We start from the raw sequence: 72089 nt of genomic DNA on the forward strand, positions 1-72089 counted from the left end.
AAACAGAAAACAACCTATTATTAAATATATGATTCAAATTTATCAGCCGGTTGAGAAAAGAAAAACACTTTTTGTTGGTTTGGCATAAAAATTCATACCATCTTACAGACTTGTGGGACAAATTAATAAACTAAAAATAAAAGAAATATCTGTGATCCCGAATAACAGCAATAGTTACATAAAACATGTAAAATGTGAATTTGCTTAATTAGGCAACTGTACTTGAGGAAATCGTACTTCATCTACAATTTAAAGGTACTTGTATTATTAATATTTATTATAATATCATATTTTCACTTTATTTCAGAAGGAAATGGTATGCTTTTTATTGTTTTATCTTACTCATTCTTTTATGTTTTTTTATATTTTGACAGATTTCTTTCACCCCTGATGATAACATATGTAGCCTACACAATGTTTGATGGTTTTGTCATACATATGGCCTCTTTCATAAAAAAAAAAAAAATGCTGTTCAAACTCCAGTCTTTTCACCACGGCTGGAAACGGGGAGAAGAGGGGGGGAGGCGTAGGAAAGCGCTGTTTCGGCGTGTTTTCCCTTCTTGGTTCACCACCACGTTGTTTTGACCAATTATTATTTCCTTTGTTGTGTCAAAAATAAAAGAGTCCGTATGGAAACGCGATCGCCATGCCCTGTCTTCATTTACCAAAGCGCGGTGTGTTTGTTTGGTTTTTTGGTTTTTTTTGGTTTTCTTTAGAGTACAACAGCTCGTCGGGAACCGTTGTGTTTTCCTTTCTAACGTTAAGCCCCTTACAGGCTAAATGTGTGACGGTGTGTATAAGTCTATTTTTTTTTTTTTTTAGTAAACGGGCTGTCTGTCCATTGCCCCCCGCGTTAAGTGCTCGTCTTCATCAGTCTGAAGTTTTCAGATGCACATCTCTCGTCTCGTCCTCCTTTCTTTCTCTCTCTGCTCCTCTGCGACTCACAGCCAGTGAAAGACTTTTTTTTAAGACAAAAAAAATACCCCTACAAGCACTCACATCGATTATTTTCCTTTTTAAACAGACAAAAAAAACACTCCCCTAAACACTCACATCGATTATTTTCCCTTTTTTTTTTTTTTTTTTAGTAAACGGGCTGTCTGTCCATTGCCCCCCGCGTTAAGTGCTCGTCTTCATCAGTCTGAAGTTTTCAGATGCACATCTCTCTCTCTCTCTCTCTCTCTCTCTCCCTTTCTCTTTCTCTCTCTCTCTCTGCCTGTCTGAGGAGAGAGGGGCGAAAAAACAACTAAATTCTCGTCAAGAAAAGCAAAAGGAAAAAAAAAAAAATGCTGTTCAAACTCCAGTCTTTTCACCACGGCTGGAAACGGGGAGAAGAGGGGGGGAGGCGTAGGAAAGCGCTGTTTCGGCGTGTTTTCCCTTCTTGGTTCACCACCACGTTGTTTTGACCAATTATTATTTCCTTTGTTGTGTCAAAAATAAAAGAGTCCGTATGGAAACGCGATCGCCATGCCCTGTCTTCATTTACCAAAGCGCGGTGTGTTTGTTTGGTTTTTTGGTTTTTTTTGGTTTTCTTTAGAGTACAACAGCTCGTCGGGAACCGTTGTGTTTTCCTTTCTAACGTTAAGCCCCTTACAGGCTAAATGTGCAGCTTCCCAATAATGGCGGACCTTCTCCCGAATCCAGCATCTCCCCTCCTATTCACAGAGGACAGACAGAGAGAGAGAGAGAGAGAGAGAGAGAGAGAGAGAGAGTCTCGCCCAGCGGTTCATGGACACAATTACAACACACGCATGCTATTTATGATAACACTGTTCACCACTCCACATGCACATTTAGCCTAAACGGCGACTATTAGATTAAAAAAAAAACAAAAAAAAACCTATTATTAAATATATGATTCAAATTTATCAGCCGGTTGAGAAAAGAAAAACACTTTTTGTTGGTTTGGCATAAAAATTCATACCGTCTTACAGACTTGTGGGACAAATTAATAAACTAAAAATAAAAGAAATATCTGTGATCCCGAATAACAGCAATAGTTACATAAAACATGTAAAATGTGAATTTGCTTAATTAGGCAACTGTACTTGAGGAAATCGTACTTCATCTACAATTTAAAGGTACTTGTATTATTAATATTTATTATAATATCATATTTTCACTTTATTTCAGAAGGAAATGGTATGCTTTTTATTGTTTTATCTTACTCATTCTTTTATATTTTTTTATATTTTGACAGATTTCTTTCACCCCTGATGATAACATATGTAGCCTACACAATGTTTGATGGTTTTGTCATACATATGGCCTCTTTCATAAAAATTTCAAATACACAAAAGTACATTAAATACATGTTACCGCATGTAAAATTCATATAGATTTTTTCATGGCAAATAATGTTTGAGAAGGGTTTTTCAGTTCACCTTCCGCGAAGCTCCTGTTAAGTCATTTTTATTGGTCGTTTTTTGCCCTAATATGATCAACTGCAGATCTCATTTTACTTGCTTTTTATGTGCTACAACATCACTGATATCAAACTATTCTGGTCTGTTCTGTTGCAACACTGTTTCCGAGCTAAAGACAAAAAGGAATGTGCTCATGTCATCATGTTCATAATTAATTAACTTTATTTTGGTCCATTTGCCCTGTTGGCCCCATGTCTTACACACCACTTCCTTTCACAAGTGATCTCCATTTCCCTGTACAAACTCGAACATTAGTCAACGACTAACAGATTTTAATGTTCCATGGCTGTCATAGATTTGTTGTTCGTTCACCCAAGGACTACTTCCCAAAACCTTATCGAGCAGCACAGAGGGAAAATATCTAATACCTTTACTGAGAAAATCAATCATCTCAATGGTTAGTCCTAATTATACAGCATGTTTTGTGCGCTGAGTCATCGACTTGGTAAAGGAACTGCTGTGATGCTGAAGATTTCAGCCACTCAGTGATGAAAAATTTAAGATCCTAAAGTAGATTTTTTTTTTTTTTTTGGGTTTGTTTTTTCAGAAAAACAATCCAATTACTTCCACATACTTGGAGAAATGTCTGCAATGTTGTACAAGACAACTGCCTGTACTAACCACTCAAACAGATGTTCCCTGTCTTGCACTGGGGCCTTCTCCTGGATTCTCCTCTCTCTCTTTTTGTTAGTCCATCCATGAACTTCCTAGAACATGCAATTCCAATCTGGTAATCTAAACTCTGTGAGACATGAACTAAATACTTCATAAGGGTGTAAACCCCAATTTATTGATTTTGAAATGGAATTTGAAACTTTAGGGGAAATTTAAAACTGAAAAACTACACCCAAGAAACAACACAGACATTGTGTCAGAAGCATCCCTTTTAAGTTCCAGTCAAAGTAAAAACTGTTACAGTATTCAGCCTCCTGGGCTGTTGAATAACAAAACCAAAACACAAGAACTAACATTTGTAAGTCGAAGTTCTATTATTCCTACACGACTTATACGGTTATGATGAATAAAGTGCACTATGTTTGCTTTGACAGTTTGAAATGTGACCCTCTATTAAATACACAGCCAGGCAGGGTTCAAGGTGCACTGCCCTCCGTTTGAATAAGTCCACAAGCTTCTGTCCAATCACATTAGTCACTGTGTTCTCTGCAATATTTGCATGACCCCAATCACACAGGGCACGATTAGCAGGGGTCAAAGTTTCTGTTGAATGATCTGCCTCTGTTTTACATCCCTTTCTCCTTCTACTGTTTTCTTCCACATCGGACAGGTTCTATTATAAAACTCTGTTCATTTATGACACACACTGCTCATTTCAGCTATTTTCATTCTCATATAAAGATTACCACTGGGCTGGACACACCAGTGTGAAAACACAGCTGCAAGCATTATGTAGAAGAAAAACTCTACACTTATCATTTACTCACTGGCTGGTTTTCCCTTTTATTTTATTTCTTTTCCCTATCCTACCTCAACCCTCTCTGTATTTGCAGCTGAAATATTTCTGGGTCCCAAGGGCAAGCACATTCCTCCACTCACAGTTGTGCAATCCCTGACAATCACAGTTCCCCCATCCCCCTCTGACTCCGCAAACGCCCCGAACGCTCAGAGAGGCAAGCTGTCCAAGCTGTCTGGGCAATGTTCTGCGGTGACTTGGCTGCCCAACCAGACCAGTAAACAAACTCTGAGCCCTGACTCTGCAGAAAACAACCACAAATAATGTAACCTCAAGAGGTTGGAAGTATATATTGTTGCTTTTTCATTATGTAGTGTGTATGAAAATAATTCTGAGGTGTGTCACATGAAACACAATTTTTAAGAAGTGGTTAAAATACTATTTTTAAAAATTTTAAAACTTTTTTTTTTTTTTTTTTTTACATTTAATATGGTAAATATAAATTCTGTCGTTTGTTTCATGTAGGAAATGTTGATGATATTTGAGCTGGACAATCTTGTAGTATATTCAATTTATTTTAAATAAAACCTTTAGTTTCATTAAAAACGTGTGTGATTAGTCTGATTCATTCATGTTAAGTGGTACACTATTTTTTTTTTTTAATCTGCCATTGTTATCTATCTTCACAGTTTGTTTAAGTTCCTTTTTAGTAACTACACCTGGAAATGTTTCTTCTACAGAAAACATCAGTAACGTACCTTTTGCTTCTCACGTGATCCAAAGCGCGACGCAACAAGAGACGCGGCGGAGGGACGCTGGTTCTTGTAGTGCTATATTACGTTCAATGTGTTCTAAATGTGACAACAAAAACTACACCGACCATTATGCAGCGCGATTTAGCGTAGTTTCGCTCCTGCCGTTAGCTCTGGAAAGATAGCGGACGAGCGGTCGAAAAAAAATACCGATGTGTTTATCTAAAATCGTAGCATAATTGTTCAGGAACGTGCTGTTGTGGAGTTTCTAAGGTCCATATTTAGGAGACGAAAATGGTAAATATGTCTCAGATGAAAACTGCTCTATTTTCTTCTCATTACTAGCATGTTAGCGCTGGATTATCACTTCATTCAGTCAGTAGGAAACGTTAGCTAAAGCTAGTTAGTTAAGTTACCAAAGCAGAATAAGGCCACAGATTTGAAGTCACGATGTTGTTCCAGAGACTAACCACCACTTTGCTGAAACAGATCACACGTCATTTTTATCCTGTCAAATGTCTTGCACGATTATGCTGTCAAAATAAATGGGTGCGGTTCGGCTAACGCTAGCTTTCAAATTGGCTAAAGCTAACGCTAACCAGTATTTATGTACAGTAAAATAACTCTACAGTTTAATGAGAGGCTACGTAGACGTCCATCAGTTGTTTTGCTAGTAATGAATAACTTCTAACGTAAACTATATCATAGTGGTCAACAAAGTAATGTCAGATAGTCGTGTCTGATAAAGGGATTCTCTGAATGTCAAATCCAGAGGTGAAAGAAGTAGCTACTCAGAAAAAAATTACTAATACCACAGCTTCCCAAAACTCCATTACAAGTAAAACTACCGCATTCAATATCGTAAGTAAAATTATGCAAGTATGATTGGGAAAATGCTCTTAAATTATCAAAAGTAAAACTACTTAAAGCAGAAAATGGCCCTGATTGATATGCTATTAACTTATATCATTTGATTATTATAACTGATGCAAATGATATGTTTTTAACTGTTTTATATAAGTCTGGAACTAACGATTTTTTTCTTTATAATGGATCAATCTGTTGATTGTTTTCTTAATCTTGAAAACAATGAGAAATGCACATCACAAACCTCAACATGATTAGAAATAAATTCAAATGAAAACAATTCAAGGGAAAAGCAGCTAATCATCACTTGTGAGAAGCTGGTACCGTGAAGAGTTCGGTATTCCTGCTTGAAAAATGACTGAAACGATGATCAGAATAGTTGCCACGAAATTGTTTTCTGCTTCACTTGTATATACTGTTGGGTATTTTAAGTTATATAACACATACACATAATATTTTATAAGTTATTCATAATTTTTTTATATCAAATAAATGTAGTGGAGTAAAAAGTACAATATTTCACTCTGAAATGTAGTTGAGTAGAAGTATAAAGTGGCATGAAAAGAAAATGCTCAAAGTACAAGTACCACAAATTTGTATTTATTTTTTTTTTCTATCTTTATTGCATAGATCCGCTTCATTCTCATTCAGAACCGAGCTGGGAAGACACGACTGGCCAAATGGTATATGCAGTTTGATGACGATGAGAAACAGAAGTTGATTGAGGAAGTGCATGCTGTGGTAACTGTCAGGGATGCCAAACACACCAACTTTGTGGAGGTATGGGATCAGTCAGTCTCTTATATATGTATATATGGTTGTATTTTTTTATTTTTTTTCTGGCTGGTTCAGTGACATGCCCCAATTTCTTTGTTCATTTGAACCAGAAGTTTTTCTAGATACTATCAAGGACCACAATATAATAAATGAAACTATACTGTCGTTAAAAATCTCTGTCGTGGCTACTTCTGCTTATCAGCTTAAAAGGCATTTTGTTCCACAGTTATTGTAGATATACCTAGTGTGTTTTATCTTAAAGCTAGGAAGCTTAAGCCCAAGTAAAGCGGCTGTTGTCTTCATAATAGAGAGAGACAAAATTGATGAGAGACTTTCTCTGTGTCGTTCTCACAGTTCAGAAACTTCAAGATCATTTACCGGCGTTATGCTGGTCTGTACTTCTGTATTTGTGTGGACGTGACTGATAACAACTTGGCATACCTCGAGGGAATCCACAATTTTGTAGAGGTAACTGACACACACAACACATGATACTGTGTATAGATTTAGTAACTGAACTGTGATGATTTAGTTCTCATGGTCTGATTGTTTTCAGGAATGTTTTCCTTAAAAATTTTCTGTCCTCTACTTTCTTGCAGCTCCTTATTATAAAACTTGCATTCTTGTGAGAAGTATGGAGTGCGGTCTAATTAGAAATGATCATTTTTTTATTCAGTACTCAAGTGTACTAGCGTTCCGCCTTAAATTAAGAGACATAAAATGCGTTTTCCACACTAACTGTATGATTTCGTGATGGTATTTAAATCACTATGATAATTATCATGTTAGGTTTTGTCTGCAACAGAATAAGGTTTATCAGATTGTTTCAAGGACAACAAATGAATGACAGTTTAACCTATCAGTTTGACAGTCCACTTGAGCACAAATTCCAAAACGCACTTAAAAAAATGTCCATAGAATCATTTTCATTTTACATTCTTCTGTTCAGGGTGTGCCATTATTGACTTTGATCAGTGTTCGATTATGCTAGGTCAAGTGATGCTGGAAATAAGTCCTCGAGCAATAAAACAACAAATTGATCACTAATTACAAACTGAGTCTCACTGCACATTACACAAACACTGAAATGATGAACAAAAGGCTGCTCAAGATTACAGATGGTGCTATTAGTAATGATCTAATATTTTCAGATTTGGGAACTAATACTTTTATAACTGCAAGCATTTTGGTCAGATAAAAACTTTGTAGTTTCCTCATAATATCTGCAAGGTACTGTATGACCTGCTTCAGCACAGATGCTAAAAAAAAGTGCTACTTCAGCAAAAATGGCAAAGTAAACGCATATCAGTGTTTTCTTCTACGCAAAATTTCAGATGTTGCTTGATATTACTACTAATAATTTAATATTTTTTACAATTAGGAACTATTGCATCACAAATACTGCTTTCCAAAACTCTTATTTATCGGTGTATGGGACTAAACAAAGAATAGTCCTAGTGTATTTCATTGCTAAAGCATAATCATTTCAGTTCATAGACTAAATGTTTTCTTCAAACAGTAGCTGACTTGAAGGATAAGCTGATGATATTCTACGTTTTTCATATCGTCAACAAATCCCATGAAAAAGACCAGAATCAGCAATTAATTGATCCTATTCAGACAATACTTATCCCATAAATTTGTTACATGACAACAAGTATGGAGACACAGAAATGTTTGAAATATTGTATTCCTGAAATGCAGCATCTACATTTTATATATATTCACTTTGTCAGGCAGTTACTGAACAAATTTTTCTATCTTTGGAGAACCAGGGTATATGTAGTGTCATTGCTTAAAGTGATGGATATATCTTTTGAAATAGAACAATTTTATTTGCTAATTAATTTATTTGGTTTAATCAGTAACACAACCAGCATAACTATCTATGTTTATTCTAAATCTTTGTGATTATGTGGAGGCATTAGGCAGCTCAAGTGCGTCTTGTTTATCACTTAGTCTTAGTTCATATTCCATTTTATAAATCAAATAGTACCAACTTTAACTGTGATCTGGAAGTACGATCTACTGTTTGTATAGGGCTAAGACAAACAGTAAACCATTTTCTATTCAGAGCCCTCAGGAGTGAAGGTCATTTGATGTAATGTTTGACAATAAAGGAATGCATGTACGTGCATTCTGAAATACACAGCAGTGTTCATTTGTACTTTCTAAGCTTGTTTGTTGCATATGGCCACATGCTCAAGGAGAAATAATCAATTTAAAATCAATACGGTAGATGTTTTTTTTTAATAATCATTTTTCTTTAGTTACTGCACCCATGCTCATGTTAAGATAAAGCAAGCAGAACTTCCCATCAGCTCCCAACAGGACTTCACAGTGCTTATTTCAACATTCACTGATGCTAACTCTTAACAAGGGGTCAATAATTCTGCCACTGTGAATGACACTATTTCACTGCTTCAAAATGATCTCTAGTGGAAACAAGATAGACGAAAACCACATAAATTTTAATTTGGCATTTTCAGATGGATGTGCTCGTAGTGGATATCAGCTTATTACATGGCTGTTAAGTGGCTTCTGCTGCTAATACAGCGTCTGCATATATCTGCGCTAATGCATCACATTAAGACATACAATTACCATTTATCTTAGTGTTTTCTCAGACTATTTGGTTATCTCCTGGCTGCTATCTAATTGAAATGAAGGTTTGAATTTATTACTGTTCCTCTCTTTTTTCTATTAGGTGCTGAATGAGTATTTTCACAACGTGTGTGAATTGGACCTTGTATTCAACTTCTACAAGGTAGGGACAAGGAGAGATTATTTTTGCCATTTTCAAATGACTTTATAAACACCTTGATCAAACAGAGAGAGCAGAGGAGGACACGAGGCAGATGAGAATATGTTTCTATCATGGAAACCAATGTTGCTAGAGCAGTCATTCAGTGAGATCCTTTTAAATTGTCTTATATATTTTTCAAAGAAAGAAATCCTAAGCAACAAAAACATGTAAACTCCCTCCGCCCAACTGCTGCCAGTGTTCTTGCTAATTATGCTAATTAGTTAAGGTGTCTGAGCATCCGGCCACATGCTTAACTTCAACGAAGCACAAAGCCGTTTGATGCAGTGTTACAACCAGAAGGTGACCAATATGAGAAACCAGCATATTTGGACAATGTGAGGGTTTTTCAGTTGGAACATAGCCTCCCACTTCTCTCCGTTGTGTTGTAAGGTTTGTGACTGATTCACCCAGTCATATTTATAACATCTGGGCTAATGTTAGCGACTCAGTGTGTTTAGTCATCCATCGGTTATTTTCACATTTTGATGACAGAGGTGGAGTTGAGCAATGATGACCACAGGCTACATGATGACTTACCATTGTATAAGACAACTTTTCTCCCAACCCTTTCATGTGTATATATCACTTTGGTTTCAGTTAGTTTCAACAATGGCCCATGTGGTTTGTGATCTTTGTATTCTATTTTAGTCCTAAATTGCCAAAATCCTCTCATTTCCTTTGATCACAGTGTCGGGCCATGTCTGCCCTCTAATGCACTTCCTCTCTCTGCACTTCAAGGTGTACACGGTGGTGGATGAGATGTTCCTTGCAGGAGAGATCAGGGAGACCAGTCAGACCAAGGTCCTCAAGCAGCTCCTCATGCTCCAGTCGCTTGAGTAGAAAGCAGACAACCATCCTTCCTACCTGCCCACTAACCTGCTGCCCTGGCATCTAAATCAACCTACTCCTTGTTCCTGTCACTCTGGAAAAGGACCCCTTATCATTTTCCTGACTCTACAGAGCCAACACTTACAGAACTTCAGGAGGGGGGTGTTTAGAAATAGAAATACACAATATTGTTTACATATGGATATATAATTTAGAAGTTCAATTAATCTCTTTGTCATAGCATCTATATGTTGCAATATTCTGTACCTGTTGTACTGCTAATGAAGTGTAGTATAAAGGCTATAGAGGCTGTACATTTCAAGATGGTGACATTTCATATACCGCCTGAGTTACAGTCAGCTTTATATTGTGTTCTTTTTCCTAAAGCCAGAGGCTGCAGAAATTAGTTATTTCATGTAGTTAGTCATTGCATTTATCTCAGTGGAGTGTGGAAACACTGATGTAGATCCAGCAGTGTGACACTTCTCCTCTCCTCCCTTCATTAACCTCAACATTCATTTAATGGCACTACTGTAACTAACAAGCACCATGTATAAACAGAGACTGCCATCATGATCCAATGTACATTGAGAACTTACAACAGCCTTACAGCCATCTCTATAAGCCCATGTAAGGAACGACCCTGCAAGTGTTGTGGCATTAGAGTCATCATGGCTAATTATCTGGATCAAAGTACAAGCAAACTACAACTAGAAAGCCCTTTAGGGCAATTGACCCAGCGTGGCAAGTTCATAATTGAATGGAGTGTACTTAGGATGAGTACCATTTTATGGCAACCTGTGCTATGCCAGATACGCTCATGGCTGATGATGATAAACAGTGTAGACTTTGTTAGTTCAGATGGCTTCATTAATCATTTCATTGCATTTAAAAAAAAAAAAAAAAATTATATGGTGCTTTTTAGTCACACTTAAAACACAAATGCACTCAGACGGAACAAGACCTGGACATGGAAAGTATATTTTACATAAAGCAGTACTGTGAAGTTTGCTTCGTATGGTGTGTACATACAGTGTATCTTGCATATGTTGAATATTGTGAAATTAAGACATTCATTCCAGAAAAAGTGGATCTTGCTCACTACTTGGTCTGAGCAGTATTGCTTATATGTTTAAGATCCCTAAATTCCTTTAGCACTGCATAAAATAAATTGGTTTTTAAATTCTCTTAACAAGCCTCATGAGCTTTGACAAAGAAAAAAAAAAAATCCACTTTTATTAATTTTCCTTTGCTGGACTTAAATGTTTATACAAGTACTTGTCATGCTCTGATTTAACCATATCCAGTCACAAAGGTGGTTTAAAATGTTACTGTTGTTGAACGTTCGTGTTTTTATTTTTTTTAAAATGATTATTAGACAATAGTGAAATATGTACTGCTTCCCTTCTGGTCCACCTATAGGAGTTTGTAGGTGGAAGATGTGTGTTTGTATGTATCACTGTCTCCAGTTCAACTGCCCAAATCAATATGTCCCATTATATGTAAATAATAAAACAAACAGATGAAGTGATACATGAACATGAACTGTTTCTGATCAATACTCTATCTTGACATTTTGCCCACCTATTATTATTTTATATGTCTAAAAATATGTAGTTCATATCCAAAAAAAAATCTGGTAATAAACTTCTTAAATGTATTTGTTAGCTCGGTTAGTAATCACTGTGCATTAGCTTTTGATAAGAACACAAGAAAATTGACTGAACCTCCTGAGATGATCTGTAAGTGCCATAGTTTTTAAATACAGGAACCAGAGATTTTTTCTGTCCAATATTTTACCACCATCTAGTGGCAACACATCAGCTCTTCCACTGTAAATTATGCAATTTGGTTGAGAGGTCATCCTGACAGCCTGTCCTGGATCAATAAATCAGTCAATATATCCACTTCAGCTACATTAAACCACTCTAGCTGTTACTCGATCGACCCAGGAACATAAATCCAGACAATTGGACACAGAAGGCATTTACTCTTCATATGAGTCCTCTGATATCCTAACCTCACCCTGACTGCCTTTGAGAGAAATGACTTGACTAAAGAATGGAAGATGAGGCAAATGAATCACGTACATGGATTCAACTGTTAAATTTAAGGCTCTGTTAACTCAGCAGGGCTATAAACCTGATGTATAATAAGTTGCTGCGCACATTTGCACACACAGGAGAGGGGAGGGAGAAACGTGTGATTTATCAGCATTCAGGATCGGATGCACTTTTAACTCCCTTGAGCAACAAACTGAGCTCTTTAAACAGGAACCTACAGTAGCTGAGAGACAAGAAAAAGGTACAAACATTAACATCCAGAAGACAGGTGAAAGGTATTAACTGAAAAAACAAGCAGTTTACTGGGAATTGCATAATCATTACAATCAATGAGCAACACTCACGCTCAATAGACAATAGACAAATCTTATTTACAGCATAGGTTACTTGAGATGTACAGTAGTATTAAGGTTGATTATATAACATTAGTTACTAAGCAACAACTGAGTTGGATTGCATTCATCACGACTGAATCCAGAGTAGAAGAATGGAGAAAATAATGCTTACCATATTGCTATTTTGAGCGCTTATTATGAACTGTACAACAAATTAACAGAAATGAATGCAAGCTTACTCTGGCTCAACAGCAACAGTATTCAACCATTATGACGACTTGATAACGGAATATAGATGGTGACAGAACTTGTTATTACGAGCGATCAGAGTTGTTGCTGACGGCCTCCTACAGTTCAGGAAGTCAGCATCCTTTCATCGATACCTCCATGTCAGCAGTGAGCGATAAACAAAGCAAACCTCAGACAACAGTCTTTCCTCGTGACGGCAGAAATAAGTCAATCAAATTAAGAATCTCAGTTGTTATTTAGTAAGAAATGATAACATCTACAATTAAAATCTTTATTACAGTATATAGTTCAAGTAAAATAAAATGTACAATTCTATAGTTACAGTATATAAACAAAACAAAAATGAATATTCAAAAGTAAAAGTGCACTTGCAGAAGAAGACAAACTATCACACAAAGCCAATATTTTATGAAAACATTTTTTTGACCATCTGTCTCCTGATATCCTGTACTCTCTAATGTTTGCACAATTCACCATGTCTCTGCCTTCAGTGTGCTGGCTTAAACACATATGGTTTGTCCGGGAGGACATACGCTAGCACTTGAGGAGAAGACATGAGAAGTACGTTTGCAGGCAGTTTGTTTAGATCTCCTCTTGGCTGGGTCAGTGTGACCTGCTCTCTCAGCGGTTCAGACAGATGCAGTGCCTCTGACTCAACAGCAGGGCAGGAGTTTGGGTTATTAACTCGCAACCTCATTCTCCTCCAGCAGCACCACAAGCCATACCGTCAGTGTTGCATGGAAAGAGGAAACCATGTTTCAGTGGAAATTCCCTGTTTCTCTCTGGGGCAACGCAGTGTCTGCTCTAAGAACAAAACATCTGGGTCGGCTCCACAGCTTCAGTAACATTTTGCAGCAGAGCAGAGTTACTTCTGTGCTTGACAAACAGAAGTGAAAACTACTTGAAAGGTTGAAAACAGAATCCTGACTTTTATCAAGGCGCACTTACAGCCTTGCGCGATTAAACATCACATGTCCAACCTCTATGAGGGAACTGGGTGGGCGGCATGAAAGTTTCCCAAACATGGCACTGAGGCAAAACCAACTGTGGTTTCCTGTGACGTCCCCTATGCAGTATGTGCATGTAGAACAGCATGAATCAAAGGGAGGTCATGGAAAAAAAAAAAGCTCAGCAGGAGGAGTCAAAAACAGTGTTAGGTTTGCAGAGATTGATAACTCTTAATCTTTCACTTTGATAGTACCGGAGACACATGGACTTAAACAGGGTGTGCGTCTAATCATACAAATCTGAAGACTTCGGGGCCTTTGGGGTAAAATAAAGAGCTACATTTCTCTTTTTTGTGCTTTCAACCTCACCCACAAGCTTGTCTATGTGGACATAGAGTGGAGTGACTGTACCATTCTCTTTGACAGTTTAAAGACATGGTGACTGGGTATAATATACTGTAGATCCATTATATCAAGTAAATTACTAAGGCCAATACGCTACATCAGAACAGTGCACTTTAAGGCAAAGCAAAAATTTAAAAGACTCGATATAACATACATTTCAGAGTGACTAAAAGTACTGGGTTCTACATTTGGGCTTGTCTGACTTTAAGAATGTGAACTACACTTAAATCCACTGATTAACCGCTTCAATTTTCAGATCCGATGAGAAGCATTAAAGGACAACAACTGCAGAAACATTTGTAAAGATTTGTAGCATCTGGTTCAAATTTCTTTACAGTAATACTTAACCCAAAATCTGTGCAAGATGACTTCATATTACTTATAAGAGGTCATGTTTAGACTTTTTATCACTTACTCAATATCAATATCAGACTAAACGTGTGTAAAGTACAGTTACCTCTAATAATGGATAATAAAAAGCTTAATATCAACAGGTGCCTTCATGAATGTTAAAACTTATGCGCGCTGGCCAAACTAAACATGAATCTTATCCAGATAGCCTGAACAGTGAAAATGCGGAAAATAGTTTACCAATAATAATTTACAAATAATGACGTGCAAACTCAGAAAGCATGTAGAAGTTACTAAACAAGCACAGGGATAAAACAACAGTAGGGCAGCCCCTCCACACAACCCTTGACTTGTCTGTTAAGTGACTGAAAAACTTATTTTTGAAGAAGAGGAGTCCTCTTCTTTATGATCCCGGAGTGTTCACACTGAGGTGGTTTCCCTGTCCAGACGCAGGAGCACAGCTGACCCCCCCAGGTAAGAAATACAGAGTCTTACCAGAGGTCAGGGGTCATGGGTTGCAGTGATCTCCACGACCACTTATCCAGGTGATCCAAGGTGTGTGAGACTGCAGAGCGAAGGATCCCACACACCAAAAAGCACCTGGAGCTGAGATGCGGGAAGAGAAAGGCGACAAGAAGGTGATCACTGACATGCCCTTATCAATACTGAAGCAAGTTAAAAACAAAAAAAAGAGAGACAGATTTCAGGTAAATCTCTTATTCAGAAGGTACCGCTGTTAAAGCCTGAGTTAATGACGAGCCACTGACCTGTAGGGGATGTCCTGTCTGCGTGGGCCTGCGGGCTGAGGTGAGGGTGGGGCCCCGATCCCTAGCAATTACACTGCTGCTTAATCTGTGAGGTGGTGCCTCTCGGCTGTCGCAGCTGCCGCAACGAAGCATCCCCATACTGGATACCTGAACCCATCCTCTCTGGGTCTAATTCACCTTTGAAATGAACCATAATGAAAAGTGTCAGCAATGCGGACATACGCAGACAAACGCACTAGACTGAGGGCAGATCCACAGGGCTTCATGCACTCAAGCACAGAGATCATTAGTAAAAACGTTCAAACGTCTGCATGCTCTCACGCAAATGCCCAACCTCTTTAACAAACAAAATGAAGTGTACCTGAATCTATCTTGTTGAGGATGGTGCGAGCGCACTTCAGAAAACCCTCCTCGACATTCTCCCCTGTCAGAGCACTGGTCTCTAGAAACATCAGTTCTTTATAGGGGAAAAAAAGGGGGGTCATAAAAAAGAGAAGCGAAAAAAGACAGGATTGGCAAGCAGAAATGAAAAGCAAGTGGATGAAATAATAGAGACAAAAAAAGACTTGCGATAGATTTAACACCAGTTACCGTTCTCCTGAGCGAAGCGCGAGGCCTCTAGGAAGGTCACCTCTCTGTCTGCGTCCAGGTCTTTCTTGTTGCCACACAGGATAATAACAATGTTGGGGCTTGCCAGTGTCCGTGCGTCTGTCAGCCAGTTGGTCAGGGCATTATATGTCTCCCGGCTTCAAGACAGGACAGGACAGGTGGACACAATGTGGGGCACAATGGCCGGTTTACTGTTTAGGGTAAAGGGATCACCCTGTAACACGTTAATCTTAAATTCTTTCCTTATCTGCGAAACCTCCAGGGTCCACGTGACATACAAATTTTGTCACCGGCCCATATCAGTGAGGACTGTATGCATGTGTGAATATGTCTTCCTACACAAACACCCAAACTATAAACCAAAGTGTGTGCACTCACTCTGCTCTCCGTGTCTGTTGGAGTTTATCAGGGCTTCAGAGCACTCATTACTTTGTGCGGGAGATATTGCACTCCCATTTCATTTTTATTAATCTATGAAATAATTGCTATTAAGTTCTCAAATATTAATTTACTTTTACTTTCGAACCTTAAACAGTGGCCTTTATACACACACATCAAACCTTACCAGCAGCAGGTTATTTTCCAAGACTAAATACTATGAACCAGCTGCCCAGATCATAAGCAGCACTATCTCAGATATATCACAAGGACTATGTCTCTGTCAGAGGGTTACTGTATGCAATGTTACAGGTTATTAGGACTTTTTTTGCTTCAGAGAAAAAAACTGAACTGAAAACTAACAAGTACCATAACGAAAAGAAATGTATAACATTAGAAATAAAAAGCTTAATAACCTTTTCCCCAGAATTTGTCATGTTTGGTTGGTGTGTATTGGAGAAGTACACTAATGTGTATAAATTACTGATAAAGACTAACTGTTTAACATGATCGTATACTATTATATAATACTACATACTATATAGTTACAAAGTAACTAGATGGTAAAAAAAAGAATCAAACGTACAACTTTTGAAACAGAAAACAAATCTGTTTTTCTAATCACTTCATTAGGATAATGTAGTTAGCACATGCTGCAGTCTGTTCTGCCCTACAAAGCCAAAATCTGCAACTACATATTTGGTAAAACCTAAGTTAAGACCAGAATCAGAATTTCTGATGTCTTACCTTACTATAAAAAATATTATACCACAGAAATGTGTAATTTTTGTGGAAAAAAAACTCGAAAACAAGGTTTTGTATATCTGTGATACAGTTTGGCTTCAAACTTCAAACCCTTTTTTAAACGTCACTGTTTCTCCAGCTACTGCCTTTGTGAGGCCGGGCCGGGCAGAGAGGATAGAGTCACACAACTTTCATGGAGACTTCTTCGTGTTGACACCACCGGTCGCCATGGAGACAGGACCCTTGTGTCCATGGTAACATGAGGCCAGTGAGGTGAGCAGAAGGGTGCGGGTCAGCAGAGTGAGCAGTGAGACGTTTAACAGCTGCTTTCACAAGCAGCCAAAGAATGACGCAAATCCTCGTCCACACACTGATGGGACCAGGCAGCTCAAGCACAATCTGGTTCAAATACCCTCTCCTTCTTTCAGCTACCTTCCTGTCCATCTTCCCGCTAACCTTTTCCACTCTTTGAAGTGATACATGTCTCCATCTCTCACTCATTCTCTTGTTTTTTCGAAAGTCCTCCTTCTTGTGCTCCCTCCCCCTGCACTTTTCTCCCCACACTCTCCCTGCTTTTCCCGCCCCCCAGGTGACACCTTCTGTGGTGGACTTTTGCTTTCCCGACTGCCGCTGCCTGCCAGAGGATGCCTCTAAATTACAGCCCCTGCCACTCTGCGCTCCACCCCCCTCCCTTCCACAAAAGACCATACATTCCCACAAACACAAACTGTCTCTCTGCATTACTGCATTCACTCCGCCTTTATTTCACAACCCCTGTATTGCAACCCAAAGCTTATGAAATACAGGCCTGTGAGTTGGCTATGGTATTCATGTCTCATTCTATGGGTCCCAGCATATAATCATTAGATTGCACAATTTCTAGAGGTGGTATGGACACACTTTAGTTTTTCACACCACACAGACTGAGAGAAACAATACAAGTGCTTGCAAAAAATGTAGTGAAATACTATTTACAGTTAAGCTTCATGGGTAAGTAAATTTTAATTTCAAGTATAGCCTGATCCATTTTTGGTGGTTTAATTATCATTTTGTCATTTAATGGAAAGGAAAAAAAAAAAAAAGTCAAGCCTGGGAGACACTGGCACAAAAATGTAGGTAATGTGCAGAACATAAACTTATTTGATTATTTGTAAATGTTAACTCTGTTACACAGAATGAATAATTTGTGGAAAAGTGGAGGGGCAATAATTGCAGCAATTGTTTTACCTGGTAATATCATAGACGAGGAGAGCTCCAGCTGCTCCTCTGTAGTAGCTGCGTGTAACAGAACTGCAGAGAGGGCGCAGAAATCTTGGTTAAAATAATGCTTCCACAATATCAATATCAGCCGTTGAAATCGGGTTTGGAAAGTTGAATGAAAATCTGTTTTCTGCTTTTAACTATTCATTCAGTGAGGCACTTAATTATGCATCGCCACATGCAACTGTGAGTAACTGTTTTAAACTGGATGTTGTCCAAAGACAGCGTGTGTGCTCAGTAATTCATATTAACCTTGAATTCCTATAAAATTTGCCAAACCCTTCGCAGGAAATATTGTCGGCCGTTACCGGAATCGTTCCTGCCCAGCGGTGTCCCAGATCTGCAATTTGACTGTCTTTCCACCAACGTTGACCACTCTGGAACCAAACTCCACGCCGATGGTGTGGTTGGAGTCCTGTTTAACTGCAACAGGAATGCAGAGAGAAGGGAATGAAAAACGAGAGAATGTGAGGTAACAGCGCAGCAGAACAACTACCTCTGCACACTTCTTATGGTAACAAAGTTATGTATTTCTTCCTTTCCAAATTATGTGGTGATTAAGGAGATGCCTTTCCACTTAACCAGCAGGTGTGCACTTCTATAACAGAGACTTTCAACTCTGTTCCCAGAATCTTACTTCAAATCTATAATATGTTGGTGTGTTGTGCTTGTCTAAAAGACTAAAGCTGTTATCTTCAAACAAATCATTTCCACATTAGAGACTAGAGGGAATCTAGATGAGATTAACACTGTCAACATGCCCTACCTAGCTCTCTCCAGTGACAGCACAGGGACCTAACAGGCCTTTAATCTAATTAATACAAGCATGTGTGCGAGTGCGTGTATGTGTCTGAGTTTGTTTTTTTTTTAATGTTTTTACTCCCAAAAGCAAAACTCTGGGTTTTAAACGAATACAAGCTAATATCACCCTGCAAATTTTTATTACTATACTACCTGCAAGTAAAAAAAACAAAAAAAACAACAAGTTTTACTAATGAACCTCAGAGCCTACTTAATTACTAGCTTAATGGATAATTAAAATGCCTTGACTTTGTAAGGACACCCAACTGAAATTTAACTCGATTCAATTAAAAACTGGAACATTCAGCGTGTATTTTATTTTTAGGTCCTGTTAGTCCATAACAGTCTAAGCCAGAGAACTGCGGTGTCATGTGTTATATGTTGCTGGCTCGATAATTATCTACTGAGAATGTTAGGAATCTGGACAGACACAATTCAGCCACTTCAGTTTGGTTCCACATGGAAGTCAATGAATAATTTTCTCAGGGAGTGTAACCTTACAGGAGTCTTTATTTGATGTGTGTGACAAGAAACAGCTCATGAAATCAACAGCACTAATTACATGACTGTGTCTATCTCTAGGTTTCTGTGTAACACTACAATTATAAATTGACACTTAAACAACCCTGATGGGACTAATGGGCTTTAAAGAGGGAAAACTTACACTTGTTCTCAATGAACTGGTGGAGGAGGCAGGATTTCCCTGTCCCAGCACTGCCAATCACCAGGAACTTAAACAGGAAGTCTGGAGGCAGAGGAGAGGAGGTAGAGATCAATGCAACACCAACGTCAGGGTGGAATCCGAGCCTGCTGCTCTCTGCATTTCCATTCTCAGAGACAATCCTTAGATTTCCTCTTAATCCCATTGAGCTACTACTTTCACAGTATTCAGCAACCTTAAATTAGCCTCCTAATCACAAAGCCTTGCATGTAATCAGTAAAACATGCTACTTATGATTCTAATTTAATATGCTTGTTTGTATGAGGTCGAAATTGGCTGCGCTTGAAGTCTTGAAGAGGCAACAGCACCTAATAACACGTCGTGTCAGCCAAAGCTTTAGAGTTATTGAACAAGGCTTAGGGTAACTCACTTGCGTGGGGATTGAATGACCCCAGCCAGCTGGTTGTACAGATGTTGTTATTGTGGAGAGTGAGCCCATGCTCTGAGTACAACCCAACCCACACATATGATCCAGAATGACTCGGGCCCCTTACATGCAAGGTCAGTACAGACAGCCTTTGTGTGCTTTGACCAAAGATAGTGCAGGGGGCATTTACATACCCCGGCTGTGCTGCAGTTCCGACTAGATTCGTGAGATATGAAACAATGCGATGACTGAGGAGATGAAAAGTGTGTGCATTGTGTGCCAGAATTGTAAGTGAGTCTGTGTTAGTGATTAATGCCTAGAGAGGTAGTAAAAGAATAACAGGAAATCCGAGAGTGGTGGTGTGTTCCTGAAACTGCGAGAGCAAATTTTGATTGTAAACTACACCTTTCCTCCTGAGAATCTGCTTCAGTTGGAATTTGAAGGCAATATGCAATTTTCAGTTTAACCTTAAGCGCCGGCTCTGCAGGCAGAAGTGCTGGACTGGCAAATGATTAGTGACTAACGTTGAGATTACCAGCCAGTTGAATATCCTGTGAATATTGTGCTCCACACAAGGTCAACAGAAACAGTAGTTAAGACCGGATGAGATTGATCTTTAGTTCCCGTGTGACATTTACTCTAATTATGCTATTGCTTTTGGAGCAACCTTCATCGGCCGACACACACCACTGCCAGCTCAATTTATGGTGCACCTTTGTTTGTTGAAGCGGCTGTTTTCTCAAGCAACAACAGCTAGAGGTCAAATTCATGGTAACAGAACAGCTTCAGCGATGCAACGGTGCCTACAGTTCGCGTTACATCTCAACCACACATTGTCAATGGCCCTGACAGCGGAAGTGACACATTCAAAGTTTAACAGCTCTGTTTTAAAAGCTTGCCTCAGCTTTTCAGCGTCTTCCCAGACATCACATATTCCCATGCGAGATCTACATACAACTATCCAGCTGTCAATATGTCAAAGCAATGGGGAAAGAGGAATGCAGCGTGCCCTCTCAACAGCAGCCTTTCAAGCTACTATATTCTTCAAACGTCAATATTAAATAACTCTTGAGGGAACAGATTAACACTGTTGTCTGCATTCACTTATACTGTGACACCACTTAACACACTCAGGCCCAGATCTAGCTAAGGGTTATATTTGGTGTGTATTCTGATCTACAAAGTGGCAAAAGGCAATTACACTTGAAGTTACATCAGATGTTTGCGTTATTGAATATGCATTTGTGTACTGCAATACAGCATGAGACAGAATGAAAATATAGAAACTGGAGAGATTAGTTTGAATTTCAATAGTAATAAAATATGATACATGGCATGTGTTACAATGGCCAAAATCAATGTCAAGCAACACAACTGTCTATTTTTTTCATACACAGGTAGAGTGGAGGGATCAATGAGTTAATCAAAAAGAATAAAAGAGAAAAAGAAATTTAATTGCCAATCATTTATATAATTGAGTAATCAATTCAGTATCGAATATTCAATTCAGTTATCATAACATTATCTGGTTCCAGCTTACCTAATGTGAGAATTTAATTTGATATTTTTGACATCATAGTAAATGGAATATTTTGAGGTTTCGGACTATTGGTCAAACAACTGAACAATCTGAAGACAAACACTTGGTCTCTGGGAACTTGTGAGGGACTTTTTCCTCAATTTTGTGAGATTTTACAGACTAAAAAACACCAAATACACCAAATAATGATAACAACAAACATAAATAAATAAATAATAAATAAATAACTTTTTTGAAAGTAGTGTCATCATAAGGCTTTATTTAAGAATTATTCGGAATAATTAATCCCAGAATCTGGCTTGTTAAAATTGGCCATATAATAACATTTTTTATTTCTGTTTTCTTATATACACAACATTGCATATCTTTACAAGATATACTAATGAAAGAGCAATACTGAATAAAGACCTAATGAATGAAAAATTTAATGAATTTCATCTGAGAATTATTTAACCTGGCCATGTACTTATTGTATTCATTAGGGCTGCAGCTAAAAATTATTTCCATTATCAATTAATCTGCCGATTGGTATAGTGAAAAATGCCCAATATAATTTCCCACAGTCTAAGGTGACGAGCGGTGAGATATTCAATTTACATTTATATAGATCACAAAGCAAAGCACTAAATCCTCTCATTTTAGAAGCTTGAACGAGCAAATGTTTTGCATTTTTGTTTGAAAAATGAATAAAACGATTAATCTATATTGCTCGTTAATTTTCTGTCCATCGATTAATCGACTAATTCCTGCAGCTCTAGTATTCATAATACTTTTTTACCAGTTCTGGAGAGAACTGACCCTACAGGAGAAGAGACAGCACAGGAGACTGAGACAGAAATCAATAAAAGGCCATTACAGCTACCATTAGCTCTGGCACTTTCACATAATTACGGCACACTGGGATGGAGTTTCATACAAGGAATGAGGGAGACAGGGAACAAGTAGAAACAGATGGAGAGAGCATGTGTGAGAGAGCGCAACAGGAGAGGATAATGGTGTGCCATTTCAAAATGACTGGGTCTACGCTGCCAGGCCTATTGTGCCATCGATACTATCAGGCAGAGTCGGGTTAAATGAATTTATGCAGAATAGTAATTTCTGTAAGTAGTACTTGTGGTCGGTCATAATGTCAGTGCTCACAGACAGGTGCAACTGGGTCCTCTGGCAGCGTTTGCTTGTAAAGTAGATTGTCCCAAGTAAACAGAGAAGGGAATTTACTTGGATTCAGGACAGGAACAGAGGTGGTACCAGACCACTATACAGCCAATAGCTGCTGCTCTAAAGGCAACTGAGTGATGATCAGCCGCAGCTATCTGACTTCCTCCAACAGGCCCTGTAGCTAAAAGCTACCTCATAAGTAAATATACACAGCACCTAGGACTAAAAGCAAACAATCTTGCAGCTTGCAAGGTCACCCAGGCTGCTTCAGTTTCAACCAGGTCAGGTTACCTCAGCGTCTGCAGACGCATCCTTCGTGTGTCAACATGTTATTCTAGCTCTGTGTCTGAAGTTTGGCCAACTTTTACCTGGGAATGTCTCAACATCTGTTTGCTCATGTTAGTGACCGTTTAAGGAAGCGATGTGCTCTGCCATCGTAGGACGGCGGCGACAGTCAATACACCCAAAGCGCTTAAACCATACCAGTTTCGTTGAATGAAATGCCGGCAGCAAACGTTAGTTATCACTACTAAAGCCCGCAAACACGATACGGTGGCCGCTCAGACAGCAGCTAACCTAAGCTAACTATGTAGCCAGCTAACTAGCGGTCTATCGGAGCACAGCCCAGAGCAGCCGGCAGGCGTGAAATTACTGCCTGCCGTCCCGCAAAACATACCGTATGTCTCAGACATGTTGACCCTCGCTGTATGAAGGACTCGACCGGGCCTTTTTTTTACTGTGTTTGCCGGTACTGTGACAGCCGTGCGCTCGCTGGGGTCACACCTCTTCAGGGTGTTTATCTACGATGCTAGAGGTTTCCTTGATCCCCCCTCCTCCTCCTCCTCCTAGCTCCCTTTGCTCCGACCACAACCAAACACAGCGACTGTGCGTGCTACGTCATTCGCCGTCTGGCGTGGCGTTCAGGTGTTGCTGGTCAGTCGTGTAAAGAAAAGGCTCGTTTGAAGAGCGGGAAGTTAGCAAAGAAGTGTCACCCCTCTCGCCAACCTTTTCCCAGGGACCTGCCGCTCACCAGCTAAGCAGGTTTTATTCAGAAAATGCAGTGCTAGTCTAGTCAGAACAATGTGATCCAACACTTTCGGTTTTATAGTCTAAAGTTAAGCGTTACCGATATACCGCTGTCCGTAGTTATAAATACATGTCTGTAGGTGCAACAACTAGCCAGAAGGTGGCAGGAAAAGATAAAGGGACTCGGGGACTGCATTTTTTTTTTTTTCAGAGACAGCGTGTTTAGTCTAACCTGGTCAGATATCGAGGCCGCAACGTAACGTGGTCTCACTTTTTGGGGGCTTTTTGTTAATTTTTTTTTTTATGTCGCACTGTTGCATTTCAAACATCTGTTATGGAAACGGATACATATTTCTGAATGGCCAAAAAAGAAAAAACAAAACAAAAAAAAAATTAATACATAAACATGTAGTGTCAAAATCTGCGGTAAAGGGAGTTATGCATAAATATGTCTTTGACAAGTAGAAGACTCCTTTCCCCACAAAGTAATGGCTCAAAGCAGTGTCTTTTGAGGTTTTGGAGGAATGAGGAATGTCTGTGTACTTGTTCTTTGCTTATTCATATATCACCTTTCTATAGTTGCATACACATACTCACACACAAACTCACACAGAGCCCGGGGGGTTCAGGGCTGCCCAAGGGCAACAGGTGATAAATTACAGAGCCTTCCACTCTGCTACTATCTCTCCGAGTTCCTCCCTGCCTTTGTTCTGCTTTGGCAGATCCCCTCATCCTCCCCAGCCTTGTTAAAAGCTCTTTTCACTAAGATTAAAGACAGAAGGAAACACAAGGCTCAGCATCGTGTGGGGGCACGGATGTTTTCCTAAGGTGGGCTACAAGATATGCTGGCCTCAAAGGTGTGCAGCGGGCAGAAAGAAAAGCACTTCCGTTAGGTGCTTACCCTTGTGGGTGCCCTATTGTTTCTTTGTCCTATTTCTTGTCCTCTTGTTCATTGCAGGTGTCATCATCAGAGCAGACATTTGTTTGGACTGCAGTGCAAACAAGGTTCTTGTGTGTGACTGTGTGCGGGTTGTTTGGGGATTTTGACCATGGACTATCCTGTCACCAAGAGTTAAGACTTGCAGCAACGAGGCCTGCTGGATTCTTGGTACTTACAGAAAAACATGTCAAATAGAAAATAGCTATGAAGGGAGGGGAGACATGGAAACGGAAATCAGACCCTTTCATGTACCGCTGAGACAGTTTGAACCTAAGATCCAGACAAATGTGATCATTATGTGCACATTGGGGAAGCCCCACATCAACCCAACGTCCTTCACAATGTTTACAACAAACAGTGAGTCATTTTCCAGAGGGAAATAAAGGGATCCTATGAAGTAACGGATATACGGTGTGAATGCATTAATGAGTTGAAACATGTCCAAGAATTTGGTAAAGGCAGAAGGTATTTACTTGAGCTGACAGACTTTGCTTATAAGATGCACTGTGACTGCAGCAACAGAAGAACTTTGAAATCACAAATCTAAAACCAGACTGTCAGAAAACTTAATGGGGATCTCAGATTGACAGTTAGGTGTGTTGGAGCGAAGAACAAACTGTACAGCTCTGATTCAGACTGAGGGGGTGTATTTATCCGCATACCTACTCTGGCACAGTAGTGCTTGTGCAACTGTTTGTTTGCACGCCAGGGCATCTTCTTCATTTTCTATCCCACTTCACTGTATTTCACTCTGCACCACCTACGTCAGTAAACCCCAAGTAGGTTGCCACACATTAGAGCAGAAACCCCAGGCTATTTGAATTACTGTAAGTAAAGGGAGGGAGCCACACGTTAACAAAGGGGGACTGCAGTCTTTGAAATGAGTGAGCAGAATAAGAGTGCATCTCTTAAAGTCAGACAGAGGGTTGTGTATAAAAGAGAAAGATCTGGCATATCAGGCTCCTTTTAGCTATTCATAGTTCACATCTCTTTCATCTCTCCATTATCAAACGAGATGTAATGCGCTGGATCACGTACTGTCAGCTATAAATAGACTACAGTCTACTGTACCAAATTTTATTTATGAAAATAAGACCATAAAGGGATGACAGTCTTATAATGTCCATATCATACTTAGAACACAGTTTTACTGTGTTATTTATTTTATCTAGCATATTTCTTGTATCCTCTTTTGTGACTGTTGCTCACATATATCTCCGTGTTATGAAACTTGTAGATCAAATTTAAAAAAGACAAACTTGAAAAAAAAAAGTCAACGGAAATAATACAACTATGAGAACAAGTCTAGACATGTTTGTTTCCTTTTTTTTCCTCAAAAAGACTGCACTTTGTTTGACAATTAAATCTTGGTTTAGTTTGGAAGGGTTGCATGTCTCCACAGAAATCTACCATTTCCATCTTAATAATTCATTTGGATGTTACGGTTCCATGCTAAAAGGCAACTTCCTTTATGGCCCCAGCAGATACGGTGTTGTGGAGAGGTGATCTAAAATAGTACGAAGGCATTGCAACCTACCAAGACACCCACGGACCTATTGGTTTTCACTTGGTAGAGAGGGACATTCATTTTGCTTTTACTAACTAGAGTATTTCTGCTGTTTGACAAATCTAACTTACAATTTGTCAGTCGCACACATAGTTCATATCTTTCAGGTTTAAAACTGAACACAAGTATAGACTCGACCGAAGATTCGGATAAGTTTTAAGCCTATCCTCCAATCCACTTATTGTGAGTCCACTCTGTAGGCGGACATGAAGAGGTAGTGCAGTGAGACCTGGCTCTGAAGGAACAGAAGAATGTCAATGAGTTCAAGGGTCCAAGCAAACCCGAAACAGCAACAACCCTCGCATCTCATATTATCCCACAGTGGTAGAAGCCAAGGTGTTGCCAAAGGGTGAATTTCATGGCGCAAACCCTGCAAGCTAGATCAGGCAGGCCAGTTGTACTGCTACATTCACACATGGCATACTCATCATACATATATTCAATATTTGCAATAATTCAGTAATTTGTAGAAGCTCTGCCCACTTTTCTTCTGATCACCAATGAAAAGTCTGATCATGTCACTTCAGGACAACTTTTTGGAGTTTTGGAAATATAATGAGATATAATTGTTGTTTTTTTTTAATTTTGTGCCCGTCATATAAGCTGTCAGGCACAAACATGCACTTCAGGCTGAAAGCAGAGTTTTTCTGTCTGTGTTGTTGGCAGCTTGTGTTTGTGGTGACTCATCCCAAAGAGTTTACTCACAGCAGAAATTACAAGGATCCCTGATTCACTTCAACAAGCCCAGTTTTTCTTACTTTGGCTAACATGGAGACAAGACTAGATCTCTTGGCTCTCTTCGGTTGGTGTTTGTGTGCTTTGCAATATCCCTTATCATCGTCAGTCCAAATCTCATCTGAGCTTGTTGTATTTTTGAAGGGAGTTGACATGGTAAGGTCAGAACCCAGATGCCAAATATCAACTCTGTATATATTTGATATTCACATAGTAAATCAATTCCACATGAGTTGGCAGACTGGAGTGAGGATTCACGACCCTTTTTTGTCAGAGTCACATAGAGTTTATTCATATTTAAACTCTACAGTCACTATTGTGACTATACTTTGTGGAGTTGTTGAACTGGAGAGGTTTTTTAAAAAAAAATGTTTTGTCCACCCTATTTTTTTTTTTAATTAAGGTTAGACTAAATGTATATATGTGTATTAGGTTCTTCAGCCAACATTGCTTTGCAGAGACAGTGAGGTAAGTTAAAGTAGAGATGTGGTCAAGAGAGGTCAAGGGTTAAGAGCATGAACAGGACCAGCTATGTTAGTGGAAAGAATCCTGCTGACCTCTTCAGTGGCAGATCACTATCTAAACCCCAGCAGCTTCCTCCATACATCTTCTACTATCAGTGCACAAACTAACCTCTCTTCACCTTCACACCACCAATTCTGCTCTCCTTCCTCTTCTCACACTGCCACACCACAGCCTGGAGGAGAAAACGAGAGGGGGCCGAAGGTTGTTTGTGGTCAGCAAGAAAGTTTCATGTTGTTTGCTTTTCAGCTGCAGCTTTTTTTTTTTTTTTTTCACTTGGAAGTACAATGTGTAAAAGAAACATATTCAAACCTACCAACAAACTACATGTGCCAGTTCTCCAAACAGAGATTAAGCCCCGTCCCTAAATAGGCCTTGTGAAATGTGAAAATAGACAGAAGAAGCACAGGTGTAAATAATACATTAATGTTGCCTATATTCCAATTAGCTGCCTCAGTTTCAGCGTCCTGGTATTGCACATGCATGCTGGCTCACTGTGACACTATCATGACTTACTGGGACATTTAAATACAGCAGAGCCATCATTAAGAATAAATAACGCCTGTGCTTTTTCTACTATGACAAGTCAAAATATCTGCTGTGAAATAGGACTATATTTTGAAAAATACCTTTAATCTTGGGAAAGTAGAAAACTTTAGCTGGGGTGAGAGAGTCATTTGCTGGGGGCGGGAAAGGGAACAATGAAGACAAGTGAGTGGTGCATACATCCTGAAAGAAGACAATGCAACATTGTTTTACTCAGCATGTTTGTGCTATAGGTTCCTGTTGTTCAAAACGTGTATTTTCGTACAAGGTTCAGTCAAATTTGACTAAATCCAATTGTTATTTTCACATGTTGCATCAGTCAGTTGCATGAAACCATGGAATCATCAGCCAAAGCCCATTGCTGAAATCATAAGAGAAAAAAAAATTACCACATGATATTTCAATTAGTAACATGTCCTGATTTGTTCCTGTCTTCTTCTTGGCCCCATTAAAATAATTAATGACAGTCTTTTGCCTCGTGTTATGACACACATTGACATATGGAAGGTCTTATCATACGCTCTCGATGCATGTCTGCTAGATGTAACTTGTTAAGGAATCTTTGCATGATGTCATTCACAATGTGTGGAACTCATACAGATCTGCTGTGAAGATCTTCTTGCAGGTCCCTGGGGTAAAAAGTGAAAGGGTAGCCAGAGGCTCCACATCTCCTCACTTCTATAGCTGGCTGTCAGTGCTCGTCCTCTTTTCAGCTCCAGCACTGCAAAGAACAAGAAGGCGTATTTTTTCATTTAGGGGTTCTCTTCAAATGTGATTGTCAGTTCCTCTTTCAACACGCACTTAACTGAAAAGACCCCTCCAGAAAACATCAAGCCTTTCAGAAACATGCCAGACTGCACGTACACAAAGGCCGATGCTTACTGGGAAGAAAAGGCTCTGTCCTTTACATTGTACCTTTGTATGTGTGCAGAGGAGGGAGGAAATCCCTGCTACCCACAAAGCCTCTTTACCTATTATCTCTCCCTCCAGAAAACATATATAGTATCTATGTAGAACAAAAACAACCTCAAAAACGTCAAAGCCTAATTATTAGTTACTCAATCTGTGCATTTGACGGTTATCATTTCCTTCCCTGAACTGCTTTCTTTGCCTCTAACTCCCCTATCTCAGAGGTTATCTCTCACGTTCTCACAGAGTCACAGCAGGCTCATATACCTCCCTCAGGCACAAACATATGCCAAACCCTGCTCTATTTTTCCCCTTCCTTTCATACCTGTCAGAAAGCCTGAGAATTTATCCTCTCCATACAGGTATAAACCCATAATTAATTGATCCTCACACTTTGTTATGTAAAGAGAACTTGCATCACTTACTTTAGTCCTTGGCTTGCTATTATATGTATGAAGTAAGTAAAGATGTTACACAAACCCCTGCCTGGAGGGATACTTATGTATTGAATTCTTAAATGATTATGCATATAAATGAAGGCATGTTGCTAAAACAAAACCCAAACTGAAGGTGATGGAAATATAAAAAAGCTCAGGACAGCAGGCATAATCTAGGTCAGTGGAACTTGTCTGTAATGAAATTCAAAACTGAGTATGTGAACAGGAGCACTCCAAGACATGGTGTTCATGTGTGTGCTCTTGCAAGTTCATGCACGCCCTTGGCCGGCCCTGCACTGATGTGTCAGTGAAAGAAAGCAGTCGCCCCCTAAGGTGATGTCAGGGGCCGTGATGGATGACATCACTGACCACAACCCCCATATGTCCACAAATCAAGGGATGTCTGTGCACATCCTCTCAGTGTCTCAAAGCGTTGGAATAATTTCACTGTAATTACTCACTGTAGTAATGTTCTCGTTTCATTTTCTGGGTCAACATTATTAACAATACCAAACATGCAAAATGAGATTTAATCCATTTAACATGTAATTAGTGCTTAAACGTTCGCAGATTAGTCCATTTGTGAACAGAAATGCATAAGAAAATGCTGGTTCCACCTTCTTAAATGTGAGGATTTGCTGCTTGCATCTGTATCACTGTAAATTGGATATATTTGGGTTTTAGACTGTTTTTCAGACAAAACACACAATTTGAAGACATTGCTATGGATTTTGGGATATTTTGATGGACATTTTTCACTATTTTGTATACATTTTACAAACTAAACAACTAGCAGATTAAATTTAAAAAAAACAAACAGAATAATTGATATCAAAAATAATCATTATTTGCAGCCCTATAGAAATAAATGCATTCTGTAAACTTGAAAGAGGTGCTTGAACCTGCTAATGTGTGCTAATTTCACCTCACAAAATCTCCTCTCTATTTGTAAAAGGAGAGAGGGTCACTGACCCCAGGGGGGGCGGGTTAATCTATGGCTAATGGGGACACCCAAAGGCCCAGGTGTGCAACACCTGTGCGTCAGTCAAACCGCTCCTGCAGGTGAGTGTGGCTCACCTTCATCACCTCTTCACCGCTCTGCTCCACCCACTGCTGCCCTCCTTTAAGCTCCTCTAATTGTGTTCACATCCCACATCTCCTCAGTAAGCTCTAAACGCAAACTCAGCCTCGCCTCATGCTGCTATTCTCTTCACCCTATTCTTTTCTTTTCTTTTCATGCAGAGGAAAACATACTGTGTCAGTGTGTGCCTGGCATATGAAATACTCTGTGTTCAGTTACTTGCCGGTAGACCTATATCAGATGATTAGATGCCGATGTACAAAGTATGGTACCATATACTTTGACCCCCTCCCTGGGGTTGAAGACAGCTTCCTGCTGCAGACAAGACATTATGAGAACAGTGAGAGTGAACCAAAACAGTATAACTGCGGGCTTGAAAACCAAAACAATGACCTGAAAGTCACATTAAAGCTCTGTGGTTAAGTGCAACTGCAGAGTTGGGTTATTATCCCCCGTGGGTTGATCACTAAAAGTATTTAAATGATTAAACTCTATAATGCTCATGGACAGATTATGAGACACAGGGGGCCCTGGGTGCGCTTATTTTGTGTCTCATCAGACAAAGGCTCTGATCCAGAAGCACTTTACCCCCTTGGGCCCCTGGGCCTATTCCTGTTAAACCCATTCCATAATCCATCCATGATCATGCTTCACACACACACAAGTCTCTTGCTTGAGGGTCACTTTGGTCAAATGGTTATACCCGTTTCAATGTCCAGTCAATGCATCAACTGTAAATCAACTCTAAAACAGCGGGACGAGGCAAAAATTTTAGAAACATTGTTGTGACTTCTGCAGACTTTAGTTTGATTTAGCTGCAATGTACTTTTGAAAACAGCTGTGGCTGAGATTTCTGCCTGAGCCAGAAGTCTATAGATTTAAAACAGTCTAAACCAAGAGATATAATAACAGGGATAACTTCTCCAAGGTCAGCTAAGGATAAAAACACCTTATTGTGGTGAGGTGGTGATGATAAGTTTGTCCTCTGCGTTTAAAGGAGTCCAGCTGCAGCTCTTTTTTTTCTTTCCTCTCACTTGTCATTGCTCTTCACCTCAAATGATGGGGTCTGTGCAAACAAAACGGTCTCTCATTTCCAGTAGGAGTGTGCCTCTGTGTGTTTGCTGAACCTCCCCTCTTTAACCACCTTTTCATTGTCTCTCTCTCTCGGCCTCGTGTCCCCACGGCAAACATTAGCCACTGACTTGTCATCTTGACTTAATTAAAAGGGTAAACTTGGCAAAACTTGTCCACCCCTGCTGTGCTTGCTCTTTATCCTCTCTGTCACAATTTTCCTGAATAATTTCATAAAGCCTGGCTTCCTTGAAGGGTCAGGGCTGACTTGACTGCCTCAAAGGACTTTCAGTTAATAAAGTTAAACCCTGGCCCAAGAGTAGGCCTTTAAAAGGCCCTGGATTCGATTAGTTGGCCACACCACTCTGAGTGGCTCGCCTCCAGGGGCCTGAGGACACAATGGAGCAGAGGGATTATCCTTTGTGGAAGTGACAAGTTTTGAGGCTGAGTAGGTGGGTCAGGAGTCCTTTTGAGCTCACCTTGGAAAGTGGCAATTTATTCAATCCCTTCTTTAGTTACTATGACAACAATGTCTCTCTCTCTCTCTCTCTCTCACGCACACACACACACGAGTGTAAACATGCATCACAGTATAATCCACTCAATCATGCTATAATCTTTTCCACTGCATTGTTTTCAGCCACTTTTCTTCCCAAGTTTCACACGCTTGGTTACTGATTAACCTGCTCATCACTTGAGACAAAAGCAGACCTTTAGGCTCTGACAGTGTGTCTACGGGGACCCCCACCCCCGCCAGAACACCCGCTCCCCTTTCCCCAGTCCCCCCCTCAGGGCAGAGGCAAATAGCCTGCCCTGGGATTTCTCAGCAGGAGGCTTCGGCGGTGCAGAGCTGCCGATCATGTTCTCGTGTCCAGCAGCTGAAGAGATGAGAACCTTTTGGTGTTTCTCTGCTTGAAGTGTGACTCTACCTTACAGTAAACAATATGAGAACATATGGACGACATGTGGAGTGTACCTCACAAGTGCCTGCTTTTTCGCCTTATGTGTAAAAGTTTTCAATGAAAGCACAATTACTCTCTCATGTAAATATGGCATTGATTAGATGCCAAGCCAAATATCGCCTTGAGGTTTTGATTGCAGTGGAAAGCTGTTTAAGCTCTTTCTTTGATCAACACAGATGTAACCAATAGCAACAGAGCACACAGCATATGAGGCCAATTAATAGTCATACAATGGAACAAAGTTGCTCAGGTGGAACATGTCACATCTGGGTGGTGCTCTCAGGTGAAATTTAACTTTTTCATTCAAAGATGAAAAATGAAACTGAACTTTTCAGAAAGTCAGGTGGAGACAGCAGCGTTCTTGATGTGTGAATGAAGTGATGCAGGAGGAGCCTAATTTGGGGCTTGTTTGCCTTGAGCCATGCTGATTCAGCTCCCTCAGAGCTGCGAGTGGTTGCCGGCCAGGACAGGCAACACTGGCTCTCACACACACACACACACACACACACACACACACACACACACACACACACACACACACACACACAAACACATATATATATACTGTAATTTCCACTACTTTCTAGGCATCCATACACACCAAAGGCTTGGATTAGTTATTGCATGTGCACATGGGTATGCGTCTGTGTGTGTGTGTGTGTGTGTGTGTGTGTGTGTGTGTGTGTGTGTGTGTGTGTGTGTGTGTGTGTGTGTGTGTGTGTGTGTGTGTGTGTCTGTGAAGCTCTTTCATTTCCTCTGTAATCTCTTAATCATAGAGCCCACCTGGGGGCTGCAGCAATCACTTTCCATGATGTCACTTCCCCTCTCAGAATCCCCTCCCAGACACACACACACACACACACACACACACACACACACACACACACACACACACACACACACACACACACACACACACACACACACACACAGCACATAGTTAGTTCCCACAAAACTAGAAATCTGTCTTCTTGCAAAAGCTTCACTTTTTCCTCCTATTTTCCACCTGTAAACTTCCTTGTCTGTATTGTAGATTGAGATGATTTAATCCACTTTAATCCACAATTTACTAGCAATTCAATAGTGATGATGATAAGATGTTTGATGGCATTTCTGTGTGAAAGTGTAAAAGAAAAAGTTGGGATTAAAAATGTTAATTGACAAAAAAGACTAAAGTTCAAGTCACACCACCGCACGTGACTGAGGAGAGTCGGCAGAATTTGTTGGCAGAGTCTGTCCTAATGAAACTTTCAACATGTAAAAAATCTGAATGCAAATTGAAAAATCCCCCATGTAATTTTCTTTTTTGACTTTCACGAACAACCATTTATTTAGGCATTAATTATTCTCTTTCAATTAATCTATTTTATTGTTTTTTCACTTTTTTTTACACCTCAGTCAAAATGGGTCATACCTATAATTGCATCAATGTTTTCATTTTCATCTCAGAAACCAAACTGATGGACAGAATCATTCCATTCTCTCATCGTATATTTAGTTCATAGGTTATATTATAGCAAACACCACTCACCCTGGGACACCTGTTTTCCTTTATTGGTTTACTACAATCTGTTCCTCAGTATCAACAACTTGGATACTCTCATGGAAACATCACATCATCCATGAAACATCGCAAAACACTGAGCTACTCTCATATCAGTTAATATATTTCACAGCGCTCGTCTCAACACCTTACATATTAGGAAGAAGTGATGAAATACTATAAATGAATGGTTTCACTGAAGGGCTGTTCTCCTGTAAACAGACCTGCAGAACTGGAGGAACGGTGGTTTACTGGCAATAAAAGCTCCTTTTGTGTGTGTGTGTGTGTGTGTGTGTGTGTGTGTGTGTGTGTGTGTGTGTGTGTGTGTGTGTGTGTGTGTGTGTGTGTGTGTGTGTGTGTGTGTGTGTGTGTGTGTGTGTGAAACGAGAGGCAAATCTATCAGCACATATGGATTTTGAATGAAGGCATGTGTTTTGCAATAATAAGTATGTTTATAAGTATACTTGTATGTGCTACTTTTGTATGAGTGTGTGGTTGAGGGAGTGTGTATATACACACACCTGTGTAGAGAGACAGTATTCTGAAGTTTCATGAACTGCTGGGAGGCAAAAAGTAGACCTCCATACAATTACAGTAGTGAGCCTAGACATACAACAGCAATTTATCAAGTTTTCATAGGTAATATGTTGGAAAAAAATCTGCCTAATGCTGTTTGTTTGTCAGCATTAGTAACATCAGTGTGCAGAAATTGCCTTTAGTAGTCACTTTCTGTGCTGAGTTTTACATGTTTTAAATTAACAGGGTTGAGGAAACAACCCTTTAACATTACATGGAGCTGTGTGTTTTAATTTATTCTTAATTGTATTTGTAATTAGTAATTTGACTTTTTAAAATGACTATTTCCTTGGCTTTATGTACAGGATATTGCAAGTGTATATAATGGGCCTCTTTTTGGGCCAGCACTGGAAGGAAAAGAAATGTGGAAGCCACAACATAAATATACACCAGTCAAAATTAGTATCTCATAGTAATACTCAAATGAGGTTGAAAAAACTCCCGCTCACTGTCTTGTTTACAATTGGTATATTTATTTTCAGTGTTTTTCAGTAGTCCCATAGTATTAAAACTGTGAATGTATGCAACACTTTGAATTAAAATCCAGAACCAACATCTGTGATTCTGTCAAAAAAAACCCCACTTCATACACTTCAACACTTCACTTTCTTCACAGTGCATGGATTTAAGTGTTGGCACATGTTTCAGTGAGTTTGGGTGGGATACATAAACCTCACAATCGCACCACCGGCTTGACACTGACTATTTATGTTTTTTAGAAATATTTCAAACGTCGCCTCATATCATCTCAATTAGCTGTCCGAAGCTGTTATTATCGCAGATTTTCCAGTGCAGCTCAGGTATTGCCTGTCAGCCAGGCTTGTTATCCTCCACTGGACAGAGTCAAGGCCATCATTTCTAAAATACACAGCAATTTGCCAGTAAAATAACCAGCTTCTACTAGCCGTTCAAATAAATCACTTTAAGCTCCTTTTACACGGCACTGGCTAGACAGTCCCTAATAAATGCCTCAAGTAAATGCACACTCAGCAAGGGATCTAGGTTGCCACACACATATACAAACATCAGACACATTTATACACATAAGCACATGAACAGAGACAAGTACACACACAATCTTCCCCCATCATCCTGTATGGCGTCTCTCTTGATCCCCTCAGCCTAAGCCAGTCTGCTCTGCCTCCCTCTCAACCCAAACAAGCTCACGTTTGGAGAAGAAATTGGTCCAATAAATCAAAACTGTAACCGACACCAGCACCACGCCTGTGTTTCTCTGTCCCACTGACCCCAGGAGCCCCATTAGCCAGCTCCAGTGGAGTCCAGGGAGGAAACGGGACAGCCTGAACTCCTTCCTCTCGTCCCTGCCTTGCCCCGGCACTGCACACGGCACAGCACGTTTCCCACACACTGTTGGGGTTCACCTCTGACTTATGACCCGACAAAGGGGGGGTGGATTGGGATGGGGAGGACCACCCAGTCAGGCTCTTAGGGGGCCCCCTGGGAAAGGGATGGCTAAGGGGTGTGGGGCTAGGAATTCAGGGGACAGAATTATGGCGGGTTAGGGAAGTGAAGAAGATCAGAGACATGTATTTGGTGGTGGCGGAGGGGTTGGAGTTGAGCGGAGGATGGGAAAAAAACAGTGAAGAAGGGGTGAAAGGGGCTTTAAAGTTTGTCAATGGGTGTTGGGGTCACTAAGTGCTTTACTAAATGACCAGAGGACAGACAGACAAACAATAAACACTAACATCTGGGAAAGTGCTCGTCCTAAAGCTTGTATCTCTCTTACCTACCGCACCCGAGGATGGGATCTTACTTGATTTGTGTGACTTTGCCGCTCTGCATCTGACAGATGAAGAATCTCACTGACTGAGTCAAGATTGCGGTTGGTGCTCGAGGGTGATGTGACAACATTAGTGCAGGGTACGAGTAGGACTGATGGAGTGAAGATAGACTGATTCTGTCCTTGGGTTGTAAATCTCTTTTTATCACCTACCAAATCACGGTCCCAGGGCATTCACAGAGGCAGGAGAGTGCACCGCTGAAGCTGCCAGATTTCGCCAACACATCATCAGGCTGTAAACCCCGATGGTGTTACTGAATGGTTACTACAGTCACAGTCATTCACACTTCACCATGATTTTTTTTTTTTTTTTTCCTGTTGGAGTTACGTTATTGTTGTGTAGTAATGTTGTTGTGAGCGTGTTTTTCTTTTGGAATCTGAGATTTGAGAGATGGCGTGCAAGAAACCTCAAATTTCACCTTTTTTTTTCTAGACATCAACCAAAAAACCAACAATGAGTTTCAGTACTTTTTGACTTCCCTACCCTGTCTGTGATACTCAGTCTATTGGTTCTTACTGCAGATGTAAATCTTTTAAATGGTTCACAAATAGATAGTTTGTTTTATTTTTTAATACGTACAGTCTTTTCCTAAAACAGCTGGGCACTATACTTTTCAAGAAATCTTCCTCAAGTAGGAATAAAAGGTGACTTTATTAGGTAATATTTTCAGTTGCGGATTAATACACATTTGGTGCTTTAGTGAGTATTTAGAGCAGCAGATGTATGTGGCATTGATTGAAAATAAACTAAAGAGACCATGTTTATGATCATGATGGAACATGTCACCCAGTGCAAAGCTTTGACTCACTGATACGTATTTAACATATGAGGAGCTCTATAGCACAGAAGAATAAGCTATATTAGGCTTTGGAAAAGACAATTTAAATATGATTTATATATTTATTATTGCTACACATTGAGAATGCAGATGAAACGAGACAGTTATAAGCCCAGTATATTCCTAAAATATACAACAGAGTACTCTGAAAGAGCATAAAGTATTTTTGACTGTCTGACAATGCACTACAGGGATCCTGTTTCATCCAAGCATGCACACAGCTACTGTCATGTTGTCCTGACCGTGAGCCATGTTGTGTTGGGTGGAGTGTGACAGGTCAGCGGTGGAGGGAGCATAACAGATAACACAAGCCGAGGGGAAGAGAGGAACAGGCAAACAAGGTAATAAAGAAAGAGTGACAGTGGAAACAGAGCAACAAAGAGTGCGAACACAAAGAGATTTGACAGGGCCACAGCAGGAATGTGCCGGCAGGTAGTGCAGGGGCCCACAAAGCTGGGAGACATGGAAAAATTTGGAGAGGGGAACAATAGTGGCGGTGTGTGTGTGTGTGTGTGTGTGTGTGTGTGTGTGTGTGTGTGTGTGTCTATGGTTGGGTTAGGGGGTGGGGCGTAGCAGAGCCCAAGGGTAGATCAGTTTACCCACCACCACTTACCTGCTCAGCACAAAACTCACGCTGGGAGCAGGCCTCAAAGGGAGTCACATCAATGGCTGCTATTCATATCAGCACAGGAATGTGTGTGTGTGTGTGTGTGTGTGTGTGTGTGTGTGTGTGTGTGTGTGTGTGTGTGTGTGTGTGTGTGTGTGTGTGTGTGTGCGTATCTGCAACAGACATGAGCTGTTGATTAATTGATGCAAAGATAAGGTGGGGAGGAAATGTTTCAGACTTTTGTCTGTTGCATCCTAAAATAAACACTGATGTTTAAATTACCTGTGTGATTACTACAAACTCAAGGTAAAAGTCTAAAAAAAAATGTAGTTTCCTCTGTGCTATAATTCTTTCAAATGAGCTATTCTCGCTGCTCTTTAATTACACCAAATCCCAGGGTGGATTAACACATCCTCGGGCACAGATACAGAGAGAAGATCACGTAAGGATGTGTCGTGGAGTTCTTCATTACACAAAAACAACTCTTTTAGACACGCAGGTAATGATGTTTGTGTACAAGGCTGCATGACTCCCTGTGAGCGAAACATTTGGTTTCAGCAAATTAAAGGGACGAGTAGGGGTTGCTGTAGGGATTTTTTTTGGAGAATTGCAGAGCAGATTCAGATTTTCTTGTGTGAATGAATTAATGAATTTTACTGTATGAATATACCAAGTCTCAAAATCCCCCTAAACAAATGTTTTAAACTCTACAACTATTTCATCCTGGTAAAGTGAGAAAGTGGAATAATGTATTTAAGGACGGTTTTTGAGGTACTTGTACTTGTGAGTATTTACATTTTATGCTACTTTATTCTTCTACTGCTTTTCAAATTGTGCTTTTTGCTCTACAAATTTTATTTTTCAGCTAAAGTTACTTTGCCTGTTAAGATTTAATACAAAACATATGATTATGTTACAAAATAGGATGCATTCCCATAGATTAAAGGACACAACAGTAAAGTAGTTAAATTAGCTCCATCTTGCGGCTACATTAAAATGCTGCTTACCAATTAATGCATCAGCAACAATTAGCCACCACATACAGTATAATAACATAACATTCTTATAGGAACAATTTCACATGGGGAAACAGCTAACCCGGCTCTGTCCAAAGGTAACAAAATCCCCCGGTACCTGCACCTTCAATTTTCACTAATAAATACAGAGTATCTTGATTGTTTATTTTGAACAAAAACCAAGGTGTGAAAACAACAAGTTGCAGTTTTACAGGGAGTTATGTGCCAGACTATTTCTGATTAGGACCATTAACTTGCTGACAACTGGTAGCTTCATATTTTGCATACAAGAATGAGAGTGATATCATTTTTCTCATATAACCCTTAAGCACATTCCCCAAATGTCAAACTCTATGCTGGCTCTTACAAGTACTTTTTAACATTTGATACTCTGCACTATATGGCAAAAGTCATTTGACCACTCCTTTCCACATACAATTATTTTTTAGCCTAAAGTGTGGCTCCGATTTTTTGGCAACAGTTTGTGGAAGGCCCTTTCCTGGTTCAACTTGACAATGCCTCTGAGCACAAAGCCAGGTCCATAATGAAACAGTTTTACCAGACTGGTATTGGAAGAACTTCCCCGGCATGCACAGAGCCCTGCCCTTAACTTCAGCCAAAACCTTTGGAATAAATCTAGAGCCAGGCCTTATCGCCCAGCGTCAGAGGTCAAACCTCACTAATGCCCTTGTGGATGAATGGATTCCCTGCAGCCAGGCTCCAAAATCTTTTGGAAAGCCTTCCCAAAAAAGCAGCATATTAATGTCCAGGATTTTGTTCAGCTATCACATAGTGTATAATATTTTGGTGTCCATACACCTTTGGCCATGTTTTCCTGAATACCTTTGTACTTTTACTATGGCAAATTTTGAATTTTATCTGTTACAGAATATGTTTGAAAGGTGCTATTGCTACTTGACCAAAGGATCTGAGCACATTTTCTACCGCTGATTGGGACAAATTGACTATTTTCGTGTGTGTGTGTGTGTGAGAGAGAGAGAGAGAAGGAAAGAAAGAAAAACAGCTGAGGGAAAGATGTGCGTCACATGTGGCAGATGTTTAAGCGTGACCTGAAACAAGCTCCGGTTTTCTCCCAAGCGACAGAAGGCATGGGTCACAGTGACAAAAACAAGTGTACCCAAAGCAGCTGGGGGAACATGGTATGTGTGTGTTTTTTTTTCACATATGTGCATATGTGGTGTGTGTTGCATACATGTGTGACATATGGCAGTGTACAGGGCAGATGCCTGACACAGAGATAGCCAGTTGTCAGATGATTCCCACGCTAAATCTGAGGAGGATGACGGATCGATCAGTTTAGTTTTGAGCCTTCACTGTCCTCTGCTTCCTTGAATCAGGTGCAAGTAGCTCAGGAAAATCCTAGTTTCACAGTTTCACAAATGGGTAAGCAATGCGCTTGTCTCCTCATGAGCACATGTGAAATGTCATGAATTTAAACTGGATGATGTCTCATGACAATAACGACCAGGGAAAGGAGAGCCGAGGGGAACGGTGAAGAGAGTACAGAGCAAAAAACTTTAACATCTTGCATTGCTCTGATAGTAGGTGGTCTCCAGGCACAACCGCAAAAATGCTGAATCATGCTGTCCTGAGCACACTGCTTGACTACAAACATTAACATTACACTCCTGCATCTGTCTCCTTGTTTGCGTGTACAGCCGTCAGCCCGTGCCTGTGTTTGTGTGTTTCCACGAATGCAAAGTTTGTTTGTCCTGTAAGAGGAGGTCACGTTGCAAGGAGGGAGGTGCAGACAAAGTCCTTATTTTCCAAACATGGCACTGAAAGAACAAATAATTTGCCTGTTGAGATTATTTTAGGGGGATAACGGAGACAGTGGGACAGAGAACAGGTGAGATTTTCATAATCAGAAACCTGAAAACCTTATGGGTAGCTTATCTTTCTCTGGGGAATGAAGCCATTTTTTGAACGATCATACTGTTTCGGCTCATATCAGACACATGTCAGTGCTTATGCAAAACACCGGACTGAAGTGCTATTATTTAGTAAACACCAAATATAGCAACAGATTTCCCACTTTGAGCTCTTATCACTTTGGATAGAGGTGATAGATAAACTTCCACGGAATCATAAAGTGTTGATATGACTTCACCCTGTTGCCACTGTGAGATTTAGACCTCAAGGAGATAAGAGCACAGAGCCAAAAACATTTTAAAAATGTGTCCAGTAATATGTACAGTATGCCCTATATAGCCTTAAATCTGGTATTTGGCACGAACACTGATATGTGGTTTAAAGCCCTGAGCTGTGGGATAAAGACTTGAAATTGGGCTTAAAGGGGCTCTGCTCTCAGCAATGTGACATGCCCCTTATTTGCCCTCGCTGCCCAGACAGGGGTGTGTAATCTCTCTCCTCTCTCCAGCCGTCCCTGACTCACGCTCTCCTCCTCTCCAGGGAGTCGGGGGACAAATTTGAAAGAGTGATGTCAATCACACGCCTCACGTAAGGCTATGTCCCGACTCAGCTTGCTAAATTTGAACCACAAATCTTTTTCAATCGCTATAACCGAACATAACAGGCAGGTGTTGTCATTAACCTGCATGAAAAAAAAGATGCACAAGGAAAAAAGATTTCTTTTTTTTTTTTTTTTAGTCTGATCCTGCCTGAAAAAAAGATTTCCTCTTTTTTTTTTTTGTCTGAACCTGGATCAACAGCCAACATGATTCCTGGACTCTGAAATAATCAACACCGTCTCCTTTTTTGTGGAGTCTCATTTTTACTGTATTGTAACGTCAGATGTCTTTGCAATCATAAAACAGTGATTTGAGTTACCGGCCACCTGTTAAACAGTTAGCATTTATGAGCCACAATCTGTTCTCTTCTTATTCAGTTCCCGGACAACCAAAAGAGAAAAAAACGTTGGGTTTTTTTCACAGTTTTGTTATTTGACCTCCAAAATAGGACAGAAAAGATTTGGACATTTTCTTAGTGTTTTGGCATTTCAGTAGGGACTTTACAGAAACAACCTAGAAACACACAGCGTTTTCACACCTCTACACTACTACAGATTTAGGCAGCTTAAGGGCTCAATATGTTTTAAACGACTGGATTGTATGACATGTCATTGGAGGACATCTAAAAGCAAAAGTATTTATAACTTCTTCAGATGACCACGTTTGCCTGCCATCAGAGCCTCCTGGCAGTAATTCACTGCTTCTCCATGAATTCTGTGTCTTACATCGGATTTGTAGCCTTGAAGATGAACCATACATATGGGGATAGTGTTGCACACTTTCAGACAGTCTCTTCTCAAGGGCATTCATGGCACTCGGTTGCACACACAAAAAGAGCGACGTCAAGATTGAAAAAAGCGGCTGATGACCTCACACCTCCATGGGTCACCCTAGTGTCAAACTAGTTATTCTTGACAGTCTCAACACAATTTTGGGGGTTGGCATGCCTGCCACAGACAGACACACACACACACACACACACACACACACACACACACACACACACACACACACAGACAGAGCACAGAAATAATATTTATAGTCCAAGTTAGCTGAGTCCACTAGTCAGGTCAAGTTGAACTGTCTCACCACACCTCTGTGGTCGCCTAGGTGCGCTGTATGTGTATGTGTGTCTTTGGCCTTAAAAAAAACAAAACAACCAAATACAGGCATTCCAGGGCTGTTTTTATGACATAGTCCCATGATCACAGCGACACACGAGCCTCTCTGGTCTTATCTATGCTGCTGGAAGGGGCTCCCTCTGTTCCACAGAAGAACAAAGTCCACTAGGTTTCACCATAATAACCCTTCAAAGAAAGAGAGAGTGTGCGTACTGGACTTACAGTAAATGGACTCACCGCTTTTCGCAGCAGCAGCTATGGTAAGCAGGTGTCCTTTGTTAGGCCTAATCCTCACAGACCTCTTTCAAAAACCGGCCTGATATTTACTGTTCTCACTCTTACTGAGAGACTCTGACGTCAGTGCTGCAGAGATACTGACAAGGCTGAAGTGTATGTTTCACAGCAAATCATTCCAGGGACAGATTTTATGGCCTGTATCTGTTTCACTAACAGAAGATTTATGATAATCTCTCTCCCCCGCTCCTCTTCTTCTCAACACTCTCTCCACCCAACTTTCCACACTGTTTTTTTTACTTTTTACTCTATCTCACCTCCTTATCTGTTCTCTTTCCCTCCCCTCTTGTATCCTCGTCTATCTCCTTTCTGTAACACTCCTTTTTACCCCAAGCTTAGAGTGCCTTGCCTGGAGTTGCACCAGTGTGCACATCATTTACTCTTTCTACATCACCTATGTTATGTCATACCTTCCGTCTGCAGCTCCAGGGTTTCTGTCAGTCAACAGTCCATAAAACATCACTCATCCAACCCTGCCCACTTTCCATCAGCTCATAGGCACACACAAAGTGTCACTATGCTGTTTTTCTGACCTCTTTTTCTATTTTATTTTCTTCAGTAGTAAGTTGTAAGTTGCTGTAGTTGCAGGTCTAATTTTGGGTGAAGAGATGAGACGGCATTTGCACGGGCTACCATGTCTTAAATAGGCCTTTGGCTTTATATAACGCAGCAGCCTCATCCAGCAGCTTGTCGTGTCTGTTTATCATACTATATTTATGTTTTACTGGTTGTTTTCTAGTGTCTGATTCACTCCTCAGTTTGTGGAGTCTGAAGCAGCTGTGAGTGCTGTTATTGGATAAAAGTCTATTTCATACATTAGACTATAAAACACTGGGGACATTTTACATTATGGGCAAATTTTGCTCAGAATACGTACAGTATGTAGAGCGTCTGCTTTTGTCTGAAAAAATTTGTGGGTTGTGTGCCTATCAGTCAGTCCATTGTTCACTGGAGTGTGTGTGTGTGTGTGTGTGTGTGTGTGTGTGTGTGTGTGTGTGTGTGTGTGTGTATGTGTGTGGATGAATAGTACATTGTACATTAACAGTGAAGTTTGGGGTGAGTTATGTAAGGGGGGGGGTTGATGGAAGGATAGAGTAATGCATAAGGGTGGACATACAGTACACTGTCTTTCCATGCCATGACATGTTGGGATAAGAGAATGCCGCCTCTTGTTTATCTTCATCTATGCTCCACAACTCATCAATAAGGCTCTTTGACAGCGACACAGATACACTGTATGTCATTCATCAACCTGCTTCTCACTCCTACCAGCTGACCCCCTGAACCCTCCCATTTGCATCCCAACTCCATTAAGCAAAACAAAACATCCGTTTAAAAACCTGAACATACTGACAATAATATTTTTGTAAACAATCTCCCACCCATGTTTCCTAAATAACATGGAGGAGGGTAATGTTTTTCTTCGCTTTTCTGTTCCACAAACTCTTACGTGTTCAACTGCTTGCTTAGGGGTTGTGTAATTTTAGATAAGAGATTATGAGCCAGTTCGGTACGAGGACGACACATTGTTATTCATGCAGACCTGGGTGGAACAGCAGACAGACACCCCGATGACAACACTATTTAAACAGATGTCAGGTGTCACTTGGACTCAGGTTTTCCATGGCTAATGGAGCACCAGCTAAACTTTAACTCGCTCAGCGGCAACATGATACTAATGACATCAGGTTACTATGGCATTTGATACTGCGATGTAAATAGTGATTTTATGCACAAGTTTTTATCAAGTGACAGGCCATGCAAGCATGCACTCATGTTTTTATATACTGTGATATTTATTGCAGCTGATGTGTAAATCCATCTGAATTTTGCTTCCTAACTGTGCCACATTTCCACAGTGTGTGTGTGTGTGTGTGTGTGCGTGTGAGTGTGTGTGCGTGTGTGTGCGTGTAGTTAGACGCTGATTTCAGCAAAGAGATTGGACTGCCAGTCTAGAACGATTCTATCTATGGGCCCAACGAGACATCTGCAGCAGCTGGCCAATGCAGTCACTGGGCAAACATTCACTTTAGGCAACAGACGGCTACACACAATGGCAGGATGTCCAAATGTGAGGTGAGGAATAGACAGGATAAGTGTGTTCTTCTCAGCGCATGACAGGGGAGACATGAGATATGTGGAGATGTAAAACCTACTGTTAAGGCAAACAGGGAAATGAGTATGTAATGAAATAGAGAATTAGCTGCAAACTACGTAATTCATCATAATTACACAAAGTAAAAGGCTGACCACAGCAAATACAGACATACAACAGAAGAGCAACTTCTGTATTTGTTTATAATGCAGCCTAACAAATTCACATTGTTTTAATGAAGAACTCAGTCAATGATGATAACAACTGCAATCTGATTTCATGCTGCATATGGTGTCAGTAGTTTTCCATCCCATGGCAGGACACGGTAAAAGGAGTTGGAACTGTGCAGCCTGTCACATGTAACTCATCTGTTCTGTTAATCCCTGCAATATTTAAAAAGTGATCGACTGTCCAAAAATGCCCCAAATGCCCAAGTTTTGTTTGTAGATGCATTTTGGTGAGTGATTATGGTCAGCCCTAATCACACCATGAGAAGGGAGGACACTGCCAATAAGAATTAACAACGGATGGTAGAGAGCTAAGTATAAACTGTAAATACATTGAATGGCTATCGCTGCATAAACGTCAGCCCTTAATGGAATTAAAAAATGGGGTTCGATTTCATAAAAATCTCAAGGATCCTAACTTTTATTAATGTAAATTGCAAAATGTTTATACTGAATGTATTGGCAAAAAGCTTATTGGCAACATATTTCATTTGTTTTTCCTATGCTGAAACTAAAGCACGGTTAACATTTTTATGGTTACGGTTAAGTACTCAAAGCACTTGGTTAAGGTAAGGGAAAGATTGTGGCTTTGGTTAAATATTGAAAAAGTCGAGACATGACGTGCTTACTTAATTATCACTGAACCAAAACCACAGTCTTTCCCCGACCACCTTCCAATAAGTTGTGTGCAGTAAAAGCTTAGAAATTCCTTCACTGGAAAAAAAAACATTGCCACTGAGCATAATCCAGACAGCAAACATGCTTCCCTCAAAACACCACCGGGAAAAAAAATAAAAATAAAAATGAAATCTGTAGCATGGAAGAGTGCATTTCTAGGAGTCAGGGTACACACACTGCAAGATCATACCATTTCGAAACAGTAGAACATATCAGGCATGATTTCTCCAAATTTACCACAACTATGCCCCAGGATGAAGATAATGATTGGTTGGCAGAGAGGGTATAGAATGACTGAAATTCAGTGAATATAAAAAAGGAGGAGATGAAAAGAAAGAGGGGGAACTGAACAAAGATCGAGTAAGAGGGATGAATTCTGTGATCTAGAAGAATGTTGTGAATCATGTATGATCACAGAGCAGTTGTTCATGTCGGTTTCGAAAAAGGCAGAGTCGTGTGTGAGCTGGGATGTCGAATGGCCTGAGGGTCTTTTCCCTGCTCTTTACTCAAGCAACTGACAATCATCAGCCTCAGTCAGTCTGGGAAACAGAATGACAGAGGCAAACTGTTGTTTAAGCCAGTTGTCTAATCCAGGGCTCAGACTCCATGAGTCCCACTGTAGTATACACATTCAGCAGCAGACTGGACGTGGAAATAGATTCTGTGTCAGTGTACCAGATTTACATTAGACGGATCATCACTAACTCCCACACATGTCCCAGTCTTTCTTGGGCACAGAGGCAAGCATATAGAAAGACAAAACCACCCATGAACACACACATTATGTTCATTCACATATATCCACACACACACACACACACACACACACACACACACACACACACACACACACACACACACACACACACACACACACACACACACACACATAGAGGCATGCACTGGTTGACAGAGAGAGTGGTTGTTCCTTCAAGTCCTCCCTTGGCCCACAGCTCTGAGACGCCATGGGTCTCTGTTTCAAAGGCCAAGGTCAGAGCAGCCTGCATTCACCAGGAAGTTACACAGTAATGAGACCAATTAGGAGGCTGCTGCAAGGAGGTATTCAGTCTCTCTCCTTCTCTGTCTCCCCCCCTCTGTCTCCATCCCTCTCTCAAATCCCAACAGGAATAAAGCCTCACTTTGTCCTCGGAAATGATCCACATTTTTACTAAAACCTTTAAAACATTAAAAACAGCTTCTCCTTGAATTTGGCTGTTGGCTGAAGCTGTCATATGACTCTTTTCCCACAGCAGGGGCAAAATGGCACTGCTTTCCATTCACCCTCTCATTTTTACTCGCATCACACTCCCTCACTGTCTACTCTGCTCTGTCTCTCCCTCGCCTCTTTCCCAGACCTTCTATATCTCATTCAGTCCTTCCCTCCCTCCCTCCTTGTCTCTCTGTGGTTCACTCCCATCAGCTCAGTGTCCCATATGAGAGATCACAAACACACAAACACACACACACACACACACACACACATTGTCCATTAACGGCCATTTGTGCTGTTCAACCTTGAGACAATGAACTCCTTACTCACTTCATCAACCAGGAGTAATTACAAGTAACAAAGTAGTACATACACGTTTAAGTCTTTCATTCAAATATTTCTAAAGTAAAAAGAACTAAGCAGTATCAGGAAAGTGTACTTGAAGTATCAAAAGTAAAATAACTCATGCAGCAGAATGATGCCGGTCAGTGTTACATTTTTGCATATGACAATATTACAGGAATAGATTGACATTTTGGGTAATTCCCTTTTTCACTCTTTTGCCGAGAGTTAGCTCTGTACAAAAACCAAAGAGTAAAAGAAACAAGTTTATATCTTTTGTTGTTTTATGTTGTGTTTTTTTTGCACAGACTATTTCTTAACTGGACGCAGTAACATCATGAAGTCTTGTCATCTCAGTGAGCTAGCAAGTGGAGACTCCAATCGCCTCATCTAACTCTCAGTAAAAAGGCGAGTAACCATAGTTCCGAAAATGAAAGACTATTCCTTTAACATTTAAGCAGCATTTTACTGGTATAGCCCATCAAGATGAAGCTAATTTTAACTGTTACAATACTGTTGGGTACATGTTTAATTTACCGTCACAGTGCATTGTGTTTTATGTTGTGGCATGCAGACATTTGCAGGCATGAAGAACCCAGTGTGCTTTACTTGCAGCAACTGGCTGGGCATTAATATTATGAAATGCAATCTGTGCTTTTACAAAATGGAGAATGTCACCACATAACATCACTTGCAGACTAATTGCAAAAGATTGGAAACAATGTTGAAGTAATCTTTAAACAAAATAATACCAGCAACAATGTAGGAACACAAATAAAATGAAGTTTACGATGCATCACAGGAGGTTTTCCTTTTCTAATATACTCATTATAAGTTGTTGAAATCTTAATCTGCAAAGTAACTAGTAACTATATTTGTCAGATAAATGTAGTGGAGTAAAAAGTACAATTCTTCCCTCAGAAATGTAGTGCAGTAGAAGTAGGAAATTGTTGAAACACCCAAGTAAAGTACGTGTTCCTCAAAATTGTTAAGTATGATACCGGAGTAAGCGTCATCAGTTACCCTCCACAACTGCCCCCAATTCATCCTGGAGCTACAGCTGCCTAAATGCAAACTGCACTCTGCACACAAACTAAGCCAGAGAACTACAGTACACAATCTGTGGATTTCATAATAAGAAATGCTAGACCAAAAGTAAACCACTCAACCGGTAATTTTTCATTTACGAGAACAACACATCGTCTTATCAAACTGTAGGTACTTAGAATCAGTGCAAATCCTGCAGCAGTTCTTTGTTCTCATGCTTGTGGTGGTGAGAGCAGCTTTACTGCTGACACACACCAGACATCATGACCCCGTTCCCAACACGTCCAAACCCACTCCCTGTTCTTAACAACTCAGCTCTTCCTGATGTTTTGTTGGCTGACACTCTGCAGACCAACAAAGAAAAGAATCAACAGCCCAACCTGAAAAGGAATTGGACCAAAACTTCCCAATGAAAAGCATCAAAGCCCATTTCTGAACTGAATAGAGAAGCTTGGATGAAACTAACTGTCAGTGGTGCAGTCTTAGAAAAGCCTTAGCTAAATAGAGAGACAAAGGCAAATGGATGATGTGGATTCACATTGCACAGTAGAATCACAAAGACAGTTTGCTCTTTTAAACTTTACTGGCAGTGACTGGATACATTCATAATGTCAAGTGGAGGATGGAAAAGGGCATGAATGGGCGGAGGAGGACACTGAAAAAAAATGAAAAACAATAATGTGATGGTGTGAGAAAAGGTTTTATAGACACAAAGAGGATAAAAGTTTGTTAGGAAAAAAAAGAAGGATCTGGAGAAATGCCACATCATGACAGTAATTCATCACAGTTAACATCATACCTGTCTCTTGTAGAAGATACATCATCAGTGACTGGTTGTACAGTGCAGAGATTTCCCTTCAGTCACTTTCGACTTCTTAAATATGCCATGATACCATCATTTTGAACAAAATAAAAAGAGACACAATGTTCTTAATGATAGATTACAAAGTTTCATGTAACATGTGGGAATCAATGGTTGCCAAAGGTTGCCTGAAAAGTAGGAAAAACATGTTATGAAATCTAACACAAAAGCGTGCTTTGAAAAATGATCGGCAGGAATTTAGTATATGGAAGTAAAGATGCTAGGGCTAAAGCTACTAATTATTATCATTATCGACTCATCCAGTTATTTTCTTGATTAATTGATTAATTATTTAGTCAACAAAACTTCAGAAAATACTAAAACGTTCCAGTGACAATCTGTAGCCGATGATTGTGTCATCAAATTTCTTTGTTTTGTCTGATCCTTAAGACTTTTAGTTTCCTAAAAAGACATTAAAAAATTGTTTCCATGACCTTCAGGAGACTGTCCTCCTGTAAAAATAGGTCTCTGCTCAAACAGTTTTTTACGGTTACATTTTACTGTTAGGCAGCCTCTAACAGCAGAAGTCAGCTGACAGTGGCGGAAGTTGGGTGACGTGGTATATAGAGCAAAAAAATCTGTGTTGGGAGAAAGAGGTTGGGGTGGTTGGATGGGTCCAGAAAACACAGAACTTTGACACGGGAGACCTCTGTTCATTCCCCGTGTGAAACTGATAGTTGTCATTGTTTCTTTTACCCATGACCGTTCCACAACCTTAGCTGCGTGGTTTTCATTGTAACCATGACAATGAAAGTCCTGTACGCCTGCTGCCATAGGGACACTATTTCAGGAAACATCCCTGTGGGTCATATCAGAAGGTGGGGACAAACGACCTATATGGCCATTCAAGTTGGAGGACTTTTAAAATAAAGCAGCATCTACTTGCAACATCTCAACGCAGGTTTCAGAAATCTATAAGTTACAAGCTTTGACCTTTAAATGTCTTATGTTGTCTGATTTGAATATATTTTCAAGGACTAAAAAGATAAAACTAAATGAAAGAAAAAAAAAGATTGGAAAAAAGAATTTAAATTTGTGTTGCAGAACTTTGCGTAGCAGAACTGACAAAGACAAGCTGGTACAAGAGAATCATTTGCATTTTTGTTTGACATAAAATTACGTAACTAATTAATCAATTATCAAAAAAAAGTTGCAACTCATCGTTTCAGCTCTACAAGATAAAACATGAAATAAACACTGCTTGTTTTTTTGACACTTATCTGAACCTGTTACATCTTGTTGTCAGGTCTTGCATTCAGCCTGCCATTCTCAGATCAGGTTGGTCCAGACACTTAGTCTGGACAGTGTCTGAGGTCAAGGCCCTCCTACAGAGCTCCTCTCATAGGTCACATCCTGTCCGAAGGGGGAGAAAGAGGGGGCTCCTCTTACCGTGGGAGGAGGGAGGCTGGAGGTCAGAGGTCGGGGCAGCTTTCTCAGGTTTCAAAGCTTCCAGGGGGCTGAGGTCGCAGGGTCACGACGGGAAGTTCAGCTCTAGTTAGGGCCGCTGTGTCTTTGTGAATCACAGTAATGGCTTCCGCAATTAAACTCTAAAAATGGAAGCATTTATATCCTCAGGTGATGATCGTCAGGGTAAGCGCTGTTTCAGCCAATCGTGTGATCTGCCTCTGGGGGCTCCTTACCTGCTCTGCAGCGCAGCACATGCTATAACAGTGAATTTAGTTTGTGTTGTGTTGTTACTGAGGGATTACGGAGCAATCAATCATTGAGGGCAGCTCTGCTTTTGACTTCAGTGAACAAACACAGTCTCAGTGTGAGCTCACTGTCGCGAATAAAAGTCTACTAGGTCTGGCAGATTCAGGAGTGTGTGCATGTGCGTGTGGTACTGGTTTTGGTGGTGGTGATGGAGGATGACTAGGAAGTATAGGACAAAAAACACATTTGTGAGAAAACCCTGAAATTTGGAAGGTGGAGAGTAAACAAAAAGGATACGAAAGAAAGGGGCTGAGAGGGCAGAGACGGGAGAAGATAAAGGTCACTCTACTGGCCAGGGCCTGAAGAATACGTCATTGTTTTTTGTATTCGGTTCGGAAAGTGAATGCAGATATTCAGAAGTGGGATAAAGGGCAACTCTAGAAAGAGAGCAGAGTGGGGGGTGAGAAAGGGAGGGAATGTGGGTGTGGAAGAAACAAAAGAAGACAAGAGAAAGACTGCCAAGAGTGTGACGGATAAAGAGGGTGAGAGAGAGTTTAAAGACCACAAATCAAAGAACCTGCAACAAACTGTGCAAAAGAAAAAAGCAGGGAAGAACTAAAAGTACATCAAAAGTACAAGTTTAATCTTGTTGTTTTCCATTGGGCTGTAAAATTGCTCCACTGTACAGGGACAGGGAAGTGGAGCACTTCTGCAGGTGTTATCTCAGTTACTGATAAAGAGCTTTATGCACAGCGTGGCGTGAGGTGAGGAGTCATGCCTCATAGGGAGAGAGGGACACACTTACATAACTGGCCCTGTAACTGCCAACAGCTGGCTTGGTCTTGGCTTGCAGCGCTAAAGCCTCTGTGGGTCCAGTTCCAGATTTCATGTGTCTATCAGTAAGTACATTAGAGCAGAGAGGAGAACAGAGAGTCCCAGGCCATGAGTCGTTCTGTTTCCCGTCAAGATGCAACTCCTCAGTATGAGCAGGAGAGCATATGTGTTGATCAAATGCCAAGAACTTAGAAGGAGACACGCACAGTCAATTTAATACACAGATCCACTTATTCATTTCAAATAGTTTGAAACAAATGATGAGGCAATATAACACTTCCCAGCTTCTGGCAGTGATCGGTTAATAAAATGTATCAAAATGAAGTAAACTGTGTATCTTCAATGCATCATTGCAAGATGAAGAAATGAGGACGTGAGGAAACCTGGAGGAAGGAAAAATGATTCGATTAAACCCGCAACATTTTATATATATATATATATAATATTTATAAGTGTTTCCACTAGCTATACATTTTCAGCTTTAAACATTTCCAACAAGTGCTCCAGATGAAACAACAAAATATGTTATTCATAGTTCTGCTCCAGAAACAACACAACACATACAAGTGTTTCTTGATCTGACACTGCTATGGTTAAGGTTTGGTTAGGTTTACGCACAAATACTGCTTGGTTAGGACAAGGGAAAGATCATGGTTTGGGTTCTAATTATTATGTCGTCAAGGTTAGACGGCCATTATTGTTATGGTTAAAACAAAACTGTTATCATTGTCCAAAGTATTGGACAAAGTGAAATTTTGATTGTGCTAGATGAAAAAGAGGATCACAGAAGTTATTACAGTTCACTCTGAGGGGGGCAGGGGTGCCTGTACCAAATTTCATGGCTATCCATCCAATGGTTTGTCAAGATATTTCACTCAAAACTACAAATGTCAACGTTATGGTGGCACTACATGAAAAGTCAGGTGATCACCAAAGTCATTACGATACATTGCCTGGTTGCCATGGATATGTGCATAAAGTTTTGTGCCAATTCAACAAACAGATGTTGAGATATTATATGGGATAAGTGAAAAATTTGACAAGTTGGTTGCACTAGAGAATGTCAAATTTATCCTCCTCACTCTTGGCAGTCTTTCTCCCATGTCAAATTCAGACGCTTTGGTAACCCATCCATCCACCCAACCTTCTCCCACTGCAGACTTTGTGGCTCTATTGTAATGTCGCAATATTTCCTCCTTTGCTCCTGATGTACAAGAGTCTGATTCCTGCAGCCGCTAGATGGCTTTGTCAATTGAAACGTCCAATGCTATCATTTTTTTCTTGGAAGGACAGTCTCAACGTTTTTTCTGTACAATATATGACCACTAGTTCAGTCAATCTTGCATGTGTGGAACAAAGTCATCTACCTTTACTTTCACAACAAGGAACACTTTGGTCCATCAGTCCTGTTGAGCTGGTCAGGCCACTTAATGAGTCACAGGGGTGGGTAAATAATCAACTGTGGACTGATTTCATTGGCTTTTGTTTACTTTAGGAATAAAACTGCACTTTTTAGATAATGTCAGATCTGCACATATGTTTGGAAACCCTCAGTCAGGATGTGTGATCAATATTAAAACCTATGAGTCACTCAGGTGTTATCTGAGGTGTCTTTGTCCTGTGTAGATCAGTCAAACTGAAGGCTATTGGATTTGCAGTCCAAACAGTAGTAAACCACGATATATCAAGGCCAGGGGAAAACAGGGCATTAATGTGTGTGTGTGTGAATATGGATACGAGAACACAGACACACACCCAGACACAACCTGAACTCTTATCTGTCCCATGTGAGAGATCAAAGCACCACAGTCTGTCAGCAATCAAACAGAGAATGAGGGAGCACCAACAAAATAAACTGATACAGAGAGCAGGTGATAGAGGCAACAGAAAGAAAGGGGGAGCACAGGGTAAAGAGATATAAACATGAGCAAATGAGAGAGACAAGGAAGAAAGGAGAAGAAAATATTCACATATGTCCCAGAGTAAATGAGGTCACTGCGCCCATGAGTCATTGCTACAGAGAGAACAATGTATGTCTCTGGAGGCCAATCAGATAACATCAGCCAAGTGGGCTGCAGCTGTGATCCAATCCCAGTGTCTGTTGGTGACATCAGATGTACAGTTGGATTCAAACCAGAGAATATGATCTGCTGAGGAAAGAGGGGGAAAAAAAACTTTAAAAAAGGTGATTCCACCTGGAAAGCACAACCTTACTGAATTAGACCCTACAGTCTCTTCTCCTGTGCTCCAGTTTCATCAGAAATATCATTTTTCTAGAGTCAGAGAGAGACTACTTTTTGTGCCCCTGATAAAACTTGGCACTAAACAGCGAAACCAAGGAAAGCGCAAGAAACTTGAGATGTTCTGCAAACAGCAGATGCTCTCCTTATCAAGACGCACACAGCATCTGGTTAGTGTCCGACCTCCGGAGATTATAAATCCAAAATATTTACAGCTGAGCCTTAGAAACAGCATGTGAAATTCATAACATAACTCAAACCAATTATTAACAGCAATCCTCGATGGACAGGAGTTTCTATTGTGTAGCAGAGGTACAGATAAGGAACAGATATGGAGCCGCTTCTGTCATCTCATTCCGCCTGACACAGGTTAATTATCTTTTGAGCGGTGGGCCAAACCATAAATAGAGAGAAATGTCACAACCTTCTTCCGTGTTTACCTCTTTAAAAAAACAATATATTGTAGAGGTCACATATGACAAACGCACACATGCAGGTATGTGTGTGTTTGTATTTGTGCATGAAGCAACAGACTGCATGAATCGCTGGCAATGGCAAGTTTGTGTAATGCTCTACGTTCACAACTAGTGGAATCACTTCAAAGATAGATACTTGGAAGCTTTCTGGATAAAAACACAAACCCATTGGAAACAAGACCAATATTTTTTAAGTCTGATCTCAGAGCAGTTCTTTTGAATGCAAACCACACTAAAAATCAGCCCGCCAAATTATAAGCTGTGTGAAAGATGGGGACTGAAGCTTACTTCTGTAATACTGACTAATGCTGATGAACTTATCACAGAAGTCCAGGAGAACAAACAGTATTATGTATGAGCCAGGACAAGAAGAACTCTTCAGAACGCTGGTAGTATGTGGTAACTTGGATTACATTCATCATTAAGTTTTACTTTCCAAAATACTGATTTTATTTTATACATAACAACATTCGCAAAGAAAAAAAATGACAAAAAAGGCTAAACAAAAATATAAAAGCTTTTCATTGCAGCCAGTGTTACAACTTAAGCAAAACAAGGAGTCTATAGCCTTGTAAGCCATGTGAGGCTTTATCTATGCAGACCAATGATTTGAGCTAAGTGCTAATGACGTCATGCCAACGTGGTCACAATGACAATACTAAAATGCTTAATTTTAGCAGTTATAATAATTATGTGACATGTTCATCATCTTAGTCTGGCATGCTACTGTGATAACACTGGTTAATTAGCAATGAACTAAAAGTACAGCAAGGCTGTTGAGAGTGTCTTTAGTTTTGCAAGCATTTGGTTATAAACCAAAGTACTGGTCAAGTGGTGTCATTGTAGAGGCACTTTTTTTTCAAAGACTTCTCTTTGATCTACTGAGGCTTGGATTGTAACTCATTTGTACCTCACTTCGAACAAATGAATAAATGTAAATGTGAATGTACTGGATAAAAACAATTTTTGACCTGATGATGATGATGAAAATTCAGCGGACCACCAAAATTATTACAATTCACCCTGAGGTGGACATGAAAACAACAAAATTCATCTTTGTGGCAATTCTGGATGAACAATCAGGGGATCACCAAAATTTATCCACTTGGGATCATGAATGTCTGTACAAACTTTTGTGCCAGTCTATTTAATAGATGTTGAGTAATTTGACTAAATAAGTGAAAACTGTGATGAACAGGTTTTGCTACATGAAAAGGTCACAGGCAAGCCAAAGTCAGTAGGATTGGTCCTCTATGAATATTAGTATCAAATTTTGTTGCAATCCGTTCTTCAGTTTTCTAGACGTTTCACTAAAAGCCTAAAATGTTAGCCCCAAGGCTACACAAGAAGAAAAATCAGGCAATCACCTAGGTCAGTAGGATTCATTATCTGAGAGCATTAATGACAGTCCAACCCAGTTGTTACTGAGATATTTTAGTGTGGAATGCCATGCAGGTTGAATGGCTAAAAATAAGAATGAAAATTAAGCATAAAAACATAAAGACCAACAAAAACATAAGTGGTTCAAGGAAACTAAGAGGAGTAGGGGGAAAAGGACAAAGGACAACAGTATGGCAGGCCTATAAATGGGTGAATTTCTTTTACAAAGAAGTTGCTTAAACAGAAAGGTATTGCAGTTTATAGTTACTTTTACAGTCATTTCTACCTCAAGGCAACAGTTGAAGCAACTGTGTATACAAAAATATAATGTACATGTGCAAGTGATGCAAAGATGTGCACGTCCAAACGGTTCGTCTGAAGGAAAGACACATGCTCCACAGACCACAGGACAGATGTTCTGGAGGCAGAGATGGGCCTCTTTATAGCAAAACACTGAACTGTTCAAAGAGGCCCTGCTGACCCCAGGACAGAGCAACTCAATTAGCTTCCCATAATGAGACAGCACTGTGGGGGGTGTTTACATAAGCTTATTAAAACATAATCCTACTAGCAATGCCATACTGTAGCCTGCCAGACAGGCCACTCCCACAACCACTGTGTTAGCCAACAGCAGGTTGGTGGCTTTGGTTTTCAGAAATGAAGCAAGATGTCAGATTAAATATTTTTATTCATAAATCAGCACTGACAAAAGCATCACAGCAAATACTGTCTTTTTGGGATAAAACCAGACCTAATCTCTCTTCAGTAATCTCTGTTCACTGTATAGATAGTTATAGTTTTCTAACAAACTCTATTCACTTCTTATTAATGACTGTTTGACCTATATTTTTGCTGTGCCTTTTACTTTGCATAATAATACAGAATTTCTGTGTTACCAACAACTGGTAAATGCAGTGCAGATGATTGCAAGAAGTGTCAGGAGAGTGGGAAACATGACATGGAAATGACCTTTTGGCCACTGTCTTCTGTACCGCAGATACCTAGTTTTTCATAATGTACTCTACGTGTTTCTGGACACCTGGTGAATGTAAACCCAGTGTTCATTCTCTTTTTAGCTCTGGATTTGGTCTCTACCAATTCTTGAGGGAAATATCTGGCTCACCAGCTCTACTATGTTCACCAGCTGCATGAAAGCAGTGGTGAGAGTAGCGAATGAACTAAAACGGTAAAGTTGTGAGCCATAAAAACCAAAACAATGACCTTGAAGACCCTCAAGCCCTCTCTAGGGCTGAGGCCAACTGCAGAGTCCGGTGATAATTCTTTGGGGGGTTTGCTACTACAAGAGATCCCTTTCACATTACATGCATTCATTTGAGCCATTGTTATAATAAAATATTTATTTGTGCAGCTTTAAATCAAAACATTATTTCCTTGTTTTTTTTACATCATTGTTGATTTGTAGGTCAACACACAGAGGTTAAAAAAAGAAATAAAAATCCACCAATGTCTTAAATGTATTACACAGCTGTGAGTAAATCCAGCAACAGTATCTTTTGTAAATGGGGGGGGGGTCCTCCAGGGATAGTACTCACTGGAGCAAGATGTAGTTTATCTGACAGATTTGGAAATACATGTCAGAACAGGGAACCATGCAACAACTTCGCATAGCCACAGGTACCACCACAGAGTACTCTCCATCCAGCTTACTGGGCAGGTTGCTTTTTGGCTGATCTCCACGTTTCCAATTCTGCACAGTGGTCAGAAAAATATCATGTGTGTTCATGTGTCTGAGTGATAACTGACTTCAAAACCCTATACAACTTGCACTTCACCACTTATCTGGTGCACTTGAATATCTGAACAGCAAAGGTTTGCAGCAGCAGTGACTGATACAGTGTATGGCATGTGTCTATCTGACTGCTGTCTGTTCATAAAAACAGGGGTTTTCAAGGTATGACTCTGTGGGCTGCCCTCAGACACAATCGAGACAACTGTCTTACCTGTCTTGTCTTACTTTTATTTGGGGGATAATCATGCTGTAATTTTCGGAACTACAGTTCATATAATTTAAAGGCTGTAAACACAAAGTGCAATGTTGTTAACTGATCTGCACTGACACTTTGCCTACAAAGAGCATGAAGAAAAAGCAACAAGATCATACTCAAGAGTACAATTCAATTCGACCTAGACTGATGCCCAAATACCCTTAGGATGATATTTTAGACCACGTTACACAACCTGGTTCATTTGACGCACACTGAACCCTTTACACCATTCTCACCTCTCAGTAAACCTGTGTGTCATAATCATTGTCATAAAGTCCTGTAAACATATGAGAAGATGTGAACAACTCCTGTAAAAGGAGGGTTATAAGAGAGAGGACTTAAACATTCTTTGAAAGCAGATTTCTGTCAAGAATAATGAACTGTACTCAATTACTGGTTAAACCTATGTGTGGGTGTCTTTTAATCAGGGCCCCAGACATATTGCATCGCATTACAAAAAGCTTGGGCAACAGTTAATCCTAAAGACAATGTACAAAGTGAACCACAGTCTACTGGTTAGATCCCTTCGCACCCCATAGACCCGATCAACATGGTTTATGTTCCTCAGTAATCCCGCCCCGTGGGCTGAGCTCCAGTCATTATGCTGGCAATTATCCGAGGGGTGCCAGAGAAATCCTTCACCAACTTTAAGACATCAAAACTGATTAGGGGGGTGCTCTTTCATGTGGAGTCAGAGTTCAGTTGTTACCTAAATGATTCGCAGAAGTTATGTAAGGAAGTGGGTTTACAGGACTGAAAAGTTCAATGACCATTTCAGTTTTAACAGCTGAAGCAGGCTACAGTTGACTAGGCCACGTATTTCACACCATTATCTCACCCATCATTAATTTAAAAGGGATATCCACAAATGATTCCCTCCAGGGATTTAGCTATCAGTAACACTTTTTTAATATTTCTGGGAATCTGGGGAGTTGGATGATATGAAGAGGCGTTTACATTCTACGATAACACACATATTAAACATGCTGGTTTTATTTTAGGCTTATTCTGATATTTTTCTTAGTTCGGCATTTTAGGAAAGACAGTTTATTTGCTTTCTTAACAAGGTAGATAAGAAGATCGATGCCACTCACATAGTTGTCCATTCAGTATGAAGCTGAGCTAGTAGCCTGTTAGCTTAGCTTCGCATAAAAACTGGAAATGGGAGAAACAGCTATCTGGCTCTCTCTCTCTCTGAAGGTAGAGAAAGGTGCGTACCAGCACCTCTAATACTCACTAATTAACGTGTTATAATTTGTTTGTTTGTGTAATCCATACAAAAACTGCGAAAATGACAATGTGTTGTTTTACACTGGATTATGTGCTGGGCAGAGACAGGCTAACTATTTCACCCAGTTTACAGGCTTTATGCTATGCTAAGTTTATTAGTTGCTGGTTGTAGCTTCACGTTGAACCGACAGATATGACAGTGGTATTGATTTTCTCATCTAGTTCTTGGCAAAACAGCAAATAAGTGTATTTCCCAAAATGTTGAACTACTCTTTTAAGGCTCTTTTATCCAAAAACATTAGCATTGTCCACTACAATACCAGTCTGTGTAAAGAATGCTTTGGAAAAATATTTACACAATATTGAGAGATACAACTTACAGAAAACAGAGTTGAATGAATAAAGTATGGATGGACACTAATCAAAAACCTTCTTAGGTGGGGGTTGTGCCTTAGGAATTTGGACTCATGACCTCAGTATTTCTACAATCCTGGCTATGGCCCTGTTCACATCAGCAGTTGCAGTTATCCCCTTTAAACTAAGCACAAATTCCACTCTATTGCCCAATTTCTGCCACAGTGGACGCCCTCTGATCGAGCCACAAAGGTCATTTAAATGTTGAGGTCGCTTCCGTGAACCTGTGACCAAGAAATGGCTCCAGTGCATACAGTTAGATTACCACTGAATGATGCCATAGTCTTCAAGGGTTTGATGATGTTTGCTCATTGGCGTGTTTTACGTTTACATATGGTTACACAAATACTCCCATATATGTTTGCTTAACACTGAGCTCTCCTGTTTACACACTAGAATATTTATTCACTTTTCTACCTCAGGGACAGGTTTGGTATTTGGATTAAGCAGAGCAATCTAAATTAGCGGAGAGGCACTTGCACATGGACATACAGTCAAACAATTTCACTGTGAAATTTGAGAGATGTGTAGACCTCACTCCAGATATGTTTCCTGTCTGCTAGTTTCATGACTGACAGCTCCAAATTCCTAATACAGACAATAACCTGTACTACAGCAGACATGTAGCTATTGCAGTCAAACACACAAGCCACAATGCTAAATCTGAGGACATTTCAAAAGATGGCTGCCTAAGACACAACAATGGAGTTTCCTGCTAAAATATTGGTGGAAAGTGGAGCCACGCTGACTATCATAATTAGACCACTTGGCACCACTCCTACCTTAGTTTCAGCCACTCTGAGGCTGGTCAACATACTCATCTGAAGTCTGCCACACGACACAAACTCTCTTTTAGCCGTCTACCCTATCATTAGCGCTTCTAAACAAGTACAAGATACCTAGCTAACTGTCATTCTCTGCCCATTGTTGTATTCTGTGGTGTAGACACATAGCTATGAATAGGAGAAAAAGCCTATTTCAGGCAATTATAATCATCTGATCCTGCATAGTTAGAAGTCTTGGTGCCAACAAAACCTCTGTGGCTAAATCTCTGAAGTCTCATTTAACTCTTTCGTAACTTTTTAAAACGTAGTTGTTAGTTAATTTTAGAGACTGGCTGAAATTTGGGGAACTCAATATTTAGGGGACAATATAGTGAATCACATGGCAAAATTTAAAAACTACTCAGGTCACTACTGTATATTTAGATTTTTTCTGTCTTAGCAATGCAGGATGGTAGTTAGTCATGGTTTGTGGTCATCAATTGTATAATACTAGTTGTTACGCCTCATTATGGAATAATTGGAGTAAACTATATAGTGCATCATAATTCTTATTAGGCATTCAGACAACAAAAATAGTGTGCATGCTCTACAGCGACCTATATAGTGAATATTGTTTTGTTTAACAAGGACCACAATGGAAAAAAAGTCTTGGCCAAGGCTATTATTGACTTTTGTGTACTTGAGTGTGATTTAATGTCCTCTCCATAATGTCAAACTAAAATAAAATAAATAGTGAATGATTTTTGGACAAAGCCCATGTGTTGTTTCGATACGCGTAGAAAGTAGGTAAGCCTCTAGATTAAACATCACCCTCAGTCTACTTCTAGTGTAATTTTATTCACAAAGTTCATTGTGTTTATCTACTAAAAGCATGTTAAAAGTTTTGAAAGGCTGCAGGAACGCTTCTGGCAATAGCCTGTTAACCTACATTTTGGTTAGACCAGTTCCCTCCTTTTTTTTTTTTTTTTTTTTTAATGGGGAATTTTCTGTATAGCAAATTTCTTACTGAAGGACATAAAAAAACATATGAGATCTGTCAAAACACCTATTCATACGTTAATAACCTTTGACCTTAGAGACTAAGTACGAATAAGCTCCCCCCCTCCACTCTTATGGTTATATCATATCCTCTAAAGTGTGACAGTCAAGATAACATCTCCAATGAAGCATCAACAGTGGAAACAGGTTAAATATTTCACATTTTATTTTTTTTCCGCTCATACAGCTCAACAAACTGCTCTCATGCCAGAATCAGACACCCACTGAAACACTCATACTGTTGAGTATCATTTAGAGTTGGACAGCACAGCCAATGACTGAGTCACTTATATATGTACACACACATTTATCCTGATGACATTACAAACATCATTAATGATTACTATGTAACATACATAATGACATATCATGTTTCATACATCTGCTCTGTATTGCTGTCGATCAGTTATTGGCCCAGAAGGAACAGATAAATAGACAGAGCTGAATGAAAGGCTTCTGAAAAATAAGAAGCAAACATAGGAGCAGTCTCTTTGGTGATTTCACCTCATTTACTGTGTAATTTTAAAAGAGGAGAGAGCTCCGGTACGCTGACCAACAAAGACGGATAATTATCCATTTAAGGCCCTGACTACAATGACAATAAAAGACCCTGTGATCATCCACCAAAGATGCATTTACCTGCTCTGTGTCTAACTCTAAAGTTTCCACACAACTGGTCCAAAGGCCATTGCATGGCAAGACGTCAGTAATGTGTTTGGACTCTGTGTAATAAGTGCAATGTACAGTGGCACTACCCAACGTATTGCTGCAACCTTGTAACTAACAAAAAGTTCTGAAAACTAACAAACTGGCTTTAACATTTCAGGCAAAGCTTTTCAGTCAAAGTGAACAATGGAAACTTCTAAACCTTCCAAAACCTACAGCATACATGTGTTATCCAGTATAGGTTAAACACCAACCAACCTATACTCACCTATTGGTGAGGAGCTTACAGACCTCTAACTGTGTGGTCGACTAACAGTGCGACAGCTTTATCAACACTTTGAAATGTGGCACGGATACAAGCTGATGTAGAGAAATCCCCACACTAGTTTTTAGTTAAACAGAAGTGAATGGCCAGACTAATGCGACAGTTCATGAACAACATACACCGTTCAAACCAGCCGTACACATCCTCAAGATCTCATCGATTTCATATGAATTTATACTCATGTACATTTGATTGTAATCCAAAAGAGAATGAGTTAAAATGAATTTTATCTGATCTGACTCTTAACAAGTTGCCATTGAAGTTATAGACACTTGTGGTTTGGGAAACAAAAGGTGCAGGATTGGCTTTGATTTTCAACAGTAGAACTATTGCATCTCTAACTGGGGGTTTAAACTATCTATCAGAAGTGTCGGGGGGTGAATTACAGTGTAGAATACAAAAAATAATATACTTTGTTAAAGAAGGGTATCAAATCAGACAAAAAGTAGGAGTATACTTTTAGTACAGACATCGCTGCCTGAACACCTCCCCTCCAAGTCAGCTCACATTTGCTTTGGACAAGTCCATTATGATATGCAGTCCATGTGTCATAAAATTTTATTAGCTCCATAATTTTTGGTTGAATGCTGGTCAGTCATATTTAAAGAGTTCAGTCTGGCTCTGAGCAGCAGACAGTGGTTTCAGCCTTATGCTCTCTGTCTTTTAGGCATCAACAAAGGATATTTTATGGTCAAAATGAAACCATGCTAAACCCGCAACCACTCGACAACTCAGGCAGGCACACTCTGCCTCTATAGAACTGCTCCTCCTCTGAATTAAAGTCATTCTGGCCAGCACATCCGGGTTCGTCCAGGTGAATGTAAAAATAGAAGTCCTTAAATCCAAGTCAAGTCCTCCAGACAAATCAGCAGTTCCAGTTTTATATCAGTCACGGGAAAATCATTTCCTCCCTCCCTACTGGACGCACACATACTTCTTCCACCAGGACTTGGAGAGCATCTTCATCTTATCAGCTGTGCTGCGGACCTTCCTTTCCCGTCGCGCTCTCCTGTCAGAGTGCCGCAGCCCCACAGCAATGGCCGCATCAAACACCTCCTTCAGATTCTTTTGTGTCAGCGCCGAGCACTCAACATACGTCACCGCCCCAATTTTTTCCGCCAGCGTTCTGGCGTCTTCCTCCAGCACCGGCCTCTCCCTCCGCCTTGCCAGCTCGATCAGCACCTTGACGTCCTGCCGCAGGTCGCACTGTGTACCTACGAGGAGGATGGGCGTGAGAGGGCAGCGGCGTCGAATTTCGGGGACCCACTTCTCCCAGACGTTTTGAAAGGAAGCGGGGCTGACCACGCTGAAGCAGAGCAGCAAGGCGTCAGTCCGACTGTAGCAGAAGTGCCGGAGTTTGTCAAACTCATCCTGATGGAGAGAGAAACAGATAGTTAGCAATGTGGCGATGTACATGATTTAAATCAAACAAGTCTTAAGATTTTCCATTTGGCCTTGCTCTAAATCTTTACTTTGTGATGAACTATTTCCCTTGACTTCTCACCCTGACGGACCACGTGCAAATGCACTTTCAGTAATCACTTCACTGATCAACACACTCAAGCACCATAACATCACAGGGCAGGGGATTGTGCCAATAGTCGTTCAATGACAATCTGTCTAAATAGTGTTTATATTGTGCTAATACACAGTATACGTGTGAGCCCCGCCCACACCTTTATATCATCTACAGTAAATCTCTTAAATTAACACTTGGGAGCCACATAGCTTTGACTAACAAGGGCCTCCCATATCCTTGAATACACACTATGTGTAACTTGACGCAAACCTCTCCTTCTTTCTCTCAACTTTCTTCTTTCCAGCACACATCTCCTAATCCCTCTTTGCCTGTACAATGCTCTGTGCCAGCACCTTTTGATTGAAAAAGCGACTCAAATCTGCGGAAACAATCGGTAAATCAAACATAACATGTGGACTTGAAGCTCAGTAAATTCAGTGGACACTTATCAACTTGTGAGTTTCCCACACAATCTTTGGCTTTGCTTCCTGATCGGATGACGTAGGTCCATCTGCAGAATATACAGACATATCAACATCTGTGAGTAAGGAGCAACTTTGTTTAACAGCTTTGGCAGCAGCTGTTATCATCTTTCTCCAGACCTTCTCTGTCTCTCTGTCTTGGCTCACTCTCTAACTCTCCCTTTGCCCCTTTCTTCCTCTGTCATCTCTTTTTTTCGGCACATCCCGACTCATTTCTGGCACAAGCTCCCCTCTTATGAAATTGTGTAAGTACAGTAAGTGTTTACTGACTTTTATCTGCCCATATTTGCCTAAGCTTGTCACTGTGTGCAGCTCGCAACATGCTGTGAGGTGTTACATGTATTAGGGGCTTGTTCAAATGCCTCGTTCCACTTTAGTGCCAAATTGTCTTTGATTCTGCGTTGAACCGGCAAGTGCGTTCACAGCATTTGTGAATGTCAAATATGCTGCTCCCAGGGCAGGGTTCTATTGAGCTGAATTATCAAACCACCAACCATGCCCCAGAGAAATTAAAAGTTCCACAAGCTGTTCCTTTCATGATTGCCCTACCAACTTAATATGAGTTAATAACTTTTGCCTGGCAAGTTTTTCGTACCGCTGCATCCTTAACAGTGGAGACAGACAAAAATAAGTTGTTTTCATTTTTTGTATATCACCTCCAGTCTAGCCTCCACCATAAGATATACCTGTTTTAGAAAGGGTTATTTCTACTCCAGATGAAGACTGACAGCAGAGCCCAGGAATTCTGCTATTTCTACACTGGTGAGCTACCTGAGCTCCAAAGTAAGAGTGGAAAGCAAAGGCAACACTGGCGGAACACAAAGACAGCATAGCTGCAACTAATGAGTATTTTCACAATTGATTCACCTTTGATTTTGTTTTTCAAATTAATCAAATTATTTGTTTAATCTATTAAATGTCCAAAAACAGTGAAAATGACCCTGAAAAAGTCTGAGGACTCAAAGTGTCATGCTCAAATGGCTTGTTGTATCAGACCAAAAGCCCCACATTTAAAACACAGAAAAGCACAATGTCCTCACATGTGAGAGGCTGGAAGCGGCAAATGTTTGGCATTTATCCTCGATGAATGGCTAAAAGATTCATACATCGCATTGTAACAAGCAACAGCCATGCTAGTGACTCTGAGTCTGCACAGTGGTGCTTTGAGCTAAATGCTAACATCAACATGCTAACATACTCATAACCACAAGGCTAACTTATAGGTTAGCATGCTAACATTTGCTAATTAGCACTAAACACAAAGTACAGCTGATGCTTTTCCAGTTTCCAGTTTCCAGTTTTCCAGGTATTTGATCGTTAGCAAAGGTATTTGAAAAAATGTTGACCCGATGATGGCGCTAGAGGAAACGTCAGGGGATCACCAAAGTAACTAGGATTCATCCTCCGGGGACCAACTGCGCAATGTCTGTACACAATTTCATGGCAATCTAACAGTTGTTGAGATATTTCATTCTGAACCAAAGTTGTGGACTGACAGACTGACAACGCCATTCATAAAATGTGACATTTATGTGGAGCAAAGGTTGAAACATATGTGAGGCATACATTGTGATCCATATAGGGGGCCAAAAGGTAATGCCATATTTGTTTGTGTGTGCATGTGTGTGCGTGTGTGTGTGTGTGTGTGTGCCTGTGCTTACAAACAAAACTCACCTGTCCTGCAGTGTCACACAACTGTAGTCTAACCGGGTTTCCGTCCACCTGAACCACAGCTGTCCACACAGAAGGAGACAGACAGAGAAAATATTACTTTAAGCCTGTGTAACACTGACACTTCAGTAGTTAACATACACACAACTACCCACAAGAAAATTCTCTGGAATAAACAAAAGCCTGCCAGTTGAAAACACAAAGACCCCCTGCTCTGCTCTTGCAGCTCACAGACGGCCTGCTCTGTCTCGCCCACCCACTCTGCCAGTTACTGTTGAGACCGTAAAGCTTTACTGACGCTCGGACCACTCGGCGAGCTTTGTTCTCTGTTGTGATTTGACAGAGGCCATTTCAAGGCTAAATAACAGAGGGGGTAAAAACAAAGCAGATTTTGTTTGCTCAGTGACTCTCTTCTGATCGGCCTCACTTCCAGATTGGAAAAGTGGATGAGTCATCTTACAACAAATGACATTATAGGGCCGTTTATTCTTTTCATAAGAGCGAGCACAATGCTGAGCAGCAGGCACCTGGAAACATTTACAATACGCCTGGAGTGGTCGGTCATACCGCCTGATCAAAAGAGTCTGATGGAACTTTTCTTGTAGTAGGTAAGGCATCATGGCACGGTGCTTTAACAAGAGCAAGGAGAAAGGGCGGGAGGAGAGAAAGAAAGGAAAGTGAGAGAGAGCTGCCACTGTGTAATCATTTCCTAATCCCTGACATATGATAGTCCTTTGATTTTCTGGACCAAAACCCCCTCTTATCGTGCCCTCTCCCAGCCTCCCGCTCCTCTACGTCTCCGCCACCTGTGGCATTGCGTAACTGCTCAGAAGTCAGCTCTCAAGAGGACGCTCTGATCCCGGGCACCAAGAAATGACATCACCATGAAGGGCCCCAACTGCACAATTGCTCTCTGTCAGGCTGGGGCGAAAGACAATCTCTGCCTCAGAGCCGCGGCAACAGATGTGCCCATCCCAGTATAGAGGAGAGGGCTCGTGGGTCAAGGCTGACAACAATAGGCAGAGTTGTGCAATCCAAAACCCCTGAACCAGAGACTGTTCTGTATGGGAGGGCTGAGCCAGCGTTGGTCTGAGGGCGGTGTGTTTCCCAGTGAGTGTTTTATGGGATTTGTGTTGGCCAAGTGGTTTGTTTTGCAACTAATCAGTGTAATGTCAGAGAATTAACTAAGATTAAATATTCTAAATAAGCGTAAATATCTGTTAATGTGTGTTTTTTCATATATCAATACCATCATATCTTATACTCTTGCATCCTGCAGAGTCAATAATAGCTGACAGTCATGCAGATTGGACATTTCAAAGTTTACAAAGTTTTTTTTTTTTTTTTTAGAAGAAGAAAAGCTAAAGAGGGACCGTCTGAAGATGTGCGCATGAAGCCTTAAAAGGTGATCAGCAGGTCACAGGTGTATTTTTCATGCCATCACTGATGTGCCTCGTTTGAAGGATTTTGTTCCCTCCTCTTATTTTCATTAAACAAAGCCTGCTGGGACTAGTGAGACAGTTTGGAAAGTGGAACCGTGCCAAATGGAAACCTGGCTGCATCCAGGGAGGATAGCTCATGTACGTTCAAACTGATGTAAGACAGATAATAGGAAACACAAACACATCCATCATAACAGTGGAATAATAGGAGGGAATGGAAGAATGGGGGGGGCTGGTGCACTCAAAACGTGAAGTTGAAGAAGAACTCAGTGATAGACATTTGGGCAGGTAGCAACAAATTGATTTACCCCTGAAGTGGACAAAATGTCATGTAGGTTTCATTCAGCAGAATGTACAGTTTCTGTCTGAGAACCCCTGATCTAGGAAAAAGGAGGGGTGACATTGCTTGCATATGCTGTTATAGGCTATTCTTCTGTTTGACTATTTGTGCATATGTCCACAGAAATGATAATGAAAATTAAAAAGTAGCAGTAGCTTGACACTGCTTACCCGAGAAGTCATCAAATGCAGTAGGGACGTATTTGGTTGGGTAGCCGTTGGTTGTGTAGCTGACCACCAGACTGGTTTTTCCCACCGCTCCGTCGCCGAGCAGGACGCACTTCAGCAGCCGCTCCTGCGCCTGCCCCGGCCGGGCGGGTTGGGGATTGTGCGGGGGCACCGGAGGGGCCATGGTCCTTCCGTAATCCATGGTGATCGGAGGTGACATTCAATCGGCCAGCACTTCACCGCGCTCTCCTCGACGGGCAGATGAGGCGCCCACCATGAGAACAGGTTCGCTTCTCTACCGCAAGTTTGCCGGATGCCTAGGATCGCGAGAGGGACTCGTGCGTAAAACCTCTCCTGTTGCCCTGTGCGCGGTCATGTCCGGTGCGGGGGATCAGCATCCTCGACTACAGCTCGAAAGTCTGCAGTTGACGATGGGCGGGCCTAAGCCTTTATAGCTTCGTCGCGATTTGACTAATCCCACCCACTTCACCGCCCATCAGCGGAGGGCTGAAAAGACACAGGTTGAAATTTTGAAAAAAAAAACAAAACAAACAAAAAAACAAAAAACACAACAACACCTCTTTTAGCAAAATATATACAGCATATAAAAGATCACTTGTTCTGGACTCTTTGGGAAAATTAGAATGAGACCAGAAACCAATTTGTTTCATTTATCATTGTCTTTTATTTGTATTCTTTTAATCAATGTATCTCTGCTACACAGCACAACCAACTGCTTCGTTCTCCGGGGCCGACCGGCAGTGAAGCTGCCCTGGCCTCAGTGTGTTCGACCCTGTGCAGGCAGGTCCGGGCTCGTCCCCATCGGTCAGGGGGAGAATACCTCGATGTCCATTTTAAACGCGACACGTAAAGCACTGAAATTTCAAACCCAGTCGGAGCCCCTGGCCTACTTTACTTTGCGGCCAGCTGAGTCCCGGAGGAGCGGCCGGTGGCCATAAACTGTGGCTACGAGGGGGGGGGGGGCGTACAAGTACAACATCAAAACACAGCTCAGCCGAGAGATTTTTTTTTTTTTTTTATCAGAACTGGACAAATTCAAACGTAGCTCCCCCCCCCTCTGATTGGGTGGTTTTCCAAACTGTCCAGTGGCGGAGGAGATCTCGTCTCCCAGCTCCGGGCTGTCAGACACATTCGACACCTGGAAAAATGGGAGCGAAGTAACGTCCTGACTTTTCTCGCCCCCTCGTGGCAGAGAGCAAGAACAAAGAGTGAACTGGCACGCCTGAATTCCTTACAGCGCAAGGAAGCTGCAGTCTCTCAGGTGTAAATGCATTCGCATCATCTTTACTTTATATCAGGTAAAATCACAATTGACCCTTTCGTGGTTTAACAGCAGTGAGAAATAGGCCTGCATTTTCCTGAACTGACCCGATAATGAAGAAAAGATAATATTACAAAAGCTGTGCAGTATCAGGGTACAAAGACGGCCTTTGGGTTCTTTTTTTTTTTACCTGGAATTTGTAAAAACCATTTACAACATCAGTGAGCCTGCCACACAATCTTGGCTATTAACATGATGTCCCATCGGCTACGTATTACAATGTATCTGAACCCTTACACACCATCTCTGAGGAATCCCAAGCTGATAATCTGTTGAAGGGGCCCGTGCAAAATACAATTTCTCTAAATCACACTACAACTTTTACTTATGTACCGTCAATGTTGGGATTTTAAAAACAATACAGTAATTCCAGATGATTAGATGAGATAAGATAAAGTCCTTAATTTGTGTGTAATTTAAGTCCAGTTGTTTATACACCCACCAAGCACTATTAGGAACGCCATACTAGTACTGGGTAGGGCCTCCCTTTTCTCTCAAAACAGCCTCAGTTCTTCGTGGCGATTATACCACGTGATGTTGGAAACGTTCCTTTGTGATTTTGGTCCATGTCGACGTAATTACATACCATAATATCTGCAGACTTGTCAGCTGCACATTTATGCTGCCAATCCTTCGTTCTACCACATCCTAGAGGAGTTCTACTGGAGTCAGATCTGGTGACTGGGGAGGCCACTGTAGTAAACTGAACTCACTGTCATGTTCATGAAACCGGTTTGAGACGACTTTTGCTTTGTGACATGGTGCATTATCATGCTGGAAGTAGCCATTACAAGATGGTAAATTGCTTTTGGCCATAAAAGGGAAGCACATGGTCAGTAACAATACTCAGATACTCAATACTCAGGCTGTGGCATTCAATCAATGATTAATTGATATTTTGGGGCCCAAAGTGTGCAAAGAAAACATTCCCCACACCATTACACCACCACCACCAGACTGGACTGTTGACACAAGGCAGGTTGGGTCCATGGATTCATGCTGCTGACACCAAACTGATTGTACCATCCCGTGCCTCAGCAGAAATCCAGATTCATCTGACCAGGCTACAATTTTCCAGTCTTCAGCTGTCCAGGTTTGGTGAGCCTGTGCCCATTGCAGCCTCAGATTTCTGTTGCTGGCTGACAGGAGTGAAAAACAACGTGGTGTTCTGCAGTTGTTGCCCATCGGCCTCAAGGTTTGACCTGTTGTGCATCCTGAGATTCCTCTCTGCTCACCACAGTTGTGAAGAGTGGGTATCTTGAGTTACCATAGCTTTTCTGTCAGCTCCAACCAGTCCGGCCATTCTCCTCTGACCTCTCTCATCAACAAGACGTTTCCGTCCATAGAACCGATGCTCACTGGATGTTTTTAGTTTTTCACACCATTCCGAGTAAAGACTCTAGAGACTGTTGTGTGTGAAAATCCCCGGAGGTCAGCAGTTTCAGAAACACTCAAACCACCCCGTGTGGCACCAACAATCCTGCCACGGTCAAAGTCACCGAGTCTCTGATGTTTGATGTGAACATTTACTGAAGCTCCCGACATGTATCTGCAGGATTTTGTGCATTACACTACTGCAACATGATTGGCTGATTAGAGATAACTGATTGCATGAATAAACAGGTGTATGGCAGTTCCTAATAAAGTGCTTGTTGAGTGTATTTAGAGAATTATAGAGTTTTTAATGTTACAGGCAACAATTGGAGGTTTGGGCCATATTCTTGTTATTGGTGGGTAATACTATCTATCTATCTATTTAAAACATTTCACACTATGCTATTATAATGTTCAAGAATACAAAATAATCAGCGAACTACTATAATGAATGTAATGACTTTGATTTTGATTGATTTTAAATGAACACAAAGTTAGTGTCCTGTATGGATGTCATTTATCTTTCATTCATACAGAAAAAATAAAAAACCTAAGCGCAGGGTAGTCTAGACTTAGTGCGACAGTTCCACTAAAGTGATGAGTTTGACAACAGTATTAACAACAGTTTTGTTCAAATATAATTCGACGATACAGATCTCAGGGAATGAACCTATTTGTTTGTCTCAAGTTGTGTGGATAGACGAGGGAATTAGTGCCTGTAATTTCATTGCTATCTCCATTTACTTTCCTGATTTTCCTCTTGGAAGAAATCCATGACAAAAAAATTAATTTGTATTAGAAAGAAGGCCAGTGTGCGTGCAACTACTGGAGGTCCAATACTAAGCAGCACATGATGTCATGGATCATGTCTGATAACATAACAAGGCTTTCACTGCAGGACACAGGTAAATTATGCAACAATAACGCATAAGAACAGACACATTTTGGTGAGAGCTTTAAAAGCAACTGCTATAAGGGAAATGTGTATCCTGAATAATTTTATTAATCCTAAAATGTATCTACTTACAATTTTGTATAAGATACCTTGTAATGGTACACATGTACTATCACACATGTATTGTAGACGTACAAAACACCGTTTTCAGGAAGGCAATGGTCAGGTAAATATGAGAAGTGGTTTGTTATGGGAGGAGAATTTGCTGTAAGCGTTTGTCAGCTGTAAAGTACTGTGAATCAGATCATGCACTATAACCTGCAGTTAGAAAAGGCACCTGCTGTATTTCACTCCCACATTCCTTCACAAGTTTCCTCCAAGGCTGGAGATAAACACATTAAGAGCTCAGAGAGGATTGACACCTTTTTACCATCTGTCTACCCAATCATAAAGCAACAGCAACACTGACAACTCTGAACAATGATGAACTTCCTGTCATGTAATTTCACTCCATTTATGATACATCTCAAGTTTTGAACTTGTTGCAAAACTCCCTTTCCTTTCTGAATATTATGTTTCAACTTTCCATTTACATCGATGAATGAGGGAAAGCAGCACCCAGTCTAAGTGTAAGCAATGAAGTAACGTGAGAAAAGCACGACCAGGGCCGGGGGGGGAAACAAAAAACAAAACAAAAAACAA

The 72089-nt window shown here is 40.5% G+C and overlaps 4 protein-coding genes across 6 annotated transcripts in view; 1 reads left to right on the forward strand and 3 right to left on the reverse strand.

Annotated features, from left to right (window-relative positions):
* Nucleotides 1-4709: 4709 nt before the first annotated feature.
* ap2s1 (adaptor related protein complex 2 subunit sigma 1) lies at nt 4710-11400 on the forward strand. The gene is made up of 5 exons (XM_040130473.1): nt 4710-4886; nt 6087-6236; nt 6588-6701; nt 8941-9000; nt 9778-11400. The coding sequence occupies exons 1-5, from the start codon at nt 4884-4886 to the stop codon at nt 9877-9879; spliced, it is 429 nt and encodes a 142-aa protein (XP_039986407.1). The 5' UTR covers nt 4710-4883; the 3' UTR covers nt 9880-11400.
* Nucleotides 11401-12771: 1371 nt separating this feature from the next.
* On the reverse strand, nt 12772-23484 carry rab4b (RAB4B, member RAS oncogene family). The gene is made up of 8 exons (XM_040130472.1): nt 23239-23484; nt 19441-19521; nt 18284-18398; nt 17943-18005; nt 15576-15730; nt 15346-15441; nt 14985-15161; nt 12772-14823 (listed from the first exon to the last, which is right to left on the reverse strand). Exons 1-7 carry the CDS (start codon nt 23252-23254, stop codon nt 15046-15048), a joined length of 642 nt encoding a protein of 213 aa, XP_039986406.1. The 5' UTR covers nt 23255-23484; the 3' UTR covers nt 12772-14823; nt 14985-15045.
* Nucleotides 23485-61158: 37674 nt separating this feature from the next.
* rhoub (ras homolog family member Ub) lies at nt 61159-68182 on the reverse strand. Its single transcript, XM_040130599.1, has 3 exons — nt 67780-68182; nt 65831-65889; nt 61159-63526 (listed from the first exon to the last, which is right to left on the reverse strand). The coding sequence occupies exons 1-3, from the start codon at nt 67994-67996 to the stop codon at nt 63071-63073; spliced, it is 732 nt and encodes a 243-aa protein (XP_039986533.1). The 5' UTR covers nt 67997-68182; the 3' UTR covers nt 61159-63070.
* A 2903-nt stretch (nt 68183-71085) lies between these two features.
* rtn2a (reticulon 2a) overlaps nt 71086-72089 on the reverse strand; it is a 19308-nt gene continuing 18304 nt past the window's right edge. For 2 of the 3 annotated variants that reach the window (XM_040131678.1, XM_040131677.1), the window contains one exon: nt 71086-72089. This exon is cut by the window's right edge and continues 778 nt beyond it. The gene's annotated coding sequence lies outside the window, so the exon portion shown is untranslated. The other variant, XM_040131679.1, reaches the window with a different exon arrangement.

This window comes from Xiphias gladius, chromosome 7, assembly GCF_016859285.1.
Source record: "Xiphias gladius isolate SHS-SW01 ecotype Sanya breed wild chromosome 7, ASM1685928v1, whole genome shotgun sequence".
Lineage (NCBI taxonomy): Eukaryota > Metazoa > Chordata > Actinopteri > Istiophoriformes > Xiphiidae > Xiphias > Xiphias gladius.

What these genes read in the sequence shown, in the direction of transcription:
- ap2s1 (XM_040130473.1), top strand. An exon ending in AACACACCAACTTTGTGGAG is followed by an intron (nt 6,237 to 6,587) that starts GTATGGGATCAG and finishes TCGTTCTCACAG; the next exon opens with TTCAGAAACTTCAAGATCAT. An exon ending in TTGTATTCAACTTCTACAAG is followed by an intron (nt 9,001 to 9,777) that starts GTAGGGACAAGG and finishes CTGCACTTCAAG; the next exon opens with GTGTACACGGTGGTGGATGA.
- rab4b (XM_040130472.1), bottom strand. An exon ending in CCAGTTCATTGAGAACAAGT is followed by an intron (nt 18,399 to 19,440) that starts GTAAGTTTTCCC and finishes TTCCTGTTGCAG; the next exon opens with TTAAACAGGACTCCAACCAC. An exon ending in CTCGTCTATGATATTACCAG is followed by an intron (nt 15,731 to 17,942) that starts GTAAAACAATTG and finishes CCTGTCTTGAAG; the next exon opens with CCGGGAGACATATAATGCCC.
- rhoub (XM_040130599.1), bottom strand. Translation starts at nt 67,996, where the DNA reads ATGTCACCTCCGATCACCATGGATTACGGAAGGACCATGGCCCCTCCG. An exon ending in TGCATTTGATGACTTCTCGG is followed by an intron (nt 65,890 to 67,779) that starts GTAAGCAGTGTC and finishes CTGTGTGGACAG; the next exon opens with CTGTGGTTCAGGTGGACGGA. An exon ending in TGTGTGACACTGCAGGACAG is followed by an intron (nt 63,527 to 65,830) that starts GTGAGTTTTGTT and finishes TCTCTCCATCAG; the next exon opens with GATGAGTTTGACAAACTCCG.